This window comes from Gossypium arboreum, chromosome 10 (genome assembly GCF_025698485.1).
Source record: "Gossypium arboreum isolate Shixiya-1 chromosome 10, ASM2569848v2, whole genome shotgun sequence".
NCBI classification, from domain to species: Eukaryota; Viridiplantae; Streptophyta; class Magnoliopsida; order Malvales; family Malvaceae; genus Gossypium; species Gossypium arboreum.
The window spans coordinates 3510759-3582064 of NC_069079.1; the positions used below are offsets into that span (position 1 = coordinate 3510759).

The 71306-nt window shown below is 33.4% G+C and overlaps 7 protein-coding genes, 1 long non-coding RNA gene and 1 pseudogene across 9 annotated transcripts; 4 read left to right on the forward strand and 5 right to left on the reverse strand.

Moving 5' to 3' along the window:
* The first annotated feature begins 4735 nt into the window (after positions 1-4735).
* LOC108487580 (WRKY transcription factor 28-like) lies at positions 4736-6619 on the forward strand. The gene is made up of 3 exons (XM_017791950.2): positions 4736-5310; positions 5406-5552; positions 5798-6619. The coding sequence occupies exons 1-3, from the start codon at positions 4904-4906 to the stop codon at positions 6186-6188; spliced, it is 945 nt and encodes a 314-aa protein (XP_017647439.1). The 5' UTR covers positions 4736-4903; the 3' UTR covers positions 6189-6619.
* Positions 6620-8496: 1877 nt separating this feature from the next.
* Positions 8497-9383, reverse strand: LOC108487581 (major pollen allergen Ole e 10-like). Its single transcript, XM_017791952.2, has 4 exons — positions 9244-9383; positions 9136-9164; positions 8814-9066; positions 8497-8720 (listed from the first exon to the last, which is right to left on the reverse strand). The coding sequence occupies exons 1-4, from the start codon at positions 9305-9307 to the stop codon at positions 8695-8697; spliced, it is 372 nt and encodes a 123-aa protein (XP_017647441.1). The 5' UTR covers positions 9308-9383; the 3' UTR covers positions 8497-8694.
* A 4938-nt stretch (positions 9384-14321) lies between these two features.
* LOC108489181 (chlorophyll a-b binding protein of LHCII type 1-like) lies at positions 14322-15284 on the forward strand. The gene has a single exon (XM_017793514.2). The coding sequence runs from the start codon at positions 14382-14384 to the stop codon at positions 15174-15176; it is 795 nt and encodes a 264-aa protein (XP_017649003.1). The 5' UTR covers positions 14322-14381; the 3' UTR covers positions 15177-15284.
* A 100-nt stretch (positions 15285-15384) lies between these two features.
* LOC108489180 (probable starch synthase 4, chloroplastic/amyloplastic) lies at positions 15385-22682 on the reverse strand. Its single transcript, XM_017793512.2, has 16 exons — positions 22237-22682; positions 21604-21916; positions 21060-21132; positions 19874-20945; positions 19750-19801; positions 18171-18293; positions 18016-18091; positions 17754-17938; positions 17478-17672; positions 17323-17394; positions 17020-17229; positions 16694-16819; positions 16334-16483; positions 16188-16249; positions 16009-16084; positions 15385-15904 (listed from the first exon to the last, which is right to left on the reverse strand). The coding sequence occupies exons 1-16, from the start codon at positions 22404-22406 to the stop codon at positions 15725-15727; spliced, it is 3135 nt and encodes a 1044-aa protein (XP_017649001.1). The 5' UTR covers positions 22407-22682; the 3' UTR covers positions 15385-15724.
* Positions 22683-23931: 1249 nt separating this feature from the next.
* Positions 23932-26080, forward strand: LOC108489182 (uncharacterized). Its single transcript, XM_017793515.2, has 5 exons — positions 23932-24416; positions 24510-24649; positions 25230-25370; positions 25486-25545; positions 25698-26080. The coding sequence occupies exons 1-5, from the start codon at positions 24236-24238 to the stop codon at positions 25872-25874; spliced, it is 699 nt and encodes a 232-aa protein (XP_017649004.1). The 5' UTR covers positions 23932-24235; the 3' UTR covers positions 25875-26080.
* An 886-nt stretch (positions 26081-26966) lies between these two features.
* Positions 26967-32727, reverse strand: LOC108488284 (probable purine permease 8; annotated as a pseudogene).
* A 668-nt stretch (positions 32728-33395) lies between these two features.
* Positions 33396-36515, forward strand: LOC108489448 (transcription factor bHLH144-like). 2 transcript variants are annotated; one of them, XM_017794004.2, is made up of 4 exons: positions 33396-33616; positions 34082-34198; positions 34373-34576; positions 35157-36515. In XM_017794004.2, exon 4 carries the CDS (start codon positions 35461-35463, stop codon positions 36190-36192), a length of 732 nt encoding a protein of 243 aa, XP_017649493.1. In that variant the 5' UTR covers positions 33396-33616; positions 34082-34198; positions 34373-34576; positions 35157-35460; the 3' UTR covers positions 36193-36515. The 2 variants fall into 2 exon arrangements, with proteins under 2 accessions (XP_017649493.1, XP_052876546.1); XM_053020586.1 differs by lacking the exon at positions 33396-33616 and adding an exon at positions 33670-33688.
* Positions 36516-37744: 1229 nt separating this feature from the next.
* LOC108489694 (tobamovirus multiplication protein 1-like) lies at positions 37745-45002 on the reverse strand. The gene is made up of 13 exons (XM_017794392.2): positions 44498-45002; positions 43046-43096; positions 42052-42085; positions 41863-41949; positions 41719-41770; positions 41148-41325; positions 40924-41019; positions 40641-40701; positions 40030-40094; positions 39772-39846; positions 39615-39690; positions 39089-39255; positions 37745-38207 (listed from the first exon to the last, which is right to left on the reverse strand). Exons 1-13 carry the CDS (start codon positions 44603-44605, stop codon positions 38184-38186), a joined length of 1074 nt encoding a protein of 357 aa, XP_017649881.1. The 5' UTR covers positions 44606-45002; the 3' UTR covers positions 37745-38183.
* Positions 45003-50745: 5743 nt separating this feature from the next.
* On the reverse strand, positions 50746-53217 carry LOC128282421 (uncharacterized). Its single transcript, XR_008272691.1, has 3 exons — positions 53087-53217; positions 52542-52625; positions 50746-51101 (listed from the first exon to the last, which is right to left on the reverse strand). It is a non-coding gene; the product is annotated as an uncharacterized LOC128282421 (long non-coding RNA).
* Between the last annotated feature and the right edge of the window lie 18089 nt (positions 53218-71306).

A 71306-nucleotide genomic window follows, 5' to 3' on the forward strand; every position in this document is an offset into this window, starting at 1 on the left:
GTGCTTTGAAGTGGATTATCTTCCTATTTAAGAGTTGGGGAGGGGTTGTGGGTAATTCTAGGCATTGTATAAAAGGAACAAATATGATAAGAATCTATAATATGTATATATGCCAATTGAGTCTTAGCTTGATTGACATTGACATTGTTGCTAGTGTCAGAGGATATGGGTTCGAGTGCGTTGAAGCACATTATTCTCCCATTTAAGGGTTGGGGAGGGGCTATGGATAGTTTTAGGCATTGTATAAAAAAAGAGTAGATATGTTGGGGATAAACCCAAATTCAACAACAAACAAGAATGAGAGTTATTAGAGTATAAGAGTATAAGATGGAGAAAAAATCTAAAAATAACCCTCAAATCTAGAAAAATACAAAGCTCTCTGGCTAAAACACAAAATTACCTTAAACTCTTTTCTTGTTGTGTTGTTAAATCTTAATCTCTAGGTTTGCTGGTTTGCTAAAAGCCCTATTTATAGGTTGAAATTCGTGAGCTAATATTATTAAAATATCTCTAGAGTTATTAGAGTTTGATTGAAAAAAAAAATCAGAGTTTAACTAAGAGAAAAAATATCAGCGTTTGATTGGAACACATCGCCACATTGTGACGTTATTTATCTACTCAACGGGACGTCACATGTCGCGTCATTAGGACGTCGGTTTTTTCTAGTAGAAACATCGTGTGTCGTGTCATGTCGTCGACACATTGACTCTTCCACGTCATGATGTTAACTCTGTTTCATCCAAAATATGAGACACACTCCACAAGATATAATAATAACTTATATTGAGATTAATGTTTAAAGAAAAATATATTTATATATGTAATAAAATTATTAATTATGAAACATCAAAGTTAGCAAGCTGCGTTTTACCATTAAATAAAACCATCATCAATGCCTAAATATATATAAACTTTATAAAAATACTTGTGCTAATAGTTAATATCAACTTATACTCCCTACTCCCATTAAACCTTTGAATTTTTTTAAAGTCTATTCATAGAAAAATCAAATCTAATTAAGTCTTTAAACGTTAAAATTGTATCAAAAGAATTATTAAACTAATGATTTTTATTGTTGATTTTAACATAATTGTTAAAAACAGTATTGTTTAAATTGAACTAGATTGATCGATTGGACCAAGTAAACTAAAAATCAATCAAGATATCGATCCAAAGAGTGGTGTAAAATTAATTAATTTATAAACTAATATGAAAATATTAAACTGGTAATTGAAGTGCCTGACAGATGAACATGCTATTAGAAGACTATTCCACAAATTACAAATATATGTAATGTAGCGATAAATGCACATTTATCCTATGAATGTCGACCAACAAACTCACAAATAAAATAAGAAAAAGAAAAGATTTGACTGAAATTGAATTAATTAATTAAACCAAAACAACCTATTAGAAGACAACTATCCACAAATTACGGCATGGCATTTACATTTTACATGCTACAAATAATGTTCTAACCTACCTTTTCAAACCTTTTTTTAATTTTAACTAGTATAATTTCCCCACCTTCTCCCGGGGATTTCCTTTTTATAATTTTTTTTCTTAATAATTAATATCAATAATTAAATATTAATAATCACTTATACTAAATAAATTAAATTTAAAACTATATTTTCTATATAAATATCAAACTTTTTATTAAATCAATAGAAGAGATTGTATAAAACTGTGATTCTACGTCATCCATACACCTTTTCAATAGGAGAATGACAAATAAGATTTTTCCTCTTGATTATTAGCTTTTTTCTCCTGAAAAAATTCAAATCAAACTAAAAATGCTAAAAATCAGGAGAAAAAATCTAATTTGTTATTCTCTTATTAGAAAGAGATAGGGATGACGTGAAATCACAGTTTCATACAATTCTTTCTCTGAAATCAAAGGACAAATGATTGTATTGAGAATAGATTGTTTTAGATCCAATTATGCTTATGGTATTTCGACTATGTTTTAAATTTAGAAATATCTATTCTTTAGTTTGATATATTTTGGTTCATCTACATAATATCATTAGTTTGTCAAAATAGTTGATATCATTAATTATTCTAATCCAATTGTTGAGGTCAATTTTTTTCTTTTAAAAATACCCATTCCAACTTCATCCATATATATATATATATATATATATATATAGTGTTAGAAAGGTGCTTTTAAGAGAAATTCAAGAAATCATTTTAATCTATAAAGTTAATCATTGGACTAACTGATGTCATTATAAAAGTAGATGAACAAATTATGTCAAATTAAAATATAAAAACTAAATCCCAAATGTGAGTACAACAGAGAGATCGAAACTGCAATTCTACCATTAACTTATAACTTTGAAAAAAAGTGATGCCATTAGTTAGTCCAAGTAATTAGCACCCTCAATATTTTTGATAGATGACGTAATTATTTTTTAATAAAGTATTTTTTGATAAAATAATTTTTTAAAAAATTAATAAGAATAACTAAAAGGTTAACTATTTAAATTAACTAACGTGGTTGTAGAAATAGAAAATTAATTTATGTGAAAGTAAAATGTAAAAATTAAATATGAAATGTAAGCATAGGGGATGAAAACTGAAATTTTACTATTTTAATTATAATGAAAAAAAGAAGGTAAAGGTAGAAATCTCAAATTAAATTTTAAAGACTAAATGTATAGAATTTAATTGTAATTAATTAGCTTTTGCTTAGGAATAAAACAAAGCTTTGGGATTATTCAATTTCATTTTGAATCTTTCACGTGGTTGACTAAAATCGTAAACTCGAACTTACTTTCAATTTTATAATATATATTTTGTTACTTACAACATTTTTCTATTTTTAAACTATTAGAGAATAAATTTTAATAAACTATTTAATTGATATTAGTTTGATCTCTGATTGGGGTTTAATGCAGTTTAAATTACAATTATAGAGAAAATAAATTTTATTTCAATTTAACTATATCAATTTTAATATTTTAGTGTTTTAATTTCTTTTAAAAATTAAATTAAATTTATTTATTTTATTCTTCTTATCTGTTTTATTGTCTATGTTTAGAGTTCGTAATTGCTCTTTCTCTCAACAATATTGTCTTTAAGGATCGAACTTGTATTTTCTCATTGAGCATTTTAATATATATAATGTTTCTCGGTTATTTAAATTAAATAAATTTCAGATAAGGTCAATTTTGAGTTTTAAAGTTTCTTAGTCATTTTGAATAAAATCAATTTCAGAGGTCCCTTCAGGTTCAAGGGTTCAAGTTTGAGACTCCATTTTTTAGAGTCGAACCATTACCTATTCAAGTTCTGCTCATTTTAGGTTACTTATTTAAGTCATTTCAAGTCTAGGTCAAATTTTATTTGAGTCATTTCAAATTCAGATCAATTTAATTTTGAATATGATGAGTTTGAGTTATTTCAAATTTGAATAAACTTTGATTCAAACCATTTCAATTTTGAATTGAATTAGTTCGAGTTATTAACTTTCCATAATCAAATCAAGTTAAAATTGTATATAAATTCACATTAATCGAGCCAAAATTTTAAGTACAGATTGATATTGAGTTTTCAAGTTTGAGTTCAGTTGGGTAAAAGTTCTCTGAAAATTCTTATACCAAAAATCAGACTATATTTTGTCATCTCTACTAAAAAAATGACAAATTAATTATTCTACAATAGATCAAAAAATAAACTGGTTATTCTATTAAAAATTTCATCAATTTTACTGTTAAAAATTGATTCTATATATCATAATGAGTTATACAATTATTACATCAATTTTAACATTAAAAATAGATAAAAATTTTAATTAAAATTATCAATTTAGTCTTTAATCTATCTTATAAAACTCATTTATTTATTTTTAAATAAAAATATAATTTAATTTTTAATACACAAACTTCAATAATACTTTTACTTACGTACATTGTTTGTAGAATATTTGGTAGGAGAACAAAGGTCTAAAACGGAAAGCAAAGGGGGAAAAAAGAGGGAAAAGGTCGGTGACGTGGGGAAGGCATCAGCAGCAGCAAAGGGTCACTCCCACGTGCCGCGTGGAGTGTGTCGGCTACGGTCAAATGCCGGTACCAATAATGCCACATGTATGCCTAATATTCCAAAACACTATTAATTGTTCTTCCAGTTTGAATGTTTGACCACCTTTTTGTTTTTTTGGTCTTATCTCACGGCCTCTTTCATCTGCTTCATCCTCCTCCGATATTACTTGTTTCTGCTTCCACACGCTCCCTTCTAGCGCGTTTGTCCCCTTTAATATTGTCATTAACAAGAGTTTATTTTTTCATAATTAAATAAACATACTAAAATTATTTTTACACAAAAATCCAAACTACATTGTGTTAAGTACATCTAAACAAAATTACAAACATAATCAAATAAAATATAAATATTTTAATTAACTTTAATTTAATTTTTTAAAAATATCCACTAGTTTTATAAATTATTGTAGTTTTTTCTTTTAATTAATTTTCTTTACGGACTATATATAAATATGTGTCAATTTTTGGTCGTACATAACAGTAGTACGAATTATATCTAATATATTTTAAAAATAATTTTTTTCTTAATATAAATGTAAAGAGAGACAAAAGTAAAAATTGTTATTATATTGGGTAGTAAATGTTTCCATACTAGAAGCCACTTTTTGCTCTTCCAATTGGAAGGGTTTTTTTTTTTTTTTGTCAACCCTCCTTTATAAAGTGACTATGAAGCCAAAGTACCATTCAAAGCTAAACACTCTCTTCCTATATATCATTTATATATACACATATTTCTGTATATATAGCTCAAAGAACATGAAATCAGATATGTAATGAAACCCTGAAAGTATTACAAAAACCAAACACTTTGAGGCCCTTTGTTTTTCACTTTCCTTTGTTCCTAAAATTGTTGTTTCACCATGTCGGAACATGAATTTAGAGAGTTTTATTACCATGCAAGTACGATGTTCCACAACGATCATGTTGACGACATGTTTAGGGTTTCGTCATCAGCGTCGGTTGATCATCATCCTTCTTCGTATATGAGCTTCACGGATTGTTTACACAGTTCGGTTGACGAGTACGGTTCACTCGAAAAAGCCTTCGGTTTGTCGCCGTCATCTTCGGAAGTGTTTTCTTCTCCAATCGAAGGCTTGAATCAGACAACAAATCAACAAAGTAGTGAAGTTATGGCCATTACCCCTAATTCTTCTATTTCTTCTTCCTCAAGTGAGGCTGCTTATTGTGAAGAAGATTCAGAGAAAAATAACAAAGATAAGCAGCCAAAAGGGTCTGATGATGGAAGCAAAGAAAGCCCTAAGAAAGGGTAACTAACTAACCCTTTCTCCATTTATTTTTAGAATTTACAGACAGCATCAATGGAGTTTAACTGATGTTGTGTTTATTTGTTGTGTCTGAAAGGATGAAAGGGGCTAAAAAGAAAGACGAGAGAAAGCAAAAAGAACCACGATTTGCTTTCGTGACAAAAAGTGAAGTTGATCATCTAGAAGATGGGTATAGATGGAGAAAATATGGACAAAAAGCTGTGAAGAACAGTCCATATCCAAGGTTTGGTTTCTTTCTCTTTTCTTTAATTTCACAACCAAAAACAAACATTGAAACAAATCTTAGCAAATCACGTCTGAAAGTGAAACCTGTTTGAAGTCTTTGGTCTGTAATTGCATTATCTTTTCGCCCCCTTCTTTGACTATATGCCAAGATGCAGTCAACATATATGAAACTTTAGCTGTAAGTCATTAGTAACTTGATGGATTTGAATTATTGAATTAATTCCCTGTATATGTGACTTGCAGGAGCTACTATCGGTGCACTACACAGAAGTGTACAGTCAAGAAAAGGGTTGAGAGATCATTCCAGGATCCATCAACGGTGATCACAACATATGAGGGTCAACACAACCACCCACTCCCCACAACACTGAGAGGAAACGCAGCAGCACTGTTCCCGCCTTCCATGTTTGCGCCGGCGACGGCGCGGCCGAGCTTCCCGCATGAATTGTTTATGCAGATGGCGGCGCCTCATCAAATGAATAACCAGCAAGCTAATGGTGTAGCAGCAGCTTCGATGTTTGGAGAAAACTTTAGTCCTTATCATCACCAGTACCACCACCACCACCGTCAGGTTTCTGACTATGGGCTACTCCAAGACATGGTTCCTACCAGGTTCCTTAAACATGAACCATGAATATCCCATTCTTTCCGCTTCTTTTTTTACTCCTTGTGAGTGTACATATTTATATATATTTAACTGCTTTTATCGTTATCGTTTTCATCTAACTTATCTAGAGCCCAAGAATTATTCCTCAGTTATTGGTTTTGAAAAGGGCTAACATCAAGGACTAGATATGGGAGTGGGATTAAAGTTCTTCCTTTGTACTTGAAACTGGTGGTTCCATGTGTTCAGTGGAAATGTTCGTATGCTTCTATGATAGGAAAAGAGGATCGAAGACTTGTAATATTAATGGATCATATTAGTTACATTTATGTTTGTTTATTCATATCATCATCCTTGATGTTATCATTAATGAAGAATGGGGGAATAGTTTCCTTTAGTTTTATTGACAAATTTTGTACAACAATGATATTAATGTTTTAAATAATATTCTTTTAAAACAATTATTAGCTACTTAAAATCAATAGTAGAATATATCAAATATATTCTATAATCATCACAATAAATTTTGGGTAGTATCTAGTTTTAGTGACATAAAGGAGGAGGAGGATACAAAGGTTGATAAACATTAAGGAAAAGTAAAGCGTAGCTACTGCAGCAAAGGAAATTCGTAGCCTGTAATATGAACAATGTGAAATGGTGAATGGAGAATCAAATAACACGTTTAAAACGAAGATTAGGATTAACAAAGTTTTTACGTGGATGGGTTAGAATTATAATACCAGAGCCACTAAAGTAGCAGTCAGGGTCCACATGACGATCATAGATTTGGTAGTACGAATTCATGACTGTTGATCTTCTCTCCTGTACTCCTTATTTGGTAGCAATCCGTCCATATTTATGAGGCATGGTTTTGGATGTAAAGTGATAAGAGATAACTAAGTGTCATGCATAACGATACATTACTCCCTTAAACTTGACACGTAATCTTAAAGTTATCACTACTGAAATCCCCTGAACTAACAAAGTGGACAGCTAACATTATGGATTTCAGGTTTTTGAAGTATTATATAACAATTTGTCCTCTACTTTATTAAAAAAAAGAAAAAAAAGAGAGTTATAAAGTGACTTTTTGGAGATAGATTTATATACCTTAATAGTGTAATTGAGGGCTTTCAATAAGGCAAGCTGCACAGCAAAAATTTAACAACCTGAACCGCAAAAATACTTCACAAACCGGAAATCTGGAATGCTAGCTCGCCACACGCTAGCTCACCACCTCTGCTAGCTCGGGGGATCGCAACAGGAATAACCCTAAAGATACATATCGAACTTAAGGGGGTAAAGTGTTGCTATGCATGACATCTAATTGTCGCCTAACACGTCAAATCAGGAAATCGGGCCTTATAAATGTGGAAGGATTACACCAAAGGAAGGGACAGGCGAGAGCATAATGGTTGATGAGAGTATCATGCTCCATATAATGGTTGCAGTTGAATCCCAAGGTTCTAACGCGATCACAGGCATAGTTAATGGTGGAGGCCAGTAATATAGTAGGGGGAGCCTCACATCTCATCTATATAAACTTCCACTTATATCACTAAGAATACTCCAAGACCCTATTTTATACACCGATACTATTCCAAACCTTCTTTTTCTCTTCTAAACTTCCTCATTTTTCCAGAAACACATCATGTAAGCCGTTTCCATTTTTCAACCTCACATGTTGGTAAACTTTCTTTTTCTTTTTCTATCTATTTGATACAAGTAATCTTAAACATGATTGTGATAAATTTTGATACATTTTAATACATTTTGAGATAATTTTGATGATATTTACTAGTTTTGATAACTTTTAAAATATTTGTTAATGTTGTTTGTAATAAGTTTCACGTAGTATATATAATTTTGTATTTTTTTAAATTACAATTTATAATTAAATGATGAATTAATGTAAGTATTTAACAGAATAATTAATTCAACTTAAAATAATTAAATTGCTCATACATAATTTACTTAAGTGGGACTTGAACATATGTGCTTAAAATTTCAAGACCTCGAATCTTAGCATTAGCTTTAATGGTTAAAAGTGTTCACCCCATTTTCTAAACGCAAAACAAATCTATGAGCATAACTTGTGCAATAATTTAATAATATGCGCGTGAAAATGTGAATTATACTCTTTTTTTATCATCTCGATCAAAACTTTTATTGATAATTTTATCTCTTAAACGGAAATTTTGACAATTTTTCTTAATAAATTTGAATAATATTGTACACTATTTTAATAATTTTGTATATAATTTGACAACATTGTTTCAGTTTTTATGATTTAAATAATTTTTTTCTCAATCCACAAACAAGCACTATAAAGCAAAAATTAGTAAAAATTATATTTTATTCTATCATATAAATATCATATATGATAAAAACATAACTGTATTCATCATATATAAGCACACAAAGGACCTACTACAGAAATCAATCTCCTAAATGTAAATAAAATGTTGACACATTTATTACACGCTAAACCCAAAAACCTTCACACATGTAGAACATCTATTCCATTTCAGACCCTTCATGGATACTGGCAGTTTCCATAGCCTGTAAAAGGAAAAAAAAAAAAAATACAATTACAAACAATGTCAAATGATAAATGGAGTATCAAAATAAAATTAGGTTCAAGAAAAGTTTTACTTGGATCGGATATAGTGATGAGACCAGAACCCTGGAAGTTACAGTTATGTTCTTGACGACCATTGGCCTGGTAATAAGAATTCATGACAGACGATGCATGGTTGATATAAGTGTTGGGATCATAGCATTCTCCACCTGGTTGTATCTGGCTGCAATTGAATCCAAGGATTCCAAGTTGTTCACAGGCATAGTTTATGTTGGAAACCAGTGCTTTATCATCAGTGGAAGGCTTTGCAACACACCATTTTTTGACCTGTTACATAACAATTTCATTACAAAAACTTGTGTATTTTTTTAATGAAAAAAGAATTGACTAATTTACCTGTCCATTGGCCAACTTCAGCAAGATCCCTGCATGAAAATGGTTGTTAATTATGATTAATGGGGAAGCCATTAGAAACAGTGAGAAAATGGGGAAAAAGATACATACCAGAGTTAAATGACAAAAGGAGGAGAAAATAGAGAAGGGGAAGTGAGACAGGTGATTTAACCATTGCTGTTTGTGTTGGAAGTAAAAATTGATTAAAAAGATAACTTGGACAAAAAGAAACGAAGATGAATGTCCAAATATATAACGGTGGATAATGCTAATTCCAGATAATTTGCTGCTTCCACGATATGAAAGACTAAAACATTCCTAGCACTAGCAAAGGTTTGTAAATGTCTTAAATGGGACAGTTTAACAGAGAAGTTGTAAGGCCAAAAGATGAAACAGCATAGGGTTTTTTAGTAAATGACTTTGTGAATTTGTCATAAAAAGGTTGTTTTTAAGTAATGATTATTGAAAATGCAAGTTTCAAACCCCAAAATTAATGATATATTAATCATAAAATGTAGGTTTCAAACCCCAAAATTAATTTCAGAGTTATGATACATTAATCATCTATAATCCAGAAACATAAAAACCGAGGAGCTGAACAGGTTTAGGACATGGTGAAATGATAAGGGAGTAAAATGTCTGAATCAAATATTGTCTCTGCTGCCATATTCCATCTAATTGAACATGTTAAATATTTAGAAGAAAATCAGAATTAAGTAAAATTTTTGGATTAGTGTTTTAATACTAAAGACTAGATTAGTTTTTTGGAGGAACAAAAACTGTGACATGTTAATGTTTTTCACTTATACCAGGTTGTCTTTAAATCAACAATATGATCATGGTTAAGTTGAAATATTCAAGTTTTGGAAACTCTTTTTAGGAGAAGCTATTTTTGTTTGATTATGCTATAACTGCCAGACAGGACTTAATTTGTTTGTTTTTCTATTTTTCTATTAATGGTTAAGGAAAAGGTCTTTTTGGTCATATTTTGTATATTTTCCATTTAATTTCTTGCTTGATGATTAAGGAAGTACAAGAACGGCGTTATAATGCATGAGGACGTCTGTTGGTAAGCGTCGGGTGAGATTAAATTTATATATATATATACATATTAACGTATTTTATATATTTGTTTCAACAAAATAAGAATTTTATTTATGTTTATCAATATTTGTAAATGAAATTCATTTTAAATTTACTCATATTTTTAAAAATAAATTATATTATTTTTAATTTTATATTTAATTATTTTATATTTTTATTGAAATTTTAAATTAAGATAACTTAATATATTTTTAATGTTTATATTATAAAATTATAACATTATATACATAATTTGTAAAAATAAAACAATATATTTCAAAAGTACATACTAATTCGGTTTAGGCTGAATCTTGTCACAAACTTGACCCATATCTTAAACGTGCATAATTTTTAATCCAATTCCATTTATGAGATCACTTACTTTTGTCCAAACCTCTTATATTTCTAGTAGACTTTCAGACTAAAATGAATAGTTTAGCCCTTGAATAAGGTGCACGGTGGTATCTTATATAAACATTATAGATTTCTTCAATAATTTAATTAAATTGGTACTCGTGAAAGCAAAAACAAAGAATGTAAATATACAAGAAATATAATGATGCGAGGGACACCCAAATCCTACTCGTCACATATAAATAATGAAAATATGAATTAAGGATTTACAAAATGTTACACGTTAATAAATAGGAATTACAATATAACGAGACAAGATAAAAGATTGTTTGGTCCAACTTTGTTTCATTTCTTGCATATATATAATATAAATATATAATATATTAATGTGTATGATTTTAGAATATATAATTTATATATAGATAAAAAAAACAGTTATTTTGAAATTCCATTAAAGCCCAAAAAAACCCTATACAACTATCCATCTCCACTGTACACAATAAGAAAGTTTAAAGTGAGGGATAACATCCCAGTTGAGATAAAAGCAGATGGGATACATTGATATAGACAGGTTCTGTTGAGATATACACCTTGCAACTATACCATTACAAGTAAATTTTAACATTGCTTCAAGTATACCATATTCCATCTTCTTTATTGAAGCAAGCTGTTCTGAACAAGACATCAACTATTATTGGTGGCATAAAATACCACCGACCACCAACAAAACTATGTCCTGCCTTGTATTTCCACTTGAAAACTTCATGTTTCTTTCTTCACCAATAAATGAAGCTCAATGCTTCCTGCTCTAAAAATAGAGGGATTTTGTCGATTGAGTCTCAGTTTAATTAACATAAGCATTGTTATCAATGTAGGAGGACACGAGTTTGAGTGATTTGAAGCGCGTTATCTTCTTATTTATGGGTTAGAGAGGAGCTATCGGTAGTTCTAGATATTGTGTAAAAAATAACAGATATGATCAGAACCTATAATGAGATTATTCAAAAAATAATAATAGAAAGATTTCATAAACTTGGTTGAGTTGGATGTATGGTTATTTTGATTTGAAAATTTTGATTAAGGCTATTCATATTTGTAAATGATTAATCCTAAGTTTATTTAGGGTTTCTCATATTTTTATTTTATTCTTTTAAAATATAATTATTTTTAATTAATATATAGTAATTATTTACTTTTTACTACCATTATATATATTGTATTTTATTAAAATTTTTGACATAAATTACTTAACATATTTTTAAATATTTATATTTAATCTCATATGATATAAATTCGTAATATATAAAGGAAAAACATATTCTAAATTTGAAAATGGGTAGCTTGGGTTTTGAATATTGAAACCCGATCCCGGCTCGTATTATAAACAAACCTAATTTTTTTACACAAACTCTCCCAAAATTTCAAGGTTGGAGTTGGGTGGATAGTTCAATACTTGAACATATCTACTACAAAATGTGGGTGATGGTTCTTTTAAATTAGGTAAAATTTTGCTACTGATCTTTATGTTATGTGTAAGTTGTAGATTTAGTCTTTGCACTTTAATTTTGTTATTTTTCTAGTCCTTACCAGCCTAACCAAATAGTAGTTGTTAGATTTTTTTTAAGTGTAAACATATTATCACATGTGAAATGTCATAACAGCTTTTTTATTTTTACATATTACTCATAAAAATCAACTAATAAATTTAATAATTATTATTTGTGTCAAAATTGAAATTTTAAAATTCAAAAGAATTACTATTATTTAATTCAGAACAAATTTTAAAATTAAAAAATAAAACTAAAATTCATTTAGGTTCGGTTAACTCATTTTGGCGACAAATTCATTTCAGTTTATTTAATTCTAGTGACTTATTTGGTTTAGTAGATTATTCATTATATAAAAATCGAATCGATTAAACTAATTAGATATACATCTTTAATGGTCATTGAGATGTTAACTAACGACGCTCACCATTACTCCGACATAATTAAAATACATTAAATATATTTCATATATAAAATGAGCTTTATTTTTATTATCCATATCACAGTTCTTTTTATTAAATTATTTTAAGTAATACTTTTTTATTGGTAATATTTTTAGAATTAGACCAATAGTTAGATCTGTTCGATCACTAATTTATTGGTTTGATTAATTTAATAAATAAATTCATAAAAATTAAAAATAAAATACTCCTTTTAATCAATTTTTAGTCGATCAATTAATTCATAATTCAACTAGTCGACTATCTTTCTCTAAATTAATACTTTGATTGATTCTCAATTTAACTATATATATATATATATATATATATATATATATATTAATTTCAAACTGTTGGTGTTGGATAGTAAAGTAGCATTGGCTATAGCAATGGTGTCAAAAGGGGGCACTTAGGATTCGAGGGTGTCGAACCATAACTGTGACTGGTCAGAAATTGCCTGTGACCCTTACCATGACTCAATGGGGTCACTCCATCAATTCAAACCTCGAAATCATTATAGTTATCTGAGGCTATCTATATCTGAATTTCTATTGGTTCAAAACATTATGGAACTTTGATTTCTAACGTCTACTTGGCACATGCAACACCACGTATCAGTGTTGGATAATTTTGGGGGTTGAACGGTGAATTTTGTATTCAAAAAAAAATCTCCAGTGCTGTTTGTTGAACCAATGAGATTGTGCCACTCGTGAATCACATCGGATAACCCCTATCATATCTACTTGGAACAGTCGCAACTACCTGTTTCAAATTCAGGACCACTTTGGCTTTGCGTTTCATTGCATGGGTCTGAAATTCTTGTTACGAGAAAAAGCTGTCTAATAAATAATGTTAATGTTTATGGAAATGATTATGTTTATGTTTCATCTTGTTTCTTGATGAAGCCTAATGAATCATATAGTTTTCGACACTGATAATTAGACTACTCGTGGGTATTTTTAGAAACTATTAAGTCAATTACATAATTAAATTTTTGGGTTTTTAAAAATAAATTTCGAGTTTTCTTTATAAGGGTTAAAAGGACGAGACTTGGTATAAACTAGACCAACACCACTGACTAGTTGACATCAATTTAAAGTATTTTGATAGTGCCGCAAAACAAATTAAGCCAGATTTTTATTCGTAAGATATTTTACATTTATGTATTATCAACCACTCAAATCCTGTAATTTGTATTTTTATGCTGCCATGATTTCAGCATCAATAAACTTCACCAAAAGAAAGGAAAATCTATTTCATATGGCTCAAAGAAACTTCTTTCTATGAAAACTCCATCTATTTTTCCATGAAAATGAAAAGGGAGGGAGAGAGAAAATCAACATCAAGGGAGTTGTTTAATTTATCAAGTAATATTTGTGTGTATTAATTATAATCACTAAAAATATTGATTGAATCACAAGTGAAGATTTTATATTTAATTTATAATTGAAAAAAATTTTAAACTTTATTTTTGAATTATTTTTCATACAAAACAATCCATTTACCTGTTGTAGCATTGCTTCATTGTTCTAAACAAAACAAACAAAAAGGTTTCGAAAATTTTCAACAGTCGAATTTCCGTCACTATGGTGGCCAAGCCTATGATCCTTAAAAAATATTGGTAGCCTGTTAAGTGAAATTTTGTGGATTAAAGATTGCCAAGTGGACATGCATGGCCAACATCAAAATCTTGGAAGCTCCAATGAAATGAAAGATAGAGATATTACGTAGATAAGGAACCTTACTCTCACCTTCCTATATAATAAACGCATCGGATTGCCCCTTCAATCACTCACCCATCACCAACAAAATCAACTGCTTCACAATGGCCTCTACAACCATGGCTCTTTCTTCCCCATCATTCGCCGGTAAGGCAGTGAAGTTCTCCCCTTCCACCCCTGAAATCCAGGGAACTGGCCGTGTTTCCATGAGGAAAACCACCAAGCCTGTTCCTTCTGGTAGCCCATGGTACGGCCCTGACCGAGTTTTGTACTTGGGTCCACTTTCCGGTGAGCCACCATCTTACTTGACCGGTGAGTTCCCTGGTGACTATGGTTGGGACACTGCTGGACTCTCAGCTGATCCCGAGACCTTTGCTAGGAACCGTGAACTCGAAGTCATTCACTGCAGATGGGCCATGTTGGGAGCTCTTGGGTGTGTTTTCCCTGAGCTGTTGGCTAGGAACGGTGTCAAGTTCGGTGAAGCTGTATGGTTCAAGGCCGGGTCTCAAATCTTCAGTGAGGGTGGACTTGACTACTTGGGTAACCCAAGCTTGATCCATGCTCAAAGCATTTTGGCCATCTGGGCTTGCCAAGTTATCTTGATGGGAGCCGTCGAGGGCTACCGTATTGCCGGTGGACCACTCGGTGAAGTGACTGACCCATTGTACCCAGGTGGCAGCTTTGACCCATTGGGTCTTGCTGATGACCCAGAGGCATTCGCTGAGCTCAAGGTGAAAGAGATCAAGAACGGTAGGTTGGCTATGTTCTCAATGTTCGGGTTCTTCGTTCAGGCCATCGTGACCGGAAAGGGACCATTGGAGAACTTGGCTGACCACCTTGCTGACCCAGTCAACAACAATGCTTGGGCCTATGCCACCAACTTTGTCCCCGGAAAGTGAACTTAGAGAGTGAGAAGGGATTTGTCTTGTTTATGTTTTTATTTGTTGGTGTGAATTTAAATTTGTTGCACAATCAATGAAAGTATAATGTGAATTTTGTGTGCTCAATTTTTTTGACTGTTCCAAGTCCATTTGTTTCAAAAATGAAAATGGTAAAAACAGGTGAAGCACATGACGCTATAGACAAAACGAAAAATAAAACTGTAAATTTCGACAAATTAAGTATAAATATATTCCCGAATAAACTTCTCAGCGTTCTATTTAGTATTTTGAGAACTAGACAATGTTACAGTGACCACTTACATATAAGTATATGAAGTTACCCTGAGGAGAATGAAGGCAATGTATATATATATATATACACATAAAGCTTTATCAATGATATGAATGGTGTGACAACATGTAACTATGAACTGGATAAAGGTGCAATGAATACCGAACTCACCAGTGCAGGTTTAACGTTACTGACCTTCACTCATAACCAATGTCGACAAATCAGGGCTGCTTTCGATTGTTCTTTTGTACTTGTCCACTCAACCAAATGTAACTCAATTGTTACTCGCTTGTGCCCTTGCTCTTGAAATAGACTTGGCATAAAGTTCTTCGTATCGTGAAGCTGAAGAATCCCAGCTGAAATCTATATTCATGTTCTTCTGAACGAGTTGTTTCCAACTCTCTTTGTTGTTCTTGTAGAAATTAAATGCACGCTCCACGGCACCGTTTATTCCCTGTCAGGTTTTTAACATCATCCAAGGTTTAAGCATATGATAGAGAACCAAAACAATTAAGTTGGAATGTTGGCAAATCATGTTTCAAGAATTCCTAGAGTTACCTGTTCATCAGGAGTTGTAAATGTAAATCCGTTTCGAATTTGATGAGGTATTGTCTCCTCATTGACATCGAAAACGCTATAGAAGAAAGATTAGACAAAAGTTAAGATTTATGATTTTACGGTCAAGTAACTTCATATTAGTGGATTTACTTGCATATAATTCGAGTAAAGTATTTTACCTGTCATTTAGACCGCCAGTTTTTCTTGCAATGGGTACTGAACCATATCTCATTGCTATCATCTGGATGAAAAAAGAAAACAGACCTAGTAGTTATTTATTATTCAACAAGATGGCTCTAGCTGAAGTTTGGAGTTTGGAGCATACCTGTGTAAGGCCACAAGGTTCAAAAATAGATGGGATGATGAACATGTCAGATGCTGCGTAAATGGCATGAGAAAGAGACTCGTCATATTTTAATATTAGCCGAATGCATTCGTGGTTTTGGAATTGGTTTGCTATACCCTCAAATTCCCTCTGAAAACAAATAAAAGAAAAAGAAAATGTAATAATTTAAATCTCAGTGTACTAAGTATGGAACAAGAAAAGGATCAACTTAAAATAAAACAAATAACTCCGCATGGACTGATATGCCTGAATGGAGTTTTTATTGTTTTTATAGCTTTCATTCATGCAAGCAGAAAGAAATCCGTTGTTCACACAGAGAAAACAGCAGTAGAGATTCACCTGAATGTGGGGAACTGGACTTGAACCAAGTAGTACAAACTGACCGCCCATCTCCAATGTTCGATATATGGCATGTTTAATCAGATGAACACCTTTCTGTGGCACCAATCTTGTTATGCAGCCTACCTATTCAATAATAAAAGACTTCGAGTAAGAATCTAGGCAGTATTCAGCTAAGAAATAATAAGAACCTCCTATAACGCTGTGTTATTGGAACCTAAAGGTGACCTTAAACTTACATTGTAACTCAAAAGCGTTCATAGAGAATATATATTACATCCTAGCAATGTTGATATAACAAATAACTACTTCGGAAATAAAATTACCAATGGCCATTGATCATCAGCAGATGAAAGCCCTAGATTCCTTCTCATTGCAGCTTTATTTTCTGCTTTCCCTTGCATATCATTAGCACTATACTGCACTTTGAGAAAATTATCGGTGGCAGGATTCCATGCATCAGTATCTATCCCATTTAAGATTCCCATGAACTTTCTTGAGTGAGAATTCAGTGTTGAATGGAGGCCTTTTCCTCCCTGTAAAAGTTAGGGACATGATTTTGTAGTTCAACCTTAAAATTATAAAAGGAAGACCATGTTCTTGAAATAAAAACTACAGAATATTCATACCTCAGCAGTTCGGACTTCTTGTGCATAAGTGGGTGATACTGTCGTCACTATGTTAGAGAACACAATTGCACCCTGAAAAGAAGGAAACTTAGAAAAAAGAACAGAAAGAAACGCTATTTGTTATAGGCTTATAGCCAAACCAGTGATTACAGCACCTTAACAGGATTGACACTGTCATGTGCTGTGTTATCCTGCATCCTATCAGGTCTATTTAACTCCTGGGCATCCAGACCACATGATGCCAATTCTGAAGCAGATGCAGTCCCTTGGTACTCAAAGTTATGGCATGTAAAACATATTCGAGCTGAATTTAAACCTTTTGGAGCATACAAGTCCCAGTAAAGTGGTGCCTGAAAATGTAGTCAGAAACACACCAGTCAACAGAACATTAAATCAAATGCCAAAAGAAACATGAGGCCAAAATGTCATACAACAAAAGCTGTCTGCCAATCATGGCAGTGAATTATATCTGGTTTCTTGCCAGCTTGAAGAAGAAACTCGAGTGCCGCGCGACTGAAAAATGAAAAACGCTTGAAATCATCATGCTCTCCATAATATTGACCTCTCCAGAAGAACTTGTTGGGATGATGAGGCTCAATAAAATAAACAGGAAGACCTGTGAATTTAATTGCACATTCAGAAAGCAAAGCTAATAGATAACATGCAACTAGAAAGGAAAGAAGAGATTCTCACCTTCAACAGTACCAACCCAAATTTTATTTTGAAATAGTTTGCCATCAAAATATGACTCTACAGTCACATCTAAGGCCTGTCAAAAAAATAAAATAAAATCATCAGAAGCATATATTGGCCTATGACCTTAGTGCATCTCAAATATGCAAACATACCCTTAAGTCATGAATGCCGTCATATTGCATACAATCATATTTTGGAAGAATAATCTCTACAAGGTGTCCTTTCTTCTGCAGTGTTTTACCAAGACCAGTCACAACATCTCCCAAACCACCAACCTGATTAAAAGTTATTGAATTAAGAGAACAGAGCAACAGAAAGAAATCCTCCAAACTAGTATGTAAGAATATGCAAGTGGAAAAATATTGTACAAGCTACCTAGAAGCAAAAGTCAGAAAACAATTATTGAACATTCATTTCTCAGTACTAGGAATTCGGCGATCAATTTTGTAAACAGATAAAATAACCATTCTAGCAAAGAACTTGACATGTAGAGATATATTTAGTAATTATTAAAAGATCCAAAGGGTAGTAGCCTAGTTGCTAACAAATAGAGAAAAGAGAATGCAGAAACAAAATAATGTCACCATTGAGACATATCTGGTCACATAAAACAGCCAGCTACCCAGCCATCCAGGTTCAAACACAAGATCAAAAATATACACTTGCAACCACCCAGGCAGCAATTTCCAGCGGCACAAAGGTACACAGGCATTGGTGATTATACACTATCAACTTCTTTCAAGCAGATTGAAACCATGTATAGTCTTTATGCATAATTCCAGTTAAGACTTCCCAAGGAGCTTCGCTCCTTGGAATTTAAGAGCAAAAGTGAAAGCTACACTAGGGGTGTTTGAAATAGATGAGGATGAATTTCTCAGCAAAAAATGGAAAATAAAATGAAAACTTTAAGCTTGTTTGATCAAGGTAAGTAATAGGAAAAGGAAATCCAAGAAAACTGCTAAAAGGTCTGTCCATTGGTAAGGAAAGTTGTAAACTTGTACTTCATAAAAAAGCATGTGGATTAACAAGTAAAATGAAGACGTCTACTTCAATGAAATTTTAAAAGGAAGAATTTGTTTTCGACCTTCAACAAAAGAATCCAAGCCATGAAGTACAGCTTTAGATTAACCTAGACATCGCTCTACTGCTTAGTAATTGAATTCCAGAAGGAAAGAACAGTAGACTCTGTACATCTGTCAGCATTAGCTAATAAACACGAAATATTTAGTGAAAACAATGCAGTCTTCCATTATGATGAACTGAGAAACAACTCAAAGTGTAACTGGGAATGCATAAACAATCATAACTATTGTAGTATAATCATAGGAGAATCCATTGGTGAACATGGAAAACCACAGAGGATGTGGAAAAGAACTGTTGCAAGCAAGTATAGTAAGGCCACAAGATTAAAGAAAAAGTAAAACGCAATATATTAAGATGCTCCTCTATCTTACAGCTTTTTATTATAAAAAATGCAAACTATGCAAGGCATAGGAACCAGGAAAATATCAGCAACACCTAGAAAGAAATTAACAATCTAATAAATACATTGTTCATTTTGACACGGTCAATCAAATAAGAAGTCAGCAAATCTATGAGAATACAACATTAGATATGGACATGGGTTAAGGGTTTGAAGGTAAAAAAAGACTAAAAAGGATAAGACCTCTTACAATGTATGTTCATTAAGATTAGCCAAGAAAGCAACAAATATGAGGGGCTAAGTCTTACCTTAGCAACTGGTGCCATCTCAGCGGCAATATGAACGATGTACAACCCTGGACTAAAGACAAAAAGATGGACAAGTTAAAAAAAAGCAGTAATGCAGTAAAATTGATTAGTTAAAGGTAAGCACCTAGTTTGTGAGGATGCCAGCCGGAGAAATGTAGATATAACTTCACGCTCATTCTTTTCTTTGCATGCAATATGTGCATCACGAATGCATTGCTCCTTCTTCCACACCAGTTCTCTCAAAAGCTTTGCATCACTGTTTGATATTTTCTTCTCAAGCACCCAACCATCAATAGTAAGCAATAAGCGGCTCCAAAATTCCCAAGGCACATCATCAACTAGTGCATCTGATGTCCTTTTCTTGCTTTCTTCTTTCAAACTATTAAGAGTATCCTGAAATGCCTCCAGAGATTCTTGATATAATTGGACAAAAGAATATATCTCTTGATCAGACTTTTGAAGACGCTCCTCTAGTAGTTTTATCTTTTTCTGTATGAGTTCATTATATTGTTGCATTTTGTCAGATGACACCTTAAGGACGTTAACCTCTTCAAGAGATTTTTCCAATTTATCAACCTTCTTTCGAAGATCCTGGTTTTGCTGTAACACTAAAGTGGCTTGATCTGCCTGTTTAGTTGCCGTATCGAACAACTGTTGCAAATTTTCTACCTTTTCCCATAGCTCCTCGTGTTCAACCTTTATAGCAGAAATTTTTGAAGAGTCTTGCTGAGAAACCAATAGTTTAGACTCCAACTCCTTCACAGAGGACCCTAGAAAAGAGCATTCATTTTCCAATGTTGCCATGCGTTCATCAGTGTTCTTGACATTGCTAATCATAGACTTAAGTGCTTGGATATCATTTTTTAGGGCTAGATTCTCTGTCCTTAATGAATCAACATCCTTGTTAAGAGAATGATCATCATGTGTTGAAAGCACTTCCTCATTCGAAAATTTCTTTTGATTCTCATATGGTTCAAGCTCACACCTGCCGGTTAACTCATTTCGCAACATCTTTAATTGACTTTCTAGGAACTCCACATGTATCTTTCCTTGAGAAGCAACTTTAATCCGTGCATCAGCCTCTGCCAATCTCATTTCCAAAATGTTAATTTCTCCTTGCAAAGTCTCCTTCTCATCAAGAACTTTATGAATATCTTCTAGCGCATGAACCCGTGCTTGATTGAGAACAAGGATATCTACATATTTAGAAACAAATGAATGTGATGATATGTATATATCTCGAGTTGTGTACAAAAATAAGATCTACATAGATATAAATTCAACAGTTTCTTAACAGCAAGTTATCTTACTTCTCTCTGCATTTTTTATCATGCCTACCAGTTCCTCTAGTTGCATACTTGAGAGCTGCTCTCCATTTATGGCCTGCAAAAAAGAAAATAGCTATAATATTTTAAGTTTAAACCTTTAATTTATATAGTTCATCCTAAGAAAACATAAAATAATAAGTATATGACTAGGTATCTCTTATAGTTCCATAACTAACTGTTTCTCCCGAGACCTAATAAGTTCGGGACTCTAACCTAAAAAGAAATCATTTTTATCAAAACTCTGCACTATATTGTACCAGATAAAGCATCAATAAAAAAATCAGATCACTGCTGAATGGAAATCTTAATTATTAGGGAGAACTCATAATTACTATAATTGCTGGACACAACAATTAAGCAATGGTAAAGGTGTTCAATTATTCTTCCACTTCACCATCATTCTGAAAAAGTTAAAAAAGATAAAACAAATCAAACTAAAATATCCAAACAGACAATAAAAATGTAACACCAAGCAACACAACCTTAGTCTAGATTCACTACAGACTTATTCTGCAAATGAAAGTACCAAAGCTTTTGTTACAGAAGGCAGCACAAGGCCGTTTATAATCTGTTCACTGGTACGCTCCACGTCTCCGTTAGTCTCAACAGCAGAGGCAGATAGAGTGCCCGAATTCTGTTCGGCGATATTCTCTACATCTATCACAGTGTTAACATCATCTTTTCCACTAGTTTCATGATTTACAAAAGGCTCCACATCTACACCATTTGGAAAAGAATTTTCAGGTTCAGATTCCTCATCCCTAATCGGCAGCAACTCTGCACTCGTTGGAATCCGCTCAGAAGGAGGTTTACTCATTCGTTGCCTTTTATGATTTGAACTACATAAATATCAATAAGAACATAAAATTTAAAAAAAAAAAGAAAAAAAAAGAGTGGATTATAAGTTGTTCTATGATTTGGATTGATCATAATCAGTCAAACTCATTGACTACCCTAATCATTAGGTATAATTCACATTCAAACATAGAACCATATGTCATTAGTTACTAATTCCTGCCATTAATCTGCACTAAGAAATCAAAATTCTAGCAAATAATGTCTAGCTTTTACTATATCTAGTTGAAACGAAGTTCTATTCAGTAAAAAATTTCACAAACTCGATCAAGGATAAAAACAAAATCGATCTTTCAAAAAATACCTGAGATTACGTTGCCGCATTTTACAATAAGCTGGGAGGAATTGACGCGAAGGCAAAAACAGCACCCTCATATATACATTCTTATGCTTATCAACAGTGTTTTTATAACTACTGTTATTCAAACAACTAAAGCCATGACTGAAAAAGCAAGCCGATAACTTTGCAGACATTTCTTTATTATGATGATTCTTTTTTCTTTCAAATGACTGAGAAAAGCTTGTTTTCCATTTTTCTATACCGACGAATTTAAAAGATAAATGGGAGGGTAAGAATAACCGCTTTCTTTGGCATAACGATAGCTTCCTGCCTGAGAGGGAAAGCTTAGTATAGAAAAATGAAGATACTAAGTAATAAATATCTTAAAATGCTGATAATATCTCAGTGGAGGGAATGAAACTCCTTTTGATTGATGACTCCTTTGTTTTATTGTTAAGGTATGTTTATTTTCGGTTACAACCTTATCTAAATCCAACATAATATATTTAAACATTTTCTTTTTTCAGTAGAGGATTTTGAAAGTATATTTTAGATTATCTTTGGTGTAATATTAGAATTAATTTTTATAATTTAAAAATTAAAATATCATATTTTTAAATTAAAATATAATTGATATAATTATATTTTTATTATATAATTAAATTTGTGATGATAATTTAAGATAAATTTTAAATTTTAAATTGATTTAATCCATTTTAAAAATACAAGAACACCAATAAAATATTAGATATTAATATTTAATGTCCAATATACTAAAAAGCTTTTAAACTCTTAACTAAATAAACTCTTAGTTAAATAAATCTTATTTTTAGTTAAATAAACTCTTAACTCTTGTTTACTCATTAAAAATTTTAATTTTAATATTAAAAAGTAAAAATATGTAAACATGTTTTAAAATTTTAAATTAATTTACATTTGATAATAATATTTTTTGGACCAAATTAATGTGTTCATCGCTCATAACAAGAACTCATCTATAATCTATATAAGAACACAAGTTTAAAGAAATTTTTGAATTAATAAAAATACTCTTTTTATTAATTATATTAGTAATTTGATATTAAAATAATAATTTATCATTATGTGATAATAATAAAAGTAATATTAATTGAATTTTATAAATTGAATTCATTAGTTAAATTTTTAATATTTAATTTTTAACACTTATCTTGTCAACATTTAATTTTTATCAAATTAATTAATATTACATTTATTATTATCACATAATAATAAATTATTATTTTAATATAAAATTAATAATATAATTAAAAATAAAAATTTTAAAAATTTTTCCAAACTTGCTTTTATTTAGATTATAGATTATAAATAGAGAATATGTTTTTGCTTATGTAAGTTTATTATTTACTTTTTAATTTAATTTAGTTTTTGTTGTTTATTTAGTTTTTATATAATCCATGTGAATTTGATGATTTAGGAAAAAATTTACATGTCAAATTTTTATTGACGGATTTAGCAATTCACTAAAGATGTTAACACCAGATATTATAATAAAACACATATTGATAGTTCAAGTAGTACAAAGTGCATGTACCACATTTGATATTTTATAAAAGTACAGGTACCAAAAGTGAAATTTTCCCCTTTAAAAATGTTTAGTTACCTAAATGAAAAAGTTACCATGGTTTAAGGGCTTCTTTTCTATTTAGGCCTTCAAACTATCCCGCAAACTGTGGATTTGAAGGAAACGCAAAAAAAAAAAAAAAAAAAGTTAAAATCTTATTATTTGTAAAATCCGTTTACTTTTTTATATTTTATTTTTTTTTCCGCCAAAATCAGAAAATCTTCTTCTTAATGCACTAATATTCTCAATTTCCTCAAAAAAATCTTCTTCTTAATTCCAAATTTATTGATCCCTGGATTTCGAATCATACAATTTAAATTTCCTCTCTTAATCCTTGTTAATCTGTTTCAACAATCAACATTTTAAATCAAATCCTCTACTCTGATTTTGTTTCTTCTTATATATCACTTAGATCAAGAAATGGAGAAAAACACTAGCTGTTTTTTCTCCAATTCATCTCCAAATCTTGTAATCACTTGTTTCGTCGCCTTCATTACCATCATATTGGTCCGATTTCTCTACGTTATTTACCGAACCGGTAAGCCTCTAAACAAAAGAACTCCGCAGCAGACTCTCAGCACTCTCATTGTTTTAGGTTCAGGTACTCTTCAAATTTCGTTTATCTGTTTCCGTATTTGCCTTTAAACTTCACGATGTTTTATTATGATCTTTGGATATTTATTTATCGATATAGGAGGACACACAGCGGAGATGATTAATCTTTTATTAGTTTTACAAAAGGATCGATTTACGCCGAGGTTTTATATCGCCGCCGCTACTGATAATATGAGTCTTCAGAAAGCTCGCGTGTTTGAGAATTCTTTGGTTGATTCGGTAAAATTGGCTACTTCAAATTTTAATTATGTTATTAATTGCTACTGGGATTCTTTTTAGTACTTTCTTTCATTGGATTTCAATTTGTTTAATGTGAATTTTTGTTCTTGAGTGTACGTTTTATATATTTTTATTTAATGAAAATCCTTTGAATTATTATTAATTAATGATTTTGATATTCTTTTTAGTACTTTTCCCCTTTATGTGTCAATGTTGTTAATTTTCGATGTTATTTTTAAGGTAAATGTAGCTCTTTTTGATTGGAATGTTTGATGGCATCACAATTGAATGTGCATCACTCGTTCTAAATGATATCCTAATTGCAGACCCTCAAGTATGATCCACTAGACAGCCTAGACTAACAGTTTTTTTCATTGCCGATTTCGTGTGTTGGTAGTTACTTTTTGCAATCATTTCTATTAGCTTGTAAAATTTAAAGTTTTAAATGAGTTTTGACATTGAATGGAGGATGGTTCCATAGCTGTGCTTATCGTTAAGAAGTAGAACTATGTTTCATAATCATTTTGCTGTTTTGCTGGTCAAATAAGAGATTTACTTCTTAAACTTATTTCAACAATAGGGTGTCAAGGGAATCTCTGCAGAGTTTATGCAAATCTATAGAAGCAGGGAAGTTGGTCAATCATATGTAACTTCTGTCTGGACAACTTTAGTTGCTACGGCTCATGCATTGTGGCTAATGATTAAAATCAGACCTCAAGTGGTATTTTTCTGTTTCTGTTATGTCCATCCATTTTTTCCCCTTCCAATCTTGTTACTTTTATTAAAGAAAGATTCCAGAATCAAATTTCTAGTTATTAACTTGACTTTAATTGCAGGTTCTTTGCAATGGACCTGGTACTTGTATTCCTCTATGTGTAATTGCTTTCATTTTCAAGGTTTGTCTGTTTTCCCTGGAAGCCATATTATTTTGTATTGCTTTTCTCTCTGAGATATTACTGATGAAATTTTTCCAAAAGTTAAATGCATAAACATTTGTACATCTAGGAAAATTGGAGTTAGCCATTTTTCTTGGAAATTTTGCTTGCAGGTTGTTGGGATTAGATGGTCATCCATATTTTATGTTGAGAGCATTGCAAGAGTAAAAAGGCTCTCTTTAAGTGGTCTGTTGCTTTACAAGTTACAGATTGCAGATCAGTTCTTTGTGCAATGGCCACAACTGCAGAGAAAATACCCTCGAGCTCATTATGTTGGTTGCCTGATGTAGTGAATTAAGTCTGCTGCTGATGGGTACTCTTACTTTAACTTCTAAGGTTTTTTTTTTTTACTTAAATAGTGTATTCAGCAACATGGTCTGAAGTAGACCATGATATTTGGCCAAAAAGAAAAAGTGATAGAATGCCACACGATTCTTTTGAAAATTTGACTCTATTTACTACAGTTGCACATTAACAAAAGCATGTTATTTAATAATTCTAGCGTATCATTTCACTGCCCGAATATTAAGTCCTTAAATTTGTTGGCAAATAACTTCTGAGGCATAAGTTTCTAGTTCAACATTTCAAAAACCTCTGCATGTGTTTCTCAATTTAGAAGCTTTCTGATCAAGCCATTGCAAGCAGTGCATAATCCGAATGCATATTTCCTTTGGAGACTTCAGTGTGGCTTGCTGGACCAGTTCTGAAATATCAGGACATAGTTAGTAGAACTAGTGATTTGATTATAAAAGGAGTAAAGGGAAAAGTTGATAGTGGAAGGTGTAAGAGTCCAATAGAATACACCAAAGCTATGCTGCTTGCTCATTGACAGTGCAAGCAACTTTTAGGTGCCTAGGTGGTGAGAGGCAGTAACAAGGAACGAAAATCAGGAAGCCTGCAATTTGCGCAAGTGTAGTTACCCATATGCTTTTCCCACCTTTATCGTAGTATAGTCATCTCAAGAGTGTGGATGCTGACTGGTCAAAGATCACCGAAAGTGCATACATGATGATGAGATCCACTTATAGTTTCTGGGTTAAGGGCTCACCGGTTTCTTGCCATTCAGATGCTGAGGTGAGCTTTCTTCCTTGATTGCTTGTGAGATGGATTTGGAGGTGGTAGAAAAAGTTTTTAACCGTGACTATTAATTAAAATTGAGAAAGTGCAGATTCTTTTAGGTTCTAATTTGGTTGCTTAATATTATTTTGAAGATATGCAAATTAAAACGTTTCGTTTTGATGGATGATAATGGAAAGATAAATTATATGATTTTGCTTGACTGGAATTCAATATTGAACTAGTTTTAACTTTTAAATATTTTATTTGTCATAACAAGAAAAAAAATGCAGTCATTGTTTGCAATATTTACTGCTTCATGACAACAGATAAACTCACAAGCTTCATGCAATTAGTGAATTGATTTGACCATTTATTTTCTTTGGTACATCTTTATTAGCAGTAATTAAACTCTAGCATCATTATTTTCACTCATTGCTTTAAGAAGAGGAAGCTTTTTAAGCTTCATTATTGACATTTATGTTGGTGTGTTCACTCTTAGACTCTCGGTCATCAAGATAATGCTGGTAGACATGTGAAAGATAACAGCTAGAATCGGAATAACAGGCAATGCAACAGCACTTACAGAGTTCGAAAATAAAGAAGACACCTCAAAAGGCAGTGCTGTGCTTCCAATGGTGAAACCCTGCCATAGTATGCACATCCATACTAAAACCATGATATATGATGTCTTTCCTAGTTCATATTCTTCCATTTCTCCCTTTAGACTTTTCCATTCTCCGGTAACAAAAAGTCCCACCATGATTGCACTTGATGCGACTAGTGACAGATAAAACGATTCCCTTTTTATGACCTTCTGAAAGCAGAAATGCGTCAGAGAAAGGTACAACCCGTTTCCTGCGGATGCAACAATGGTGCATATGAACCCGAGCACGCTCTTCCCTCTTGAAACTCCATTTGGAGTTGACGAGTCTTCATGAGACACGAGAAGGATTAGAGAATTGATTACGGAAGGGGTAAACTTTTGTGAATTGAGAAAATAAGAGAAGAAAGCATTGAAAGCTAACTGTTATGCATAGATGAGTGAATATTTAGACACGGGAAGGTATCACAACCCCATCGAGTAAAGAAAGCAGTATGTTGCTACAAGTAGGCCAATGCAGACATAAATCGATGCGAGAACCAGGGCGGATGGTGGGGGAACTGTGCCAGAATTGGTTGCAGACGGAGTTTTTGAGAGACAAGAAGCAATAGTAAAGAATGAGAATAGGGAAAGCCTGCGAGTCGCATAAGTGTTGCTAGCCATTGGCTCTTTCCACTTTTCTCACAGTACAGTCTTCCCAACAACATAGCGATTGACTGGCCAGAAAGCACGAAGAGTACATACACACCTATCCGTAGCCAATGTTTATAGTTTTTGGGCGCTATTGACGACGGGTTTGTTGAAACCGTAGTTTGTTCCTTCGAGTCGGTTCTTCATTCTCCTGAACTGGTAAGAAAATCTCACAAAGGAATTCACTTATGATGCCTACATCGGTGTTTTTGTGGTAAAAGTATGGTAGAGGTTCCTATGTTAAGAGATGAATTGTTTTTTGCTCCTATTAAAAAAATTGAGTAAATAAAGTATTATATATTATATCAAAGAGTAAATTGATTCTGTTAAAAAATTTATTCATTTTCTTTGTTAAAAATTAGTCCCGGTACGTTAACATCATGTCCAATTTTTAATATAAAAAATTGATTATTACCGAACCGTACTAAATCGGTTCGGATTTCGGTTTCTATATTGTTTTTGAGCTTTAAGCTTTTGGACTTTATTAAGGCAAAACTGTTTTTGATTTAAACTTTTCAATTTTAATTAAATAAAATTATCTTTGTTTTATATTTGTTAGACACTATTTGACAATTAAATTATTTTTATTATACAAAAGTCTCAATCAATATATTTATCTCAAAAATAATTTGTAAAATCTATAATTATAAATGTTTATTAAAAATCTAATTAAACCTTGATTTAATCACTCTCAATTTTACTAAAATAATCAAATGTTAAATTATTTGTATTTTATAACTTTTAATGTGTAATAACAGTAAAAAACAACAATAATGATAGAAAAAATAAGAATATGATACATAGTAAGTCAAAAAAATTGATGAGCACTTGAATTCTTGAAAGTTATAAAATAAGCAATGAATTCATGAGATATTGACACTTGAATTTTTAAATGGTTTTTTTTGTTTTTAACTTTTCGTTGTTCAGTGGAATAAATCAAAACTGAATTGAATTGATCTGGTTTAATGACATCATCTAACCAAAGCTGAATTAAACTAAATTTTTTATTTGACTCGATTTCTCAGTTTGGTCGGTTTTGTTTGCTCAGCCCTATCAACATAAGATATACGTGACAAGCCTCGTGGCATTGTCTGAATATTCTATCAACATTATCAGTTTTTAACTGTATAAATGAGTGAATTTTTTTTACAGAAAAGACCAAATTGCTCTTTGATATAGCCATGAAGATTAATTTGTCCACTTTTTAAGTAGAGGGGACAAAATGTAATTTGACTCCTAATAAAATAACCTCCGTTATAACTTTATCGTGTTTTTATTAACTTTATAAAAGGTTTAATTTTTCTCCAATTTTTATATTGATTGAATTTTAAAATTTAATTCTTTTTAATTTTAATTCAAGAAATATTTTCTCTTTATAATTTAAAATTTTAATTAATAACACTGTTAAATTGAAGTTGTGAATTGCAATTGCTGACACAAATTCAAATGAAGTAAATTTAACGAATGATGTACTTAGCCTACATGCTACTCCAACTTTTCTTTTAAATGTTTATGTACAAAACCTATATTTAATATATGTTGAAACATATAGGATATGACTTTTCAACTATCCTTCAAATATATAAAATTACTTTTAAAAATTTAAAATATCCATATCTAATGCTTATACAATGAGTAACATAGTAGCTATGTATGTGTATTTAACCAACCTGTGATTGGCTATGGCAGTGGCTTACTTCTCCCATGTTAAAAGACGAAGAAAGCTCCTCCAAGCAAGATCTAAATTATTGTGGAAAGGAAAGGGCAAAGAGACAAGATTATAAATAAGGTTTTTCTTTTTTTCTTTCTTTTTTTTCTTTTTAACATAAAATCAACACAATAGGACCCCAAAGAAAGTTGATTTATGCATTGTTTTAATGATAAAGAGATGCTCGAATGATTTAGAGGTTAGAACTTATTTAAAAGTTTTAAATTTGAAAAGGAATCGAGTTTAGTCCGTGTCAAGGAACATTAACTTAAATACATATTGTATTTCCTTTAAAAGCGTATAATTAATTAGAGATTTTAGGTTTAGAATAAAGATGGTAAAAATAAATTTAAAATTGATGAGTTTGGAGTTAATCTGACTTGATAAGGTCGAGTTTTTTTGTTTTGAAATTTCGAGTAAGTCAAGCTAAGTTTAGTGTGAAACTACCTTGCTCAACTTAAAATATTTACAAAATTACTCTTCTATATTTTAATATTAATTAGATTAAAAAATTCTTAAAATTTATTGCTACTAATATCATTTTACCATATTTACTCCCATTTCATACTAGCTATTCGTCTCCTCTCTTTTTAATTTATTTTCTCAAGTTTCTCTTTCATTTTCATTCATTATTTTTTCTTTTGTGATGTAGTGTATATTTTTTTACTGAGTCAAATCCCCACTAAAAGAATGGTTCCAATGTGAAGTTGTGCCAATTTCTTTTTAAATATTTTACTTTAATTTAAGCTTGAGTGAAATTAAATGGTGTTTAGGTATACAATTAATTTTTGGGTTTAAAATGGGTTAAATTTTTTAAAATTAAAATTAAGTTGAAATCGGGGCATGATAATAAAGTATCGTGTCGTATTCGAACAGCAAAAATCCGAATTCCGCCCACTATATATTAGAAATAAAAATTCAAATCCAAAACTTGCAATAAAATTTTGTCTTAATGTTTAATCAATATCTATTCTGGTTTGTTGTCCATATATGTTTTATAAATGTAATAATCAGTTTTTTTATATAATGTTAAAAACAATCCATAGGTCCTAATCCATAAATAGAAAGATAATACACTTCAGCGCATTCGAACTCACGTCCTTCTATATTGACAATAATATCCATACCAATTAAACTAAAACTTAATCGGCATGTAATAACTGATAATTATATAAAAATTATGTAAAAAATGGTTGTGGGTTATTTTTGGTTTTAAATTGTTATATTAGAAATTTTATATAAAAATATAAAATAGCTCATAATAAAATAATTAATATTATTAACTATTTTCATCAAAATGTTAATATAAAATTTTCTTTAAAACACCAATTTTCATCTTGTCATATTAATATTAAACATATTTATGGGCCGTTGGGTCCGGGTCAATCCGATTAGTACGTTTAAGAGAATTAAGTAAGGCTATCAGTATCACACTTTTATAGATGTAATAATTTTGTTTTGGTATTGATAGTATCAGATTTGTATTTTAGTATCTCCTTTCATTTATATAAATGTAGCCTAATTTTTAATTTCTTAATACCATATATTATATATAAATGTGAATATACATCAATTACATGCATATAAAATTTATATGGTAATATAAATTTTAAATTTATTAAATAAATTCAATAATTTAAATGATTATCGTTTACTTTTAAATGTAATTATAAAAATAAAAATAATTTAGATAATAAATATTAAAATTTGATTTAAAATATTTTGTAACAATAAATATAAGTTTGTATGTAACTATATAGACCAATATTAATCATCAAAATACATTGAAATAGTTGAAATGCAACAAAATTTTTATTAGAATATAACTAAAACTACTTGGCAATGGTTTAGAAAGTGGACCCTTGGTTTAAATGGTTAAATTACTATGTTAATCCTTCTTAAAAATTATAATTTAATTTAAGTGTTTTAGTATAAAATTTATGCTTTTACCCCAAGTTTTTTAGTTTTATTTTGGCCTCCCTAACACCAAATTCTCTCTATATATATTAACCCAAAATGAAAAATTTTCCATTAATTTTTTAATTTTTAAAATTATATTTTTAACCCTTTAAATTTTATTTATTTACTTATGACCCTTGTAAAACAATTTAAAATGCTAAAATGGCATTACATATAACATAGGGATAGGGCGATAAAGTATGATGTAGGTCAAAAGTCCTTCACTTCTATTATAACATGATGATGTGAAGTAGCAATGGTAAATTAAAACTAGTAGCTGTAAAAGCAAAATAGACATGTTTAGGCTACAATGTGTTTAAATCATTAAAGTTGGCATCTAATGATTATGGGTGCGTGGATAAAGCCTGGATACAAACTATCAGCTGGTGCCAACAGACCATCAAGTTTATCTGCTACCTGCAGGGTGGACTCTTTTTTGGTGGGTTGATATTCTACCTAAGCCTGATAATGGGCCCGATTAAATCAAATTAATACAAAATTTTAAGTTTAGATTTAGTTAAATCTGAAAAACATGTCAAAAATTTTATCTAAATTTAACTCAAATAAAAATGTTAAACTCAAGCTCGGTCTCAGATTATTTTTATATAAAATAAATTTTAAAAAATATAATATATAAAATACACTAAAAATGTTTCCTACAAAATTAAAAATACATTAAAAATATTTATATTTAAATAATAATAAGATAGCTGTAACTTAACAGACAAATATCTCTAAAATAATAGCAAAATTAATAATAAAATAAGAATTATATAATATCCAAATAATAATAATAAAATAATAATAATATAATAGCAAAATAACAACATAACATTAAAATGATAGTAAAATAACAAAAAAAAATTCTAATATAAATTTGAGCTGGACTGGGCCTAAATCAAAAATCTTATTTGAAGCATAGCCTATTAAAAATTGTGTCTTATTTTTTGTCTAAATTTATTTATTGGGCTTATATTTTTATCAAAATCTTCCTACTTTTTGACAGACCTTCAAGACAAGTCTCATTATCAGGTCTAATTCCTGCCGTCATCAACCATGCATCATAACCAACTAGCCATGGCGAACCCTTTATTACCAGACCACGGGGAGGAAGAAATCGAACCATGACTTGAGAGCCACCGGCCAGTTTGGTCTCAAATGATCCAAGTAAATTAGCCCATTTCTCAATTCAACCCTTTTTCACGGGCCCCCCTTTTCTGTTTTCAAATTTCTTTCATTTTTCATAAATATTTTTAATATCTGTATTTGTATACAATTTTTAAATATTCATACTTAAAAATTAAAAAATTATGTATTAAGAAATTACCATTTAGGGTCTATTTAGTTTTTTATTTATTTCAAGTTATAATATAGCTATAGTATTTAATTTCATTATCATGACTATTTTTACACTACCTACATAAAACTAAAATTATTACTGACCCTTTTAACTCACATTTATTTTATAAAAATCCTAAATTTTCAAGCTCGATTAATTTAGATCCATTATAAAAAATCAACAAAGTTAATAAATAATAAAAATAATATTAATTATGATAAATTTTAACTTGATTAGGCAGATAATAATATAATAACTAAAAATAAAAGGACAATATAAAAGCTACCCAAAAAAAAAAAAAGGAAGAAGCGTCGATTCCACGATACACAAAAATCGTCAAAAACCAGGTGAAGCCGGCCCCACACAGCTTCTTCCTCCCAATCACGCGTGCATCCAACCGTCACTTTCCCTTCCGCATTATACGGAAATGCCCTTAATCCAACGGCTCATAACTCTCCTCCTTTCACTCCCCCTAACTTCACTTATCCCTATAATAAATCCCAACCATTTTTTTTATAGGAAAAATTAATTGCTCACACACCCAACTTCGGTCTCTTAATTTCATCTGCAACTTCATTCAGCGCAAATCTAGGGATTTTTTTTTTCTTATAGCACCATATCCCCCTATCCCTTCTTATTTTTTGGCTGCTTCCTCTCCAATCCTAAGATTTATTTTGTAAGGATTTTAATCTTATTTTTTTGCCAGATTTTTTTCCTTATTTTGAGCTATCATAATATTGTGGCTTAAGTAATATAGCTTTTTTTTTTGGCTAGTATATATGCTTCTTTCCGTGTTCTTTCTTTCATTTCCTTTGCAATTTATTTTTAGTTTTACTGAGAAATTTACTATTTTTTTAAAAAATAATGTTTTCTTTTGATGGAAAGTGAGTTTTTTTTCTTTTTAAATTCAGCTATTTTTAATGTTTATTTTTCTTTTTGATTTCTCTTAGATTTGTATCAGCTACTAAATAGAACTTCATTCATTGCCTTTTTCCTTTATGATTCTTAGATCCACTGAGCTTGAATTATTATTGAGCCCTTTGTTTAGTTGATTTATTTTTATTGAAGATCCCTTGGTTTAACTGCTATTTCAATATTTTTAAATTGGTGCTAATTCTTTTTTTTTTCCTTTTGGTTGCAGGCTAGAATTTATTAATCACTTTGGGGGTTGAACTGAAGATAAACAAAATGCCGTGGTCTTTGGTTTATCGTGTTCGAATGGTTGTTTTCTTTCTTATCATACTGTAATTTATTTTGGGTAAGTTTTGTGAATCTAGAACTTCTATGAATTTTAATTCCACTTGTTATAATTCGGTTGGGGTGACGATTAATTGCTTATGTTATAATTTTGCTGAATAAAAATGTAGTTTAAATCCTAATGTGCATTGTGTTTGTATGTCATATTTAATAAGGAATTATTATATTGTTGTAGGTGAATTTCAATTGCATTTGGAATTGGAAGGGGATTCAATTCATTCAACTTAGCGTCGTTGGATATTAATAAAATTTTGGTTGGAGAGGTTTGAGAATGTACATTGCAGCAACCATAAAGAGATATCGTGCAGTTAAGGAAGTTGGGAAGATTAAAATGAGCGTTGGTGTTATTGCATACTATCAATTAGTTCAAGTTTGTCAGGTAAATTTGTTTTTCTTACCTTTTTCAGATTTCTGTGTCGCTGTTGCAGTGAGTTCTTGGAAATGCATAAAAAAAAAACTGTCTTAAATATATCCATGTGTGCCATGTCAACTGGGTTTTATTACTAATTTTGTGGTCACATGATTTTATTAAGTTGGTATGCCTCTTGGTTTTTAGTTTTTCAACTGACTGATTAGGAAACTATGTCTTTTTAATTCACCCAAGATATAATTAATGCACTATAACAATGTGCACGGACCAAGCACATTTGTGAACACTTATGCATACATATTCAGGTATCACAGTGAAGAAAAATAAGTTATTTGTAAATCTGAGCAATGCAAGACATTTTTCATTGACCTTTTTTTGTAAATCTGAGCAATTGTGAGCACAGTGAATCTGGACATGGAGAAAACTTGTAAACTTTTAACCATTTTAACGAGCTTCCTATGGATCTTTTCATTTAATCTAGTAATATCATATAGATTTGTTGGCAAAAGAATATTTTTGTTGTTCTCTGGACATAATCTCTGTGTGCATTTTGTTATAGTTCTAATTATTTTTTATTTTGCTATCACAGGCCGAGTATTTCCGTCAGTTGCTAAAACCAGTTACGTAGTCTAGTAGTTAGCAACTCTTGGAAATTGGGATCTGGGGGAGTCTTCCATTTGGTTGTTTTATACATAGGCTTTCAAAGAATGAAATATCTGATATTGTTGATGGGAAATTGGGGATAGACAGCTCTTGTCTTGTTTTGATGGCAATCCACTAGTTTTAGTCTGTAGTCTTTCCGTAATTATAGCTATAAACCTCCTTCCAACTTAAAAATAAATAATTTTAAGTTCAAAGCCAAGTTTTAAACTTCTCGTTAAGTAGAAAATCAGATGCAGAGTGACCAACAATTTTACCCCCAAAAAGCAGTGCCCATACTGGCAGATCAAGTGGGCAATAATTACATGCATATACCAGTTGCATCTGCTTTTGGACCAGTTTTTCCTCCATGTGCAAAACCCTTGCCGCCCCTCCATGGCATTGAGTTTCAACCCTCTGAGGTTTGTCCCAAGAACTTTGTTATTTTCAATCAGACTGATAATAGGAACCAAGTCTTGTTCAACCCGGCTATCACAAACAAGTTTCATGGTAATGGATTAAATGTTTTTGCAAATTACAATGATGGAAAATATGAGAGGAAAGATGTTTATGATGTGGGAGAAGAAACATCCTCTTTTCTGAAAGAGGATTCGGATGATATTGATGCACTCCTCAGCTCGGAAGAGGAAGAACAAGTCGAGTATGATGAGGAAGAGGTTAGCACAGCCCGGACCTTTGGAAATTATGAATTTGACACTGCTGATTCTCGCTCTGCTCATGGCTCGAAACCAAAAAAGAACAAGTCTTCCTCGTATACTCTGAAGTCTTCTGGTAATAGCAGCTGTTGTGACCCTGAAATTAAGCGACTGAAAATGAAGAAAATGGTGAAGGTTTTAAGGGGAATCGTTCCGGGTGCTGATGAGATGGATACTGTTGCTGTTCTCGATGGAGCTGTTAGGTACCTCAAGTCTCTCAAGGTTGAAGTACAGAAGCTCGGAGTTGGGAATTTCAAATATGAAGATTGAACCCAAATCATAGTAATGAAGTTCTCACCTTTGTATACCTCTCCATAACTGGCCTCTCTCTGATGGTTTGCAGCCTAGAAATAATGAAGACAGGTATTTAGAATCAATATTTGTGTTGTATGCATGAACTCTGGTTGTGTAATATGAATACCACCAAGTACCAAGTTTCTAGCTGCCTGTAATATCATTATGGCACAAGCAGTTGCTTTGAATGTTATTGTACTAGTAGTTTCTACTTTCAACTCTGTCTTATTTCTGTATTTTACGTACTTTATGTTTATTCTCAGTTATGAATAAATGTTACAAGATTACTTCTTGTTAAACCTGTCATGAGAGAATCAATTATATTTATGTAGTGCATGATCCGATTTGTCAGTCTTTGCTTTGTGATGAGATGTTATTGGGGGACATGAGTGTTCATTGTGATGCATGCAATTGCAGACTACTTTTTTCTCTCTTCCCACAATCCTTGTGACCGGTAGTAGGTACGTAGTGGTTTATAGTGGCGCACCGCCCTACCTTTTTGCCTGTTTTCTAGTTCCTGGCATGTATTGTGTTACTTATAAATGAAGCGAGTCCAAATAAACGAAATGTTGTTTATGTTCTTTTTTTTAAGTTAGTTGTGTTCGTTGTTAAGAATTTCAAAATTATTTTTGTAGTTGTTTATTTAAAAATACACATGGTGGTGAGTTTGTTTGTAAACATTAAACGGACATATTTACAAACATTAAATATATGTATTTGTAAACATGAATAAATAGTTGAACATGTACATGAATAATAACAAATAATATTTAAACATCTATATTTAAATTTTGGCAAAAATATATATTTAGATGTAAAAATAATTAAGTATAAATTTTAATAACTATATTATGTATAAGTAAAATAAGCACATAAGTAATAATATTACTAATTATATAACAATCAAACAATAAATAATTTTAAACAAACTTATTAATGGACATGATTGAATTGAACAAAAATTTGAATTATTCATTGAACTCTTTATTCCATATTATAAATCAAAAAGTGTTGGATGTAGTGGAAGATGTTTAAGGGATTTTAAAGGGAAAACATAAATTCAAACTTATTATTGAAAAAGATAGCAAAATCCTAAACATGGATTGTAAAATGTAAATTGTCTAGTGTATAAACGTAAATTGTCAATGTGTATGAGCATGTTGGATCAACTTGTATGGTGTAGTTGGATTTCCTTTGGCATCACTCATCATTTGTAACTAATTAGTTTTCAACATTCAATTGGTTTCCTCAGCTTTATATTATGTTTTATGGGAAGTGGTGGAGACTAGTGGAATAAAACAAGTGGAAACTGGAGGGAACTAACTCTTTCCTCTGACTTGAATATGACCAAAAGTAATGGCTACTAAATAAAAAAGGAGGCCCACGAAAGGTGCTAAGCATGTCCTTCATTAAATTGGCAACCCACAAGACCCATGCCGCAGATCAGCCAATAGGGTTCCAACGATGCAAGGGTGGACACAGTTGACTCTCGGCGATTGTGAGGCTCCTTTTAGTGAAACAGGCTGGCTTATTTTTGCAGCAAGTGACGCCTAGAATCAACACCATAATCATTATATATGCCAACATAAATATAAAAAAGTGTACATATATGGGGTTGAGGCAAGACATGAGAGGAGGACGAATAAAAGGAAGCTGCTAATGGTACCCTACAGAGTGTGGTGACTGCTAAAGTGGCAAATCAAATTGTCTTTACAATTGGACCAGCTATGGGAAGAAAATCATCTAGCATTCCGTTGCTATTTACATTCTCTAAAATGTCAAAACATGGCAATGGCAACCTTTCGGATGGTATTCCGACTGCCTTGTAAAGTCAGCAACTGTACCCTTTTGATCACTCTGCTCATTTCGGCAATCTGAACTCTTTATTTGATCCGGTTGTTCTGATTCCGAGCTCACATTGCCCGCTTAAGAAGATAACCGCACGTATTTTTGTATGAGAAGATCAATTATATAGGACTACCTCTTGATACCTGCACTCACGAAGCTCAAGTCACCTAGCAGTGGGGCGCAGTATAAAAGATGTTGCAGTTCATGCAATAATATCAACCGCATGCAAGTCACTATGGAAACACATCAAGAGGCAAAAGAGCAATGCTCCATGTATCGTTTTAAACTGGCCTTGTACAGAAACAAGAATCATTCTTCAGCAACAGTTGAATAAAAATATACCTAACTGATGTAAGATTTGGTGACGATTGAATATGTACCTATTGTTTCTCGAAACTGAAAGAACTTGACATCATCCAATCTTTACATTTCTAAATGGGGTAAAGCAACATTTAGTCCTGAACTTGGTAACTTTTCCCAACTTAGTCCTTGAACCTTTTTTGGTCTACATTGGTACTGGAACCTAACAACTTTTATAAAAATTTATAATTTTTTATAAAAAATTTAGGTGATGACGTGACGTAATCTCAGAATAGTCATACAGGGACCAAAATCGGAAAAAGTTGCAAGTTCCAAGAATAATGTGGACAAAAAAAAAGTTACCAAGTTGGAAAAGTGGCTAAGTTCATGGACTAAATGTTGCCTTATCCCTTTCTAAATATACATCAGCACAAGCTATCGGTTTTAATTCTCAGCTACCATTGACTCGATTAGCATTTGGGTAGTATTTGGTACAAACCAGTCCCTGATCATATCATATCAGAACCACTCCATGAGGTATATCTGATATAAAGATAATATAATGCTAAGAAATTCCTGGTACTGGTAGGTAGCAATAGCAAGATCGCATCTCTCATCTAAATACAAGTGAAAGTTGAACAATCAGGCTGACATCGAGAACAAAAATATGCATGAATAAGCAAATTCTGCATAATCCTAATGTATAAACAAATAAGACATGAACCTGATTCTGTGAGCTTGCAGAGGTAGTCCAGGTCTGAGGACGGCGGATTTGAGCTGAACTATCAGTAATGAAAGTTACTGTCGTTGATTCTTGTTGTGTGTTAGCTATTGACATGGGCGGTAATTCTCTCATGACCCATAATACAAAAGCTGAGGGAACCGATGAACCTATAAAAGCAAAATGAAGATCACATTATAAACTCAACACCGTGACATACTTTTTTCCATAAGGCAGCCAAAAGCATGAAAAGATAGGACAGTAGAGCTTTTATGTTTCACTGTTTCAAATTCTGTTGTCAAGAAAGCATAATCATGGCTATTGCTAGATGAGGCAGAATATTCAGAAACATGAAAATGCACATAAAATATTTCTAATAAAGATTTGATGCTAGATATGGATCAAATAGTATAAAATGTTTAGGATATTCCATGCTCTAAATGCTGATTTCCATAAACGACAATTGGAAACCGTTATTAGTTTAATTAGGAGCAACCTTTGAAACTTAAGGGAGAGTTGAAGGAAATACCTATAAAATAATATAAAATAAGTAAAAGAGAAGTATAAACACCATCTATGTGCAGTTCATGCCAGTGATACAGCACCTGCAATCACAAAAACACGATTTAAGTTCAATAAGCTAGAAAATAAAACACGGTAAAAACAAACAGTAGAGAGCTGTGTACCGGAATATCAGTAAAAAGAGCCACTAAAGCACTTGATGTAAAACTTAGAACAGATACAATGGCCAAACCTGCAACCTACGTAAACCACATGAAATATTTAAGGCAAAGAAATAATTTAACTATAAAGCCACCGGATATTTGCATCAAAGGTAAACATAAAGGCAAAGGAATGGTAAATATTCTAACTTGAGAACAAAATGAGAAGAACAAAGAAAATGGCACGAAAAGTTGAAAACATGAAGGTTAGTATTACAATACCTTCCAGATCTCAGATGAAGCTCTTTCAGATCTAACATTCCTCATTTTCCGACATAATAGGAGCCCTGAGCATAAGATAGAATAAAAACATGACTCTATTTAAGAGAGATGAAAATATGTAAGATAAAAGGACTCATCTATTCTGGTGACATTTAAGAAATACAAACTAGTCAATTGGACTAACCAATAAAATTTTCAGACATTTAGGCCAGCCATAAGTCATATTATCCATCAAACTAGAATGCTGTTTTTGATACAATGCCTACTTCTACCCATAATACCTCTCCAACCCTTAAATCCGAGGAAAAAACGAGCTTAAGCATACTTGACCCCACATCCTCCTAATTGCTACAATGGCAACGGTGCCAACTGCGCTACAGCTTAATCAGCAAACTAGAATGCAGTTAGATACTATGGATGGGGGAGCTGACACATATGACTTCTAGTATTTGGTTCAAATATGAGGAACAATAAAGTCTGGTTAGCCTGATGTTAGGCATTTTTGCAATCACAAAGTTATCCCGATAGGGGAAAAAATTTCAAATAATATAAAAAGAAAATTAGAAATTTATGAAGAAAAAGAAAAGTATATGTAAATGCTAATTGCTTACCATAACATGCTAATGCTCCACCTAGCAATAGTATTGCTGTAGCAAAAAGATCTACATAAACCTGCAGGAGATAGATAGTAATAAAAGAAATAAAGATCAGAAAGAAATTCCATAAGTACAAGTTTTCATTGTCTCTTTTAATTTTCTAAGCAATAAACTAAAAGGAAAAAAAATTGCAAACACTTTCTCCACCAAAACCTTCTCTCTGACAATCAGACTTATTGATGGTACTCTAAGAAAACAAAAATAGCTCAAAAGAAAATAGCTTCTTAGACGTTCATACCCGGGACACGGTTGATGAATCAATAGGATTTTCTTCCATTCCAATCCAGATTAGCACGGCAAATGTCATCATAAGAAGAAATACAAGAAAAGTAACCTGGTCATAGAAAAACAGAATTAATGAGACCAAAAACATTAGGTAACAGCAAGAATAATAGAAACATTCAAAATAATTTCGCATGAAGACTGTGACAAGAAACAAAAGAAGAAAATATATCACTGTACCAGAATCACTATCTTTTGACGGCTTCCAACATGAATTAAACGGAAAGGATAACATGATCTGCGACTATCTGCAGGCGAAGACCTTGGTCTATTTAAAGAATTTTGTATTAAAGCTTCTAGAAATCCCTGTTCATCATCCTCTTCCTCTTCATCATCTGCCTGGTGACAGAGGTCGACCCTATAAAAAATCCGCCAGAGAGACATGGGGTATAGCTGATGAAGAAACACTAATTTTCACTCTGAAGGAAAATATGATAGTAACTAAAACTATCAAAGGATATTATCCTGACTTATGAAAACACTAAGCTTCAGTACCACTGCAATGGATGACCCAGGGAAAAGTAAAAAATAAAAATAAAATCTGTCCATTATATTAATTGGTCAAGACATCAAGCCACTAAAATCGATCTCCCTTTTCTTTTTTCCATTAACAAAAGAACATGTCTAGATTCTTGCAAATATCTCTGATTTTAGCGATCACATTTTCCTTATATCTGAAAAAGTTATCTAAGATACATGACCATATTTCATCCAAAGAAATGCAAATAAGTTAGTTAAAGAGAAGACATACCAGAATGACAAAAGTAGAAGAAATGTTGCAAATAATAGAATTCTGGGGAAGGCTGCAACAATATTTGCATCGGTTAGTGCTTAAACTAGTCAGCTCCAGTGAAAGAAATAAGTGTGGGATCTTGTTACAAGCATCTAGACATACCCATGGCTACAAAACCACAAGAGTAAGACCAGCATAGCCACCCTCGGCATGCAGCAACAAGACTCAAGACAAAATAAATGAAGTAACCTGCATGTAGGTGATCATTTGGCAGTTCAGTTTGAATGATTTAAATCATGCTATGCATGCAAGGTCAAAAGGATAACATGAGTGTAAAATATAAATTCTTACCAGTATTAGTAGTTCCAATCAGTATATGAAACACCTGTTATAGACATTCATTTGGGTCAAGAACAAACCAGTACACGTAGAAAAAGAAATCAACATAGTAACTTTTTTGTAACACGAATTAGAGAAGAAAAACAAGTAGGAAAGAAAAGGAGGAAAGGGGGGAAAAGCATTAACACATTAGTCATATATATATATCTTTTGCTTTACATATATGCACACGAAAGCATGGACCTTAATAAACATCGTCTTGACCTCAACCCCGAGTTTATCTTCTGCCTCAACTGGACTATATGTAAGTTTGATTATTTCTTTTCTCCATTCCAAAATTTCTCAAATGGTACAGCACATTTGCTGATTGTCCCATACAAGGGTCAGATAATAGATTAACAATTTAACTTCATTTTTACTTAATTAGGTTCCTAGTTTTCAAACTTGGTCACTAAACAGCTTACAGCAAATTATTAGTAATTATTTAATGTTTTATCACACATTCCTTGGAGAATAAAAATATACAAGATTAAAATGAAGTACAGGAGTCCAACCATGGGTTTTCTGCCAGTGATTGAGGCATACACATCCATTCTTCTGGTATTTGAAGAAAGTGTAGAAATTACAAAAGCAACCAAGACAATTGTGAAAAAGTTTAATTCTAGGGAATGTTGGTCAAATAAATTTCTAATGCAACGCATGCTGTCAACTCTAGGGCCCGAGTTTTTGAGCTAATGCATGCTGCAACTGCAACTTAATTTTAACCTACCAGTTTCTCCAAGTTCAAGCAGTGTCAGAAGAGTCACCGACATTCCTTTGTTCGAACAATTCACCAAGCTCTGCCTTAAGGGGTCAGGTGACTCACAGATCAAATCGAGGTGCTAGTCCCCACTCAACTAGCTGGTCTGATGACATTCGTGTTAAACTAGCTAGCCTATGAATTAGTTTGCATTCAAATAGAATGATATTTTAACTAAAACGTCATAGAAAGCAACATAACACTTACTTTTTGGCGAGTCCATCCTAACTGTTTATTCCTTGAGCGGATCCGTGCTAGCTGACCAAGAAGTGGTGAGAGTAAACAGTTGTTACAAACAACAAACCAGAAAGAATGAATTGAAATAATATCCCCGTAATAATTGATAACATCAGACTAACAACACTCTGATGTACAATATTATCTTCTGTGATACTGTCTATGTAAAAGACATATTTATCAGCACATATTCATATCGCGGTCCAACATTGACACCAATACACCTACGCATGATGTCTATGGATGTTAAATTCACTGCTTTGACACAACATAAAATCAATATTGTGATCCAACACAGCAAACTGCAGAACGATTATTTGTTTTTCATAGCAACAAAACAGTCTAAATATAGATTACAAGCTACATGAATATGATTCAAAGAAAAAGTAGCAGATAGAACATGTCGGAAGGGTAAAACTTGAATGCTATGTAATCTTGAAGGATGTCAAAATTACGGCAGCTCAAACCAGCAGTGTTCTTCTGAAACAAATATAGTTGCAAGCAAAAAGGTGGAGCCAAAAAACAAAAAGAGGGAGAATTGCAGCTAAGATATTGATGGAAATAGAAGTAAGGTTGCAAAAAACATCAAGATAGATGACGGGCAACAAAGTTAGGGAAAACTGAAAACCTCAGAATGAGGTCAATTCAATCTCTTTATAGTTTACATCGTTCTTTCAAACTCAGCTCACGGTAAAAAGAACCCGAGTCATCTAAGTACAGCTCACTCAACCAACAATTTTCAGATTCAAATTTAGCATACTGAACCCGAGGAAAACTTTAAGGTTGATCCTCCCTATTCGATAAGGATCAACCATTCATAGGACATATTACTCAAGAATTCCTAAGACCATGTGCATTTTGAGTCTAGAGAAATGTAACTTTCTCGATGTGCAAGCTATCCCTATCCACCTCTCATTTTCAGTATAATGATAAACAAGCAAACTGTTGCATCAAATTTGTAGTTCTGTGTTGGTTTCAAGGAAAAAGCTAACATAATACCAGTTACACAACAAAATAAGTAACAAAAAGGGTCTTAATTCATGTCTTTAAAATTATAAAATTAAAAACTCAATCTGTTACTTGAAAAAAAGACAATGTTCAGCCAGTCATGCCAACAATCAAGTTCAACACTTGAATTACTTTCCCAATACTAAGCGCAATTGTATTAGCTAAAAATGGAAGTTATTTAACAATTAAATACACCATTACCCTCGTCTATCAAGTTACCAAATTTCTATAACAATCAAATGAACAAAAAAAAACAGACTAAGTTGTAATGCAAAACCCAGATCAAAACAATCCAAAAAAAATAACACATTGTTACCCACATTTCCCACATATTATAAAACCATCCACCATCAATTAAAAACTCGCTAAAAACATAAAAAAAAAATCAAATTTTTAAACAAAAAAGGAACAAACCTGAGTAAAAGCAAGAATAGCAATAAGCACATCAAAGCAAGCAAAAACCAAGTTTAATCCAACTAATTCTTCTGGAAAACTACAAGACCACCCTTTTTCTTCAAACATTTGCGCCTCTCTATAACTTTTTTTTTAATCTTATTATTTATTCACTCTATTTTCTCTCTTTCTCTATTATTTTTTTCTAAGAGAAAGATTGAAAATACCCTAAAACACAATCTACCCTTTTGAACCCAAAAAGTATATGGCATGAAAGACTCAATCTTTCAGAGTAGCTTTCATGTAAGATCTCTTGTGGGTGTTTTTCTCTTCTTCTTTTTCCAGGAAAATAAAAACCCAATCAACAAAATTTATTAATTTTAGTATTTATTATTATGTATTATCGTGGGAGGGTAAATTGGAGAATTTGGATTGAAAATTGTGGAAAAAAAGATACGGTGTTTTGTCAGAGAGCAAACACGCGGGTGGCTTTCAAGGCGTTGAGAAAATACTAATAATCAAATCCCTAATTAGAATGCGAGAGTGCGTTAGTGACCCCTTTTTGACCAAAAAAGATTTGACCTTTCTTAGTCCCCTAAAATGACATTTTTAATTTACTTACCCTTTCTTCTTCTTCTTTATTTTCCTTATTTTATATTAAAATAACAAGGAGTTTTGTGGAATTCCAAAAAATTAATATATGAAATATTTTTAATTTAATTGTTTTATTACAATTTGATTTTTTTAATTCTTTTAATATCAATTTTTAACTAGTTTTATTAATGATTTTTAAATATGTAAACACGTGAGATATACATATTGATACCTTTTATAAAAAATAGGGTAAACTTAAAAATAATCATTTTAGTTTGTCTCAGATTATATTTTAGTCACTTATATTTGAAATGTTATAGTTTAGTCACTTGTGTTATCATTTTGTTAAAAAGTGGTCACTCTGTCGTTAAACTCCGTTACCTCTCTAGTGGCAATCTTACGTGGCAATCCAAATGAGTTTTAAATGCCAACTTGGATTTCTAACTGGGATGAGAATAGTTTTTTCAAATAAAATGGAAAATAAAACTAAAAGAAAAAGTAGATGAACGGTTTTTTTTCTAGTTCAAGGTATAATTAATTTAAAATTTTTCAGTTCAAGTTGGCATTTAAAACCCATTTGGACTATCACGTAGGATTCCCGTTAGGGAGATAACGAAATTTAACAGCAAAGTGACCACTTTGTAACAAAACGATAACGTAAGTGTAGCAACGTAAAAATTTTGGTTTCGGTCGCTAATTGTGGCGATTTATTGAAAATTTGAAAACTTGAAGTTGATTTTAAAATAAAGAGGGAGTCGCCACCGATCCTTTTTCCTAGGTGTGATCGGACACCTATTAGATTTTTCTTTAAAAACGAGGAAAAGGCCGAGTTAAGGTCTACGTTAAAAATCAGAGAAAAATTAGGGTTCGGGAGTCGGTTACGCGCGAGAAAGGTATTAGCACCCTCGCGATGCCCAAAAATTGGTATCTCCTAAACACGTATTGTCTTGATTTTTTAAAATGCGAGTTCAACGTAAAATTCAATCGTGATCCGATGGAAGAAAAAAAACTTTTAATTTTTGGTTTTTGGAAAGGATATATCGTTTTAACACGAGTCGATAAATTCCATTCAACATAGCGATGAAATTTACGACTTAATGTTAAATCGATATATTGCCTTGATTATCGAAATTAATTAGAAAACAAGAATGTGATTTTTGTTGCAATGTAAAACAAAATTAATATGGAATAAAAGTAAAAGGGTAAAATACGTTGGAGCAAAGAACATACATGACAATGAAAATACTAGCTATGCTTACAAGATCGAATATAATAATAATGTCGAAGATCAGACAACAATGAAAACACACAAAAAATACTGAGAGTATACAACAAAAATATATACATATGTATATGTACATGATATAATATGAAAATATAATATAGTTTTAGAAATATATACATGATATGTAAAAATACGATATTGAAAAACATATATACATATAAAAATAATCTAAAACTTTAATATTTACATGATGTATACACATGAGGAGAGAAACCTATTATAATATTATACAATATATATACTCATATATATTAGAAATATACACGTACATATGCTAAAATTAACAACAATAGTAATAAAGATAATATAGCGATGTACACCGGAAAACAAAACATAAATAGAACACAACTGATAATACTAAAATATATGTATATATATATATATATAACACCTAACCACGATGCTAAGAACATATTAATATTAATAATAATACTAATGTTACATAAAGAAATACTTATATATATATATTAACAATATATACATATTTAATAAAATGCATGGGTAATACAACATTCAACATATACATAATATATAATAAGATAAGAGTATGCATAATAAAATAATATTGCATATATGCCAAGTATATATATTATGACAACAAGAAGGATCATAAAAATATTGAAATATAAAGACCAACATAGCATTAGAATATTAAAATAAAATAACTAGAAAAACTAAATACAAATACATACACATACATGCATACATATACAATTATACATCAAGATATATAATAAATACATTTAATATAGTAAATACAGATATTAAAATCGATAAATATCAAAAATGATAGTGAGTAAGTTGAAAATAACACAATGAATTGAAAAAGAGGACTACATTGAATTAAATAACAAAGTTCTGGGAGAAATTTAAAAGAAAATAAACGAAAAAGGGATGAATTGCATGCGGGTAAAACCATGGGGTATTAAAAGTGCAAAATCTCAAACTTTCCAAAAGCAGCTAGCATATACGAGGTTAAATTAAAAAGCGAGCAAAATTAAGGGTCAATTCATAAACAAACATAAACCTAATTTAAAACACTAAAAATGCGGAAGGGCCGATTACATAAATAGCCCTTCCGCTCTTAAAACGCGCGGATCCTTCTTTGGGCGGGTCGGTCGACCGATCCACCCTTTGAACGGCGTCGTTTCTTATCGTTAAAGGGGGACCAAAACGCACCGTTTTGGCCCCCTATATAAGTTAAAAAAAATTTTATTTTTCATTTGAAACAGCTGAGAGAAAAAAAAGGAAAGGGGGAAGGGAGAGGGAAGCCCGGAACGATTTCCGGCCAAGGGGGAGGGCTCCGGTTCGATCATGGGATCATTCTTGCGCCAGCCGCCACCACCGGGTAATTTTTTTATTTTTTTTCTCTTTTTTTTTGCTTTTTATTTCTTTATGTTTATTTGTAAATGTTTATGTATTTGTGGTGAAAAAAATAGGCTTAAAACAGTTATTGAAATGAAGAACTACCTTCGGTTTTACTCACTTTTGAATCTTCGATCTTTTGTATTCTGCTTGCTTGGATGTTATTTTGTGTTCAAACTCTAATTAGGCTGCTATTTTTTGCTCTACAATCGAACCTTTACATCGTTTTTATTTTTTCGAAAAAAACGTAACCCGTTACATTAGTTCTCTCTCGGCTTTATAGCCGATTACATGTGATTCCCACTGCTCTCTTGCTTATTTTATTTTCTGCTTCGCATGCTTCTTCGTTCCTTTCCTGTCCTCTTTTGTTTATGTGCAGGTGTGGAGGTGCAGGTGATGGGAATGTCAGACGGTATGGGCGTGGTGGCCAAGGTTAGGCGTCTTGGTGGGGTTCGGTCTTTGGTCGACGCAAGTGGGGGCTAGGGTTAGGTTCATGGGCCATTCGGGTTTGGGCTGATGTTATGGGTTTAGGTTAGTTGGGGTTATTGGGTTTCTGTGTATTGGGTTTTGGGTTTGTAAGGGTTTGGGGGTTATTGAATGGGTCATCCGGGGTTGGGTTGTAAAAGGGGTAAATAGGTAATTGGGTTTAGATTATTAGGCTCCGGGTATTTTGTAGAAGGGCCCAAAATTGGCCTACAACAGCTGCCCCTCTTTGCTCATTGTCGTGTAACGAGAATAGGGTAAAGACACAAAGAAAGGCCAATTTTGCCCAATACTGCCAAGTATTGACTTCTTTGGTGCTCTTCTTGTTCAGGTAGTCTCCTTTCAGTCCGCCGCATCTTGTAGCTTTGGTTCACTCCACTGCATCTTCTGATGTACACCTTGTAGCTTCGATTTACTTCCATGTAACTTCAGAAAGATGAGATCTACAACTTTAATCTGCCCTTCTATCGCTTTAGTGAGATAAGGTTTGGGTCTTCTCTTCTGCAACTTTAGAAAGACAAGATTTGATATTCTCGATCAGCTCCACTGCAACTTCAGGGAGTCAAGACTTGCAACTTTGACCTGCTCCATTGCAACTTCAGGGAGGCCACATTTGGTGTCTTTCATCAACTTCAATCTTTATTCTTTACTCGGTATGTAATCTTGAGTTCAACTCGTTTCTCGTAATATGAATTGACTCTTTAAAAACAGACATTAAAAACCAAAAACTAAGAATATCTCAGCATGTGAACTGAGGCTCAACTCACTTTTCGCAATATGAGTTGATTTTGGAAAAACAGAAATTAAAAGGCTTAACTCACCTTTCGCAAGATGAGTCAATTTTCTAAACATAAACTAAAAATATCTCAGCGTGCCCCGAGGCTCAAATCACCTCTTGCAATATGAGTTGATTTTGAAATCACCTCAATATGTCTTGAGGCTCAACTCACCTCTCGCAATATGAGCTGATTTTTGAAACAACAGGAATTAAAAATACCTCAGCGTGACCTGAGGCTTGACTCACCTCTCGCAATATGAATTGATTTTGAAATCACCTCAACGTGTCTTGAGGCTCAACTCACCTCTCGCAATATGAGCTGATTTTTGAAACAACAGGAATTAAAAAATACCTCAGCGTGACCTGAGGCTTGACTCACCTCTCGCAATATGAGTCAATTTTTTTGAAACATAAACTAAAGATACTTCAGCGTGTGACCTGATGCTCAACTCATCTCTCGCAATATGAGTTGATTTTGGAGCATAAATTGAAATTACCTCAACGTGTCTTGAGGCTCAACTCACCTCTCGCAATATGAGCTGATTTTTTTGAAACAACAGGAATTAAAAATACCTCAGCGTGACCTGAGGCTTGACTCACCTCTCGCAATATGAGTCAATTTTTTTGAAACATAAACTAAAGATACCTCAGCGTGTGACCTGAGGCTCAACTCACCTCTCGCAATATGAGTTGAAATTACAACACAAAAATTGAAAATACCTCAGCGTGCCCCGAGGCTCAACTCACCTCTCGCAATATGAGCTGATTTTTTTGAAACAGTAGAAATTAAAAGGTTCAACCCACCTCTCGCAATATGAGTTGATTCTTGACAAACAGAAATTGAAATTACCTCATCATGTCCTGAGGCTCAACTCACCTCTCGCAATATGAGTTGAAATTAACAACACAAAAATTGAAAATACCTCAGCGTGCCTCGAGGCTCAACTCACCTCTAGCAATATGAGTTGATTTTGAAAAAGTAGAAATTAAAAGGTTCAACCCACCTCTCACAATATGAGTTGATTCTTGACAACATGAATTAAAGATACCTCAGAGTACCCAAAACATATCATCTGGTGGAACTCATGTGTCTTTTCCTTTGATTCAATACAACTATTATCACGTCCTTTGCTCTATTGGATTAACTGTATTGCCATGCATGATGTTATCATGATATGCACATGTTTGTCTTAAATGCCTTTATGCCTACATGATTATGCAGTGTTCCTTAAGTATGTTTGTCGTATGTCTTTTTTCGTCTCGATTCTTGTGATGGTCCGCATTGTAACACCCCTCGCCCGCATCCGACGCTGGGACGGGGTTCGAGGTGCTACCTGACTTTTACTAACACTTCCATACTAAACAGGGCCATGAAATCTCAAATAATTAAAAACTTTTCTTTTCACATGCAATTTGTCCCTTATGCGAGCTTACGAGGCCCAATACATGCATTCAGGCGTTCGAACCCAATCGAGAACTCATGAAAAACTTAGAAAAATCTCTTGCGTTAAGGCTTCACACGCCCATGTGCTCAGTCGTGTGGCCGAAATAGTCTAATTATCAAGCCTTTTGTCACTCTCACACCACATGCATAGATACATACTTATCCAATAACATACAACGTGGCATAAATGAGCTCTTAAACATCTACAAACATGTTATGCTCGAGTTATTTTCTTATGTAATAAATATTATAGAATTTGCCCATATCATTACCACATACTAGACATAACTATCATTACATCACAAACCATTCATGAAGCATTATTAACTATTTACCAATCACTTAATCCTGCATTAGTTACTAGCTCATCAATGAATCTCAATTCAATCTCTAGGCATACATGTTGTAAGCCACATCACAAGAGATAATAACATACATGCATAAGAATAATCATATGGGCCCATTATGTCATTAGCCGACATAGGCCAATTTACATGACTAATACTACCTTAATAACAAGCCAATGCCTTTGGCTAAATCATAATATCACATACTCACATTAAAACCCTATACATGCCATAGACTCGAATCACTTGAGTTTACTTACTCCGATAACGTTAACTCGATAGAGTGATAATATCTCTGACGGCCTCCAACCCGAGCTAACCTGGAAACTCTAGAAAACATGGGAAAGAAGGGGGGTAAGCTTTCACTTAGTAAGTTCATATGAAAACAATTAGCAACTCATTAACTTGTTTTATCAATGTTTACAACATATGTTCAAGTTCACTACAAGCTGTCTTTCTGAGCAACGGTCACTAAATTATTTATATCTGGAGCTACGAAACTCCGAATTAAGTTCCGTTAATTTTCCCTGAAACTAGACTTATTTTCCTTTCTTCCATAAAATTTCCAGAATTTTTTGGTTAAGCCAAATAGTACAGTTTATTAGTTAAAGTATCCCCTGTTTCAGGGTATGACCACTCTGACCCCTGTTCACTACAAACAGAATTTATCCCTGTACAAAATTCCAACGACCATGTCGTTTATTTCCCCTAAAAATAGACTCAATAAGGAATCCATTCATATAAGGTATGACTCTTAATAATTTTTGTACAATTTTTGGTGAATTTCTAAAGTCAGAACAGGGGATCTCGAATTCATTCAGACCCTATTTCACAAGAATTCAAATATCACACAATATGGAATTCTTTTTCTTCCCCTGTTTCTTTCATGTGAAAATAGACTCATTAAGCTTTAATTCCATATTTTATTCTGCCTCTAACTCATTTTCCACTATTTTTAGTGTATTTTTAAAGTTACACTACTGCAGTAACTCAAATCTGTCAAGGCTAAATTACTCATCCATGATCATTGTTCACAAAATTAATACAACATCGTTTGTATAATCATCACCGAGACATTCATATCACATTTTCATTTACCATCTTACCATATTGTTGTTATGTCGAGTTTTCAACCCGAGGTTAAGTACATACCTGTTCAAAGTATTCATTTTACAACATTTACCAATACGTCCCTTTCATCTCGAGTATTCCTCCATTTGAGTAGAATTTTACCCGTTGAACACATTGGAATATAATTCGGATACATGGAAAGTTTGCACATAAGTGCCACATATGTAGCCAAGCTACCATGTAACCCGCCCATAAGTGAACTCGGACTCAACTCAACGAGCTCGGGCGTTCGCATCCATAAGTGAACTCGGACTCAACTCAACGAGCTCGGATGCCTAGTTACATCTCACGAACTCGGACTCAACTCAACGAGTTCGAACATTCGCATCCATAAGTGAACTCGGACTCAACTCGACGAGTTCGGATGCTCAACCATCCTAGTGACATGTCACTTGTATCCTAATCTATTCCTAAGGTTCAAACGGATTTTCCTCGAACACATATCCTTGCCATCTTAGTAAAATACCGAAACCAATACTCGGTAGCACTTTATATTTAACAGATAATACACATATCTTGCATTTTATTCGAAAATAACCACAAAGCATATATTTCATGATAGAAATCAGCATATCATATATTTAACATCAATAACTTAAAAATAACAATTATGCTACATTATTTACACATGAACTTACCTCGATACCACAAAGGTGAAAAGGACATACTCGTCCATAAATCGATTTCTTTCCGTTCTAGGTCCAAGTCTCAATTTTCATCATCTATAACATCACATTTAGCCTACCAATCAGTCACAATATTCATATGGGTCTAAAAATCATATTTTTACAAATTTTCATTTTGACCCCTAAACTTTTGCATATTTGCACTTTTGCCCCAATGCTCGTAAATTAATTTTATTCAATTTCTATAAGGTTTAAGACATGCTGAACATTTTCTCTTCTATGGAAACTCTAAATTTTCACTAATTCACACACTTATGACCAATTTGTAACTTTCACAATTTAACCCTTTTGACATTTTTACCAAATTCATTGAATAAAACTCATATTTAACACATCAAACATTCATTATCCACTATAAATCATCAAAACACAACCATATCATGAATGGGTAAATTTTTAAACTCTAATTTCTCTTCAATCAATTTGTAGAAAATAAAATTTAAGCTTCGGGGATCTCAAAAATACGAAAATCATTAAAAATGGGACAAAAATCGTACCTATATAAGCCATAGAAGCTTGGCTGAATGGAGCTCATCCATGGCTGCCATTTTCAGTTCTTTCCCACGGTTGAAGAAGAAAGAATGAAAAAAAAATGATAGCTTTTATCATTTGTCTAATATATTTTAATTAATTTACAAAATTACCCTTTTTTATTTCAACCAAATTTCAAAAATACCAAACAAATATCCATTCACTAACTTATTAAAGGAATAATTGTCACATAAGGACTTTCAATTTAAAACTCATAACAATTAGGCACCTCATATATAAAGAACTCAACTTTTGCACTTTTTACAATTTAGTCCTTTTGACTAAATTGAGTGCTCAAACGTCAAAATTTTCGAATGAAATTTTTACAAAATATTTTCATAAATATATAGACTATAAAAATATAATAAAAATAATTTTTTTTCATCAGGTTTGTGGTCCCGAAATCATTGTTCCGACTAGACCCAAAATCGGGCTATTACACGCATTCATTACTTCGGCTCTTTACTTTCTCTTTACGTCATGTACACGTCTTCAAGCTTCATGAGTAATCGATGTTTCTCATATGTCACTCTTTTTCCCCTTGTTGAACTTTGTTATTGCTTTGAGGCTCTTTATCAAATTTTCATCCAGGTAATGCTTATCATTTCTTTTGTTTAGAGTATGTCATTTCACTATTTATCATTAAATAAACACATAATGAGATGCATGAAAATGGTCAGGTAGGGACAAAAAGGATATCTCATATTCCTTTATTTCAAATGTGGCAAACAAAGAAAGTTAACCAATGATAGTACAAATGTGCAAAGAAGAGATCGTATTCAACGGATACAAATGCTTTAGATATTCGACACATGAACTCTTCACGTTCCTCAATCAAGAATCTTTTAGAGTCTGGCTCCTTGCGTAGAAGATTTCGAGCTTCCAGAGATGCTTCAAATACTGTAGTCTCACTGTTTGTCGTATAGTTTAAAACGTCTTGCCTTGTAAGCCGAATATTTGCTTCATTAGAACACCCTCTTGGGTTATCATCCTAATCTTTTATGTTTAACCAAAGCGACCTTTTCGGGTTTTCGCTCTGATCCCCCTTTTTTTTTTCTTTTTTTTTTTAGACGCCCTTTTCGGGTTTTCACCTCAAGCATAATATTTCTTCACTGCATCTGAGTTCACTGGATTCGGTAGCTCCTTCCCATCCATCTCGGTAAGGATCAAAGCTCCGCCTGAGAATGCCTTTTTTACAACGTATGGTCCTTCCCAATTTGGTGCCCATTTTCCTCGCAGGTCTTTTTGTATTGGGAGAATCTTTCTCAGCACGAGTTCTCCTTCATGGAATTCTCTTGGTCGTACTTTCTTGTCATGGGCTGCGATCATTCTCTTTTGGTACATTTGCCCGTGACAAATTGCCCTTAGACGTTTTTCTTCAATGAGGTTCAACTGCTCATATCGAGCTCGAACCCATTCTGCTTCTTCTAACTTTGATTCCATCAATACTCGCAGAGAGGGGATCTCAACCTCGATAGGTAGCACAGCTTTCATTCCATAGACTAGAGAGAAAGGAGTTGCTCCCGTAGATGTTCGCACAGATGTGCGATATGCAAACAAAGCAAATGGAAGTTTCTCGTGCCAATCTTTATATGTCTCAATCATTTTCCCAATGATCCTCTTAATGTTCTTGTTAGCTGCTTCAACAGCCCCGTTCATCTTTGGGCGATAGGGCGAGGAATTATGATGCTTTATTTGGAACTGCTCGCACATTTCTTTCATCATCTTATTGTTCAGATTCGTGGCATTATCTGAAATGATTATTTCAGGCAAACCATACCGGCAAATGATTTCCTTTTTCAAAACTTGCAAACTGCAGTCTTAAATCACGTTGGCAAACAAGCGACTTCTATCCATTTTGTGAAGTAATCGATAACCACAAAAATGAATCGATGTCCATTTGATGCTTTTGGAGAAATTGGCCCTATAACATCCATGCCCCACATAGAAAAAGGCCACGGAGAAGTCATGACGTGAAGGGGCTACATGAATTTTATCGCCATAGATTTGACATTTGTGACATTTTCTTGCAAAATTGATGCAGTCACTTTCCATCGTCTGCCAATAATAACCGAGTCTCATGATCTTTCTGGCCATATTGAATCCATTGACGTGTGTTCCACAGATTCCCTCATGGACCTCTTCAAGTATTTTTCTAGCTTCAACATCATCCACACATCTCAAAAGTACTTGATCATTTCCTCTTTTATACAGGATATCCCCATCAAGAACAAATCCTGCTGCCATTCTTCTGATTGTTCTTTTGTCGTTCTCATTCGTTTGTTCGGGATAGCTTTGATTCTTGATATATTCTAAGATATCATGGAACCATGGCCGTCCGTCTGCCTCTTTCTCAATGCTACAACAGTGTGCAGGGACCTCATATATGCTCATTTTGAGGGGCATTATTTCTGCTTCTTTACTTGCTTTGAACATTGAAGCCAAAGTGGCCAGGGCATCCGCCAGTTGGTTCTCTTCTCGTGGGAAGTAATGAAAAGTTATTTCTTTGAATTCCTTGATTAATCCAGCCACTAAATCGCTGTACTTAATCAATTTTGAGTCCCTCACTTCCCACTCTCCACGGGTTTGGTAAATCACTAGGGCTGAGTCTCCGTACACCTCCAAGATCTCGATGTTTCGCTCGATAGCTGCACGAAGCCCCATGATACAGGCCTCATATTCTGCGATATTATTGGTACAGAAGAAGTTCAGTCTTGCGGTGAACGGATAATGATTCCCGTCTGGTGATACCAGGATTACTCCAATTCCATGCCCTAACGCATTCGACGCACCATCAAAGCACATCTTCCATGACTTCTCTTTTGATGACTCGGATTCTATTTCTGAGATGCACATTAAGTCTTCGTCTGGGAAATCGAATCTTAAAGGCTCATATTCTTCTGTTGTTCGAGTTGCTAGAAAATCAGCTATTGCGCTTCCTTTTATCGACTTCTGACTTACATAGGCAATGTCATATTCTAAGAGGAGAATCTGCCATCGCGCCATTCTTCCTGATAGTGCCGGCGATTCCATCATGTATTTTATCGGGTCCAGCTTTGAAATCAGCCATATCGTATGGTACAACATGTATTGTCTAAATCTCCGAGCTACCCAAACCAGAGCGCAATAATATTTCTCAATGGACGAATATTTTGCCTCATATTCAGTGAACTTTTTACTGAGGTAGTAGATTGCTTTTTCTTTCTTTCCTGACTCGTCGTGTTGCCCCAGTATGCAACCCATTGAACTTTCGAACACAGTCAAATACAAAATCAATGGTCTTCCGGGAGTTGGCGGTACTAGCACTGGAGGACTGGACAAATATTGTTTTATCTCATCAAAGGCCACCTGGCATTCCTCGTTCCATTCTCCCGGGTTATGTTTTCGAAGAAGCCGAAAGATTGGGTCGCATTGGTTGGTAAGTTAAGCGATAAATTGGGCGATGTAGTTTAATCTCCCTAAAAGTCCTCTAACTTCCTTTTGCGTGCGCGGATGTGGTAATTCTTTGATGGCTTTTATTTTATCTGGATCGACTTCGATACCTCTTTTACTGACAATGAAGCCTAGCAACTTTCCCGAGGTAGCTCCAAATGTACATTTAGCTGGATTAAGCTTTAGCTGAAACTTTCTCAGCCTCTCGAACAACTTCTTGAGGTTCACTACATGCTCTTCTTCCCCTCGGGATTTAGCAATCATGTCGTCGACGTAGACCTCTATTTCTTTGTGCATCATGTTATGGAATAACGTTACCATAGCCCTCTGATATGTTGCCCCAGCATTCTTTAACCCGAATGGCATCACCTTGTAGCAGAACGTTCCCCACATTGTTGTGAAAGTAGTTTTCTCCATATCCTCAGGGGCCATCTTGATCTGATTATACCCCGAGAATCCATCCATGAAAGAAAACAATGAATGTTTTACTGTGTTGTCCACCAAGTATCAATATGTGGTAAGGGAAAATTATCTTTTGGGCTTGCTCGATTCAGGTCACGGTAATCCATGCACATTCGTACTTTGCCATCTTTCTTTGGTACCGGGACTATGTTAGCCACCCATTCTGGATATTTGGAGGCTTATAGGAAGTCAGCGTCAAACTGCTTCTTGACTTCCTCTTTTATTTTCAACAGCATTTCGGGTCTCATCCGTCTTAATTTTTGCTGGATGGGCTTGCATTCTGGCATTAATGGGAGCTTATGGACCACTAAATCTTCATCTAGCCCTGGCATGTCCTGGTATGACCATACGAAAACATCTTTGTATTCGCGAAGTAAGGTGATCAAACTATGCCTGGTACTCTCTGAAATAGAAGTCCCAATCTTCACTTCTTGTTTCCTCTCTTCAGTGCCCAAATTTATTGTTTCCACAGATTTTTCATGAGGCAGAATCTGTTTATCCTCTTGTTCTACCATTCTTAACAATTCAGGAGACGAGAATAATCTTCAGCATTTTCTTCGACTTCAAATTCTCCTAAGCAAACAGCCTTCTCAAAATCAATTTCAAGATTCGTAACGGGCTTATTCATGTCGTCAATATCTGAGCACCTGAAAGTTGAATGGAAAAGGAAGCTATAGGGGGACATCCAAGTATTGGAAATAACAAACAAAATGTTATGTCATGGCAATGAGGCAAATGTAAGGATAGGCTATGAAATGAGGAAATGATTATGAAATTAGTGATAACGCGAAAAATCGTGACAAAATGTATCTTCATCGATATTCATTTAAATGATAAAAAGCGAATGCAAGCTCTTACAAAAGAAGTCTATTATATCTAAGGACACAATAAAAGGTTAATATTTAGTATTACTCTGAAGACTTATAAACTACAAGAAGCTCCTCAGCAGTCCAATTGTTCAACATAAAACCAGGAGGGCAAAGGCGTATCCTCGAGACATCTTTACTTGCACCAGCTTCTTTTTCAATGACACTTATACTGACATTCGAAAACCCCTTTCAATTAACCCCAAATGTTTCGTGGATCATTTTGTCCGGTACAACATTCCCGCAGATGTAAATGTTTTTGACAAATGAGGGTACTCCATCGGTTCCCATTCTGGTTCTCGGCCTAAAGTTCTTGCAATTTTTCTCTCTTGATCCTTTTTCTACTGTCTTCTTCTTTGACGCATGTCAGGCTGGAACCCCAAGCCGTATCGGGCCTTGTGGTGCACTGGCTTTAAAGCCCTAACTATTCCTTGTAGATGTCTCCCTAAACCTCTTCTCGCACGAGCTCCTCTTCCTACGGTCAACTTGACACCCATTCTGGTATTTTTTGAAAGTTTTGGCATCGAAATTCTGTTTCCTTCAGCGATGAAAGTGGCATTGACGAATTCGAGGGATCGAAAGGAACATTCTACTGCGTCCTTGCTTACTTCCAGGTATGGCGCATCAGCAAAGATAGATGCGACGATGTCTTATTCACCCTCGACTGTGACCAAACAGCCATCCATGATAAATTTCAACTTTTGATGGAGGGATGATGGAACTGCTCCAGCAGAATGGATCCAAGGTCTTCCCAAAAGGCAGTTATAAGAGGGTGTAATGTCCATGACTTGGAACTCGACCTCATAGATGTAAGGGCCCATTTCCAAAGGGATTTCGATCTTTCCCATGACTTCGCGCCTCGTCCCGTCGAATGCCCTTACCATGGAATGACAGGGCCTTAAATAGGACAAATCCATCGGTATTCGGGAAAGCGTGGCCAATGGCATAACATTTAATGCTGACCCATTATCGATGAGTACGTTCGGTATTATGTAGCCCTTGCAGCGAGTCGTGATATGCAACGCTTTCACCGAGCCTCTACCATTTGGCGGTATCTCATCATCACTAAAAGAGATGAAATTGTTCGCATTCAGATTGTTTACCCATCTATCAAGCTTTTCGACAGATATGTTGTTAGCCACATAAGCTTGATTTAACACATTCAATAAAGTATTCCGATGTGGCTCTGAATTTAACAGTAGAGATAGAACTGAGATTCGTGCTGACTGCTTGCTCAATTGTTCCACCACACTATACTCGCTGTGCTTAATAAATTTCAAGAATTCTTGAGTTTCTTCCTCATTCACAGGCTTTTTAGTTTCTTGCACGGTGGAATTTCCTGCTCGACTTCGACTTCGTGCATCACTGCTTTCCCTTTTTGCTTCGAGTCGCTACTCTTCTTTACCGGTTCAACTTCCTTAGAATAGCATCGTCCACTTCAAGTAAAATGACCTACCTCCCCAACATCTTCAGTTGTGGCTTTGGACTTTTCAACTTTTGGTGTAACAATATTAACATCATATCTCCACGGTACTGTTTTGTTGTCCTTATACGGGAAAGGAGACGGTACTTCAATTACTATCTGTGGTTTCAATGGCTCTCTCATCGTGTCGTAATAAATTACCAATGGTCGATCAGCACTATAAGAGGGCCCTGATGATTGGTTATCAGAGACGCATACTTCTCTTTCGTTGGCATCTTCCCTCATGTTAAGGACCTTGATCTCCTTATTATCCATCCGATCTTGAAGGAACCTTTAAAGTCCTCACATGATGAATGTCATGTCCAACAATCCCGTGAAAATTGCAAAAACTTTGACCTTCTCCTCCAAAAATTCTATCAGAGTGACTGAGCAATCCTTTCTTAACCAGTACCTCCCAGATTTTCTGCAGAGGAGTCATTATTTCTGAAACACATCTTCTGTCCTTCCATTCATCCTCTTTCCCCACTGTGCTCACATTCCCTTCGGTATGATTAGGGAACGGGTTCTCCGTGGCGTTACTGGCACTATCGAATCGTAGGATACCCGCGTCAATGAGTCCTTGAACTCTTCTTTTGAAAGCAAGACAGTTCTCAGTAGAGTGCCCCTGGTTCCCTGCATGGTATGCGCAACTAGCGTTTGGATCGTACCATTTCGGGTATGGAGGTTTAAGGGGTGCCATGTAATGGGGAGATATTAATTGCTTCTCCAGAAGTTTTGGGTACAGTTCCCCATATGATACAGGAATAGGAGTGAATTGCTGTCTCTCGGGATTGGGCCTTGTTGGCCTTGGTTCATTTCTGGGTTGGCTTTGAGTGGGTAGAGTGTTTTGTGGGAATGTGGTGACGGGTCTTTGGTTGTTGGTGGCGTATACGGGGTAGGACGAATGTGGTGCTTGGTAGTAAGGGGTTTGAGGGGGATAATAGAAACTTGAGGGTGGATAATTTCGAGGTCGGGGTTGGTTAGGATACGAATTGGGAATGTAACGACTTTCAGTTCCCACCATGTGGGCTTCTGGCTCCTTCTTCCTTACGGGTGCTGCTTTTCTTGAGCCTTCTGATCCTTCCATTCTACCGCTCTTGACGGCATTCTCTATGAGTTCACCGGATATTACGATATCCGAAAAATCCTTCGTAGCACTTCCCACCAGCTTGTCATAGAATGGTACTTTCGAGTATTGATGAAAAGGATCGTTATCTCGGTCTTAGTCGATGGAGGCTCCACTTGGGCGAGATATCTCTCCATCTTTGCGCGTACTGTCTAAAGGATTCTGCTGGTTTCTTCTCCATCATTTGCAAGGTCATACGGTCTGGCACCATCTCCGATACGTGCTTGTACTGATCGTAAAATGCTGACGCCAAGTGTAACGGCCTAATTTTCAGTGGTGTCGGAAATGGTGATTTGAGATCACTAAATTCGACAAATAAGATTGAACAAGATAGTAATTTAATATTTATGAGTCAAGTAAGAATTTAGAAGAATTTGTGAAATGGTGAAATTAGTAAATTAAAAGAATTTATTAGGTCAAACGGGTCAAAAATGAAGTATCGAGACCTCAAAGTCGAAAATCGAGCTATAAATATTTTTATAAATATTTATGGAGTGTCATTGAGTTAGTATTAAAGTTTTGTTAGAAAATTTTAACGTTTGGATGGCTAACTAATTAAAAGGACTAAATTGAAAATAGCACAAAATTTGTTAAATTGTGAGTAAATAGCTTAAGTATTTAAAAAGATGGATTTAAAGAGCAATTAGACCCAAAGGTTAATGGCTGGACGGTTTGGGTATGAAATAAGCAAGAAAACAATGTGAACAAGGGGCAAAATTGGAAATAGATAAAAGTTAATAGTTAAATAATGATGTAATTGAAAAATCTAGACATTTCTTCATATTTTCTCAGCCAAAACGCCATAGAAGGTCTGGAGAAAGCTGGTTTTCATATTTTTACATCATGTGAGTTTAATTCTTGCTTTTTCTTGATAAGTTTTATGTTTTATGACTTTTACAATTAGGTCCACTTGTAGAATTCATTAGTTTTTGATTTTATGGGTGAAATTGGAAGTTACCCTGGATGGATAAGGGAATTTTATGATGAATTATTATGAAATTTAAGTTCTAATTTCATATTAAGGTGGTTTTATTAAGTGATTTGATAGGAAATGATATTTAGGACCTAATTGTGAAAAAGTTGTGAATTGAAGGTTGCTGTTGAAATTCAGAATATAAAAGGTTTTGAAATAGTTTATAATGATAAAATAAAGTGTTAATTGAGAAAAATTAGTTCAATTGATGGGTGAATTGAGCAGGGACTAAATTATGAAAATTGTAAATTTTGGGGTAAAAGTGCAATTTTGAAATTTGAACAACATAAATTGTGAAGTGAAATAGAAATCAAATAAATGCTAATGAGTAGAAATATTTTATATTATAGATCAAGAATCCAAAGAAGAATGAGGAAAAGAAAAAGTTACGGAATAGTCCCTAAACTTCAATATCTTCTACAAATTAGCCAGGTAAGTTCATATGGTTGGAATTAGATGTTTATTTGTGAATGATTGAAGTTTATAATGTGTTATTATATACGAATTTGTTATGGGATTGTGTAGATTTTGTTAATGAAAGAATAAATGTGGAAATGCAAATTAGGAAAAACGCAGGATTGAGTACGTTCAGTATCGTGACGTGTGATGAATTGATTGGATAAGACCATGGTTGTTCCATGGAAAAGTGTGAAATGTAGGTATGGTATCATCCATACTGAGTTGTGAAATGTAGGTATGGTATTATCCATACTGAGCTGTGAAATGTAGGTATGGTATTATCAAATCCATACTGAGTCAAAAAAATGTAGGTATGGCATTTCCCATACCGAGTTGAAAAATGTAGGTATGGTATTTCAATGAGAAAAACCATACTGAGTTGTGAATCGTGGCATTGAGCAACGACGTACTCAATTTCGTAAGCCGTTTCCTAATTTGATTATAAGAAATAAAAGATAAGTGATCCAAATGAAAGAGATTGAGTAGTTGTTACTGTTGAGCTCAACTATGTGAATTATTATAACAATGGTTGTGAATCGCAGGAAACTTTAGTAAATGTTTTGGTATTGTTTGGAAATATTATGTTTGGTAAGCATTACTTTTAACCTATGAACTTACTAAGCTTCAATAAGCTTACTTGTGTGTCTTTAATATTTTTATGTAGATTGACTTGAAGTGAAGTGGGTAGATCGGATCAACACAACAAAGCACACTATCCAGATCAATTCCGGTAGCTTTTGTTTTATGTTTAAAGATTTATATGGCATGTATAGAGTTTGAATGAATTGAAGTAAAGATGTTATAAACTAGTTAACAATATTTGTACTAAAACAGTTTTCGGTAAGTAGCAGTAGTTTGACTTTGAAAAATCACTAAAAATAGTAGAAATGGAATTAAATAATGAATAAATTATGGAATCGAATCTTGATGAGTTTATTTTCATATGGAAGAAGCAAAACAGGTAAATGAGCTATATTTTATGAGATGTTTAAATTTTTGTGAAACAGGGCCAGAGCGATTTCTGGATCCCCTGTTCTGAATTTGGAAATTCACCATAAATTTTACAAAGATAATTAGAAGTCATACTTTATATGTACAGATTCCTTATTGAGTCTAGTTTTATTAGAGACAAACGGCATAGTCATTGAAGCTCTGTACAGAGAGATATCTGATTCGTAATACATAAAGGTCAGAGTAGTCAAACCCTGAAACAGGGGAGATTTTAAATAATAAACTGTACTAATTGGCTTGACCAAAAATTCTAGAAAAAAATTGGTAAGTAGATATATGAGTATAAATTCAGAGAAAATTTACGGATTTGGATTTCGAGTTTTATAACTCGAGATATGATTTTTTTTTCATCTATAACATAGTTGGACAGCTTGTCTGAAAAGTATTATATAAATTATCTAAATTTGGTTAAGTGCTCAAATAAGTTTAGTAGTGCCTTGTGCTCGACTCCGGCAATGGTCTCGAGTAAGGGGCGTTACATTTATTGGTATCAGAGTTTCGGTTTAGCCGATTCTCGGAATATGTATGATGTGAAAAGTGTCTAGAATTACATGCCATATAAATCTGTGATAGTGTGCTGTGTATGATCCGATCTAATCCTTGTATTTATTATAGATTATCTTCGATTTGAAAAGATGTCAGATAGACCAGAACAAACTGAGCAAGAAGAAGTTAATATCAGAGTACAAATCTCTGAACAAGGAACAAGTAGTGAAGCTCCGATTTCATTGATGCGAGAATAAGAACTCAAAAATATGATTTATGGATTCATGAATCGGTGGTATAATGAGAATGTGCGAGAAAGAAATCAGACTCATAACCTCCTCCCCTATCTCAACATCTGTAGTACCCCGGTTGCTCCTCCACCTCCTCAAACAACCTGAATCTGCAAACGTTCTCCATTTGAAAAGCTCGAAAACATGGGGTGAAGAATTTGGGGAAGAAGACGATGACCTGTTAAAGTTGAATATTGGTTACAAAGTATAATGAGGGTTTTAAGCAAATGGCGTGCTCACAAGATGATTACTTAATATGTGCCGTGTCATTATTGAAAGAAGAAGCTTATAACCGGTGGGAAACAATAGAAGCTGTTGTCTAAAATTTGAGAAGATCACTTGGGAATTTTTCAAAATGAATTTAAGAAGAAATATGTCGGTAGAAGATATCCGGATAAGAAGAAAAGAGAATTTCTCGACTTGCGACGGAAACAAGTCAGTGGCTGAATATGAAAGAGAATTTGTTTATCTGAGCAAATATGCTCGAGATATAGTACCCACTGAAGAAGAAATGTGTATCAGATTTGAAGAAGGGCTTAATGATGAGATTAAAATGATGATAGGAGGCATTGAGATATGAGAATTTGTTGTTCTATCAGATCGTGCTCAGAAGCTTGAAGAAGTATATAATAAAAAGATGCAACGAGATAGAAGAAGTAAAGAATCTTTCAAAAGAAGTGCATCTAAGTCATTTTCGCTTTACCGGTGAAGAAATCTAAAGAGGAATTCAATCGAGCCACTTGATTACCGAAAGATCGAGAAAAAGTAGGCCAAGACAATCGATTACAAAGCATCCGACAGACTGCTTTGTTAGTGTGGGTAGTGTACAAAATACCCAAAGGCCCAAGTGTCAACATTGTGGAAGAAGTCACACCGTGAATGTAGAAGTAAATTAGGGGCTTGTTATAAATGTGGGGCCACTGATCACTTTATTCGTGATTGTGCCCAATTACAAGTAGAAGAAGTGGAGCAGAGGAGAAACCGAAAATTCTTCCTCAAAAGGAAGACGCTCGGTCGAAGCGAAAGGCTACTGAGGGCTACTCGTTCGGGTATGAAAGATACTACTAGCCGATCGAAGTTAGGGCTCTGCTCGTACTTATGCCATTCGAGCGAGAGAAGAAGCAATGACTCAGGATGTAATTGCTGGTACTTTCTATCTTTATGATGTTCCTATGTATGCTTTAATAGACCACGGTCTACTCATTCATATATTTGCACTATGTTAGCATCTGAAAAGAACTTAATTGTTGAGCCTCATCGATTATGATGTACAAGTTACAAATCCGTTAGGTCAAAGTGTGGTAGTTAATTTAATATGTCATAACCGTCCTTTGAAAGTTAAGGGTCGTGATTTCCCGTGATTTGATCTTGCTACCCTTTCGGAATTTGATGTTATCTTGGGCATGGATGGTTAATGAAACATGACGCAATAGTGAATTGTCGAGAAAAACGAATTAGTTTGAAATGTCAAACAGGAGACATTATTTTGGTTGAGTCTGGAAATTTGGATGACATGGTTAGAATGATTTCCTTTATGTCTGCTCAGAAATTGTTGCGTAAAGGAAATGAGGCTTATTTAGCCTATATTCTTGATACTCGAAGTTCTGAATCAAAGTTAGAGCAACTATCTATTGTAAATGAATTCATGGATGTATTTCCTGAAGAATTACCAGGGTTACCACCCGATAGAGAAGTTGAGTTCGTGATAGATGTGCTTCCGGGAACAGCTCCCATATCGGTGACACCGTATAGAATGGCTCCAGCAGAATTAAGAGAGTTAAAAACGCAGTTGCAAGAGCTGTTAGACAAAGGGTTTATCGAATCGAGTATGTCTCCGTGGGTGCACTGTCTTATTTGTGAAAAAGAAAGATGGTTCATTGAGGCTGTGCATAGATTACAGGCAGCTGAATAAGGTAACAATTAAAAATAAATATCCTTTGCCTCGTATTGATGATTTATTCGATCAGCTTAAGGATGCTACAGTGTTTTCAAAAATAGATCTCAGATCTGGGTATTATCAGTTAAAGGTAAAGGAATGTGATGTACCGAAAACAGCTTTTAGAACTCGGTATGGTCATTATGAGTTCTTAGTTATGCCATTCGGTTTGACAAATGCTCCTTCTGCTTTTATGGATTTAATGAATCGAATTTTCCGATCTTACCTAGATAGATTTGTGGTTGTGTTTATTGACGATATCTTGATCTATTCAAAGACGAATCCGAGCATGCTCAAAGACTTGAGAATTGTACTACAGATATTAAGGGAAAAACAGTTATATGCAAAATTTAGTAAATGTGAATTTTGGCTTCATGAAGTGGGATTCTTGGGTCACATTGTGTCAATTGATGGTATACGGGTAGATCCGAGTAAGGTGTCAGCGGTGATTAATTGGAAAACTCCAAAGAATGTTACTAAGTGCGAAGTTTCCTTGGATTAGTGGTTACTATCATCGATTTGTGAAAGATTTTTCACCGATTGCTTCACCGATAACTAAATTATTACGAGAAGAATGTTGAGTTTGTATGGTCGATGAGTGCCAACAAAGTTTTGATCAATTAAAGAAAATGTTGACAGAGGCTCGGTGTTAACTCACTGAATCGGTGTGCCATATGTAGTATATAGTGATGCGTCTCTGAATGGTTTAGGTTGTGTATTGATGCGACAGAAAAGTTGTAGCATATGCTTCTCGACAGTTGAAACCACATGAGAGGAACTACCCTACACATGATCTTGAGTTAGCGCCATAGTATTTGCTTTAAAATTTGGAGACACTACCTATATGGAGAGAAATGTTATGTGTATCTGAGACCATAAAAGTTTGAAATATTTAATGTCTCGAAAAGAGTGAATTTGAGACAGAGGTGATGGTTAGAGCTGTTGAAAGATTACGATCTTATCATTGATTATCATCCGGTAAGGCAAATGTAGTGGCGATGCACTTAGTCGAAATCATCATTATTTGCTCTTGAGCGTTAAATGCTCATTTGTCTCGTTAATGAAAATGGTTCTATATTAGTTGAATTAAAGACAAAACCAGTATTCTTTCAACGAATTCGGAATTGCGGATGAAGATCCGAAGTTGGTGTTGAAACGACAAATGGTTCGGGATAATTTGAACTTAGATTACTCTATTGATAATAGTGGTATGTTATACCATCGTAATAGAATTTGTGTCCCAAATAATCTAGAATTGAAGAAGGATATCTTATCGAGGCTCATAGTAGTATGTACTCAATTCATCCGGTAGTACGAAGATGTATTGTGATTTGAAAAAATGTATTGATGGCCGGTATGAAACGGAAATTTGTGAATTTGTGGCAAAATGTTTAATCATCAACAGTAAAAGTGAACATCAAGTGCCTACTGGTTTGTTACAACCCGTAATGATTCCGAATGGAAGTGGGAACATGTGACGATGGATTTTGTATCTGGATTGCTAGTGACTCAAGAAAAAGATTCGATTTGGGTGATAGTAGATGATTAACTAAATCGGCGCATTTTATTCCGGTCAGAACAGATTTTTCACTTGATAAGTTAGCGGAATTATATGTGTTAGAAATTGTGAGATTACATGGGGTGCCGACATCAATTATTTCTGATCGAGATCCGAGGTTTACTTCGAGATTTTGGAATAAACTACAGGAAGCTTTAGGTACTAAGTTAAAATTTAGTACTGACTTTTCACCCTCGACGGATGGACAATCGAGCGAGTGATTGATTTTGGAAGATATGTTAAGGTGTTGTATACTGAGTTCGATGGCGGTGGGAAAGGTACTTACCTTTAGTGAATTTGCTTATAATAACGCTTATCAAGCTAGTATCAAAATGACACCGTTTGAAGCTCAGTATGGAAGGAAGTGCGAAACCCGTTGTATTGGTCGAATTAAGTGAATCGAAATTAGTCGGAGTGGATTTAATTCGGAAACTAAAGAGAAAGTTCAGATTATTCGGAAAGTTTGAAAGTCGCTTCCGATCGTCAAAAGTCGTATGCTGATTTGAAAAGAAGAGATATAGAGTTCAATGTGGGTGATAGTGTGTTCTTGAAAGTTTCTCCGTGGAAGAAAGTTTTACGGTTTGGTAGAAAAGGAAAGCTTAGTCCACGATTTATCGGACCATCTGAAATCATTGAGAGGATCGGTCCGGTAGCTTATAGATTGGCCTTGCCTCCGAACTTGAGAAGATCCATAATGTATTTCATGTATCTATGTTGAGACGATATAGATCGGACCCTTCACATGTGATTCCTCATCTTGAGATAGAGCTACAATCGATATGACTTATTCGGAGGAACCAAAGTGAAAGTATTAGCTCGGGAAGTTAAAGAACTACGGAATAAACGAGTACCGTTAGAAAAAGGGTTATGGCATCGACATGGATTGGAGGAGGCAACCTGGGAAACAGAGGAGTCAATAAGATCACAGTATCCAAATCTATTTTCAGGTAACAAAATTCGAGGACGAAATTTTTAAAGGGGGGGAGAGTTGTAACGGCCTAATTTTCAGTGGTGTCGGAAATGGTGATTTGAGATCACTAAATTCGACAAATAAGATTGAACAAGATAGTAATTTAATATTTATGAGTCAAGTAAGAATTTAGAAGAATTTGTGAAATGGTGAAATTAGTGAATTAAAAGAATTTATTAGGTCAAACGGGTCAAAAATGAAGTATCGAGACCTCAAAGTCGAAAATCGAGCTATAAATATTTTTATAAATATTTATGGAGTGTCATTGAGTTAGTATTAAAGTTTTGTTAGAAAATTTTAACGTTTGGATGGCTAACTAATTAAAAAGGACTAAATTGAAAATAGCACAAAATTTGTTAAATTGTGAGTAAATAGCTTAAGTATTTAAAAAGATGGATTTAAAGAGCAATTAGACCCAAAGGTTAATGGCTGGACGGTTTGGGTATGAAATAAGCAAGAAAACAATGTGAACAAGGGCAAAATTGGAAATAGATAAAAGTTAATAGTTAAATAATGATGTAATTGAAAAATCTAGACATTTCTTCATATTTTCTCAGCCAAAACGCCATAGAAGGTCTGGAGAAAGCTGGTTTTCATATTTTTACATCATGTGAGTTTAATTCTTGCTTTTCTTGATAAGTTTTATGTTTTTATGACTTTTACAATTAGGTCCACTTGTAGAATTCATTAGTTTTTGATTTTATGGGTGAAATTGGAAGTTACCCTGGATGGATAAGGGAATTTTATGATGAATTATTATGAAATTTAAGTTCTAATTTCATATTAAGGTGGTTTTATTAAGTGATTTGATAGGAAATGATATTTAGGACCTAATTGTGAAAAAGTTGTGAATTGAAGGTTGCTGTTGAAATTCAGAATATAAAAGGTTTTTAAATAGTTTATAATGATAAAATAAAGTGTTAATTGAGAAAAATTAGTTCAATTGATGGGTGAATTGAGCAGGGACTAAATTGTGAAAATTGTAAATTTTGGGGTAAAAGTGCAATTTCGAAATTTGAACAGCATAAATTGTGAAGTGAAATAGAAATCAAATAAATGCTAATGAGTAGAAATATTTTATATTATAGATCAAGAATCCAAAGAAGAACGAGGAAAAGAAAAAGTTACGGAATAGTCCCTAAACTTCAATATCTTCTACAAATTAGCCAGGTAAGTTCATATGGTTGGAATTAGATGTTTATTTGTGAATGATTGAAGTTTATAATGTGTTATTATATACTGAATTTGTTGTGGGATTGTGTAGATTTTGTTAATGAAAGAATAAATGTGGAAATGCAAATTAGGAAAAACGCAGGATTGAGTAATGCGTTCAGATCGTGACGTGTGATGAATTGACGGATAAGACCATGGTTGTTCCATGGAAAAGTGTGAAATGTAGGTATGGTATCATCCATACTGAGTTGTGAAATGTAGGTATGGTATTATCCATCTTGAAATGTGAAATGTAGGTATGGTATTATCAAATCCATCTTGAGTTAAAAAATGTAGGTATGGCATTTCCCATACCGAGTTGAAAATGTAGGTATGGTATTTCAATGAGAAAAACCATACTGAGTTGTGAATCGTGGCATTGAGCAACGACGCACTTAATTTAAATAAGCCGTTTCCTAATTTGATTATAAGAAATAAAAGAGAAGTGATCCAAATGAAAGAGATTGAGTAGTTATTCTTGTTGAGCTCAACTATGTCAATTATTATAACAATGGTTGTGAATCGCAGGAAACTTTAGTAAATGTTTTGGTATTGTTTGGAAATATTATGTTTGGTAAGCATTACTTTTAACCTATGAACTTACTAAGCTTCAATAAGCTTACTTGTGTGTGTTTAATATTTTTATGTAGATTGACTTGAAGTGAAGTGGGTATATCGGATCAACACAACAAAGCACACTATCCAGATCAATTCCGGTAGCTTTTGTTTTATGTTTAAAGATTTATATGGCATGTATAGAGTTTGAATGAATTGAAGTAAAGATGTTATAAACTAGTTAACAATATTTGTACTAAAACAGTTTTCGGTAAGTAGCAGTAGTTTGACTTTGAAAAATCACTAAAAATAGTAGAAATGGAATTAAATAATGAATAAATTATGGAATCTAATCTTGATGAGTTTATTTTCATATGGAAGAAGCAAAACAGGTATATGAGCTATATTTTATGAGATGTTTAAATTTTTGTGAAACAGGGCCAGAGCGATTTCTGGATCCCCTGTTCTGACTTTGGAAATTCACCATAAATTTTACAAAGATAATTAGAAGTCATACTTTATATGTTCAGATTCCTTATTGAGTCTAGTTTTATTAGAGACAAACGGCATAGTCATTGAAGCTCTGTACAGAGAGATATCTGATTCGTAATACACAAAGGTCAGAGTAGTCAAACCCTGAAACAGGGGAGATTTTAAATAATAAACTGTACTAATTGGCTTGACCAAAAATTCTAGAAAAAAATTGGTAAGTAGATATATGAGTATAAATTCAGAGAAAATTTACGGATTTGGATTTTGAGTTTTATAACTCGAGATATGATTTTTTTTTCATCTGTAACATAGTTGGACAGCTTGTCTGAAAAGTATTATATAAATTATCTAAATTTGGTTAAGTGCTCAAATAAGTTTAGTAGTGCCTTGTGCTCGACTCCGGCAACGGTCTCGGGTAAGGGGCGTTACACCAAGTCCTTCCAGGATCGAATCTTTTCTCTACTAAGTTGATTGTACCACCGAAGAGCTGACCCTGTTAGACTATCTTGAAAGCAATGTATGAGTAGTTTATCCTCGTTCACATAACCAGTCATTTTTCGACAAAACATGACCAGATGCGCCTTTGGACATCTTGTCCCATCATACTTCTCAAAATCAGGCACTTTAAACTTCAGGGGCAAAATCAGATCGGGTACCAAACTGAGTTCTTTGGCACCTAGTGCGGAGACGACTTCAGTGCCTTCTATCGCTTTGAGTCTTTCCTCTAGACTCCCATATTTTGCGTCATGGTTATCCAATTTCAACTTGGCTACCTCTGCTGGGTCATCCAGATCTGGAACTAGTGGATCAGTAGGACTAGCCCTTGGGTTTGACGCGAATATTCCTTGCCCCAAATTAGTGGGTGGAGCAGGTGGCATGGGTCGATGTTCCAAGCC

Bases quoted from the DNA above. Each gene is read 5' to 3' on its own strand.
- LOC108489182 (XM_017793515.2), top strand. From the start codon at position 24,236: ATGGAGAAAAACACTAGCTGTTTTTTCTCCAATTCATCTCCAAATCTT. The intron at 24,417-24,509 runs GTACTCTTCAAA...TTATCGATATAG, and splicing joins TCTCATTGTTTTAGGTTCAG to GAGGACACACAGCGGAGATG. The intron at 25,371-25,485 runs GTATTTTTCTGT...CTTTAATTGCAG, and splicing joins TTAAAATCAGACCTCAAGTG to GTTCTTTGCAATGGACCTGG.
- LOC108489448 (XM_017794004.2), top strand. From the start codon at position 35,461: ATGCAGAGTGACCAACAATTTTACCCCCAAAAAGCAGTGCCCATACTG.
- LOC108489181 (XM_017793514.2), top strand. From the start codon at position 14,382: ATGGCCTCTACAACCATGGCTCTTTCTTCCCCATCATTCGCCGGTAAG.
- LOC108487581 (XM_017791952.2), bottom strand. From the start codon at position 9,307: ATGGTTAAATCACCTGTCTCACTTCCCCTTCTCTATTTTCTCCTCCTT. The intron at 9,165-9,243 runs GTATGTATCTTT...ATTTTCATGCAG, and splicing joins CCTTTTGTCATTTAACTCTG to GGATCTTGCTGAAGTTGGCC. The intron at 9,067-9,135 runs GTAAATTAGTCA...GTTATGTAACAG, and splicing joins TGAAGTTGGCCAATGGACAG to GTCAAAAAATGGTGTGTTGC.
- LOC108489180 (XM_017793512.2), bottom strand. From the start codon at position 22,406: ATGTCTGCAAAGTTATCGGCTTGCTTTTTCAGTCATGGCTTTAGTTGT. The intron at 21,917-22,236 runs GTATTTTTTGAA...ATATTTATGTAG, and splicing joins ATGCGGCAACGTAATCTCAG to TTCAAATCATAAAAGGCAAC. The intron at 16,250-16,333 runs GTATGCTCCAAA...TTTTTCATCCAG, and splicing joins AACCTTGTGGCCTTACACAG to ATGATAGCAATGAGATATGG.
- LOC108487580 (XM_017791950.2), top strand. From the start codon at position 4,904: ATGTCGGAACATGAATTTAGAGAGTTTTATTACCATGCAAGTACGATG. The intron at 5,311-5,405 runs GTAACTAACTAA...TGTGTCTGAAAG, and splicing joins AAAGAAAGCCCTAAGAAAGG to GATGAAAGGGGCTAAAAAGA. The intron at 5,553-5,797 runs GTTTGGTTTCTT...TGTGACTTGCAG, and splicing joins AAGAACAGTCCATATCCAAG to GAGCTACTATCGGTGCACTA.
- LOC108489694 (XM_017794392.2), bottom strand. From the start codon at position 44,605: ATGTTTGAAGAAAAAGGGTGGTCTTGTAGTTTTCCAGAAGAATTAGTT. The intron at 41,020-41,147 runs GTACAGTGATAT...TTCTATGACCAG, and splicing joins GTCAAAAGATAGTGATTCTG to GTTACTTTTCTTGTATTTCT. The intron at 39,256-39,614 runs GTATTTCCTTCA...TTGCTTTTATAG, and splicing joins TATTTTATATTATTTTATAG to GTTCATCGGTTCCCTCAGCT.